Genomic DNA, 71,755 nt, shown 5'->3' with positions numbered 1-71,755 from the left:
AAGCGTTGCTTAACCAAAAAGCTAGTGCGACTGACTCCTGGATGACACGCTACGTTGGAGCAATGCCCCCACCGAATAACATCGGACCGACACCCCTCCGGCACAAACAACCGATTAGGGCGGGCAACCGGGCGGAGGCGTTACCCCTTCTAAGGCCGTTTTGACCTCGATTCAACCTCCCATGTGAGTGTGGAGACCACTAGGGTCCCGGGTAGGATGCACTCGGGAGTGGATGGGCGTTCGGAATGGTCAAAAATGCGAGAAAGGGAATCGGGTTTGACATTCTTGGAACCCGGGCGATACGAGAGAGAGAAGTCAAAACGTCCGAAAAGAGTGCCCACCGCGCCTGCCTGGAGTTGAGTCGCTTGGCGGTTCTGATATATTCCAAATTTTTGTGATCAGTCCAAACTAAAAAAGGTACCCCGAACCCTCTAACCAATGGCGCCACTCCTCCAGTGCTAACTTCACTGCCAACAACTCTCTGTTGCCAATGTCGTAGTTGCGTTCCGCAGGGTGATAACCGATGGGAAAGGAACGCGCAAGGGTGCATCTTGTCGTCAGAAGAGGAACGTTGGGAAAGTACCGCACCTACCCCCACCTCTGAAGCGTCCACCTCCACCACGAACTGACGCGAGGGATCGGGAGCTATGAGGATGGGAGCCGAAACAAAGCGGCTCTTGAGTTTGACGAATGCAGCCTCGGCTGTATCGGACCACCTGAACGTCACTCTGGGGGAGGTTAAGGCGGTAAGAGGAGCGACTATCTGGCTAAAGTTGCGAACGAAACGCCGGTAGAAATTGGCGAATCCCAGAAACCTCTGTAGGGCCTTACGGGAATCTGGGCTTGGCCAATCCACCACAGCCTTAACCTTGTCAGGATCCATGCGAATACCTTCAGTCGAGACGATGTAACCTAGGAATGGAACGGATTGTGCATGAAAATGCATTTCTCCGCCTTGACAAAAAGTCCATTCTCCAACAACCTCTGAAGCACTCGTCTGACGTGCTGAACGTGTTCCTGGAGAGAAGAAGAAAAATCAGTATGTCATCCAGGTAAACATATATGAACTGATCAATCATATCTCTCAGCACGTCATTTACGAGTGCCTGGAAAACCGCTGGGGAGTTGGATAGCCCAAAAGGCATGACCAAATATTCAAGTGCCCTCTGGGGGTGTTAAACGCGGTCTTCCATTCGTCCCCCCTTATGCGAACCAAATGATATGCATTACGTAAATCCAACTTAGTGAACACGGATGCTCCCTGTAACCTTTCAAAGGCTGAGGACATCAACGGTAAGGGATAGGTATTCTTCACTGTGATGTTATTCAACCCACGGTAATCAATGCAAGGACGCAGAGATCCGTCCTTCTTCTCCACAAAGAAGAACCCCGCCCCGCTGGAGAAGAGGAAGGACGAATGAATCCAGATGCCAGAGAACCAGAGATGTATCTCTCCATAGCCTCCCTCTCAGGAACAGAGAGTGAATATAACTTGCCTTTAGGCGGAGACTCACCTGGCAATAATTCTATTGCACAGTCATAGGGACGATGCGGAGGAAGAGAAGCAGCACGGGACTTACTGAACACCTCCTTCAGGTCGAGGTATTCAACGGGCACGTTAGACAAATCCACCGCCTCCTCTAGAAACACAGAATCAGACACAGACGAACAAGCAGACACTAAACAGGACTCAAGACATTTGTTACTCCACATGGATATAGAATTATGACCCCAGTCAACTCTGGGGTTGTGTTGGGTGAGCCAAGGGTGGCCGAGAACTAATGGTGCAAGGGGTGAGTCCATGAGTAGAAATGATAGTGTCTCAGTGTGATTGCCAGAAGTGATGAGTGTGATAGGTTCAGTGGTGTGAGAAATGTTGGGTAGTTCTTGACCATTGAGAGCGTTGACGGATATCTTGTGCGTGAGTGAGGTGATAGGAATCTGGAGTTTGTGAGCGAGCTTGAAGTCCATGAAATTACCCTCTGCTCCTGAGTCCAGTAAGGCTTGGGTGTCGTGTGTGTGGTTGGCCCATCTTAGTCTTACCGGGAGGAGAGTAGATGATGAGGTCTTCTCTGTGGTGACACCACCCGATAGTAGCCTCATTCTTACTACCGGGCCTAATCTTTTACCGGGCAGGAGTAGATAAAGTGGCCCGCTCTACCACAGTAGAGACAGAGTCCTTGGGATCTCCGCCTCTCCCTCTCTTCCCGGGAGAGGCGAGCTCTCCCCAGCTGCATGGGTTCGTGAGCGGAGGCTGAACTGGCCGTGTTCCCGCCGCTGGCATGCCAGCCCTCCGTGTCGTTATACGGTCTGTTAGGGCATGCTCGGCGGCCAACACGACTCAGACGAGCGTCGACCCTCAAGGCTAGTTCCACTAGTCCATTTAAACTCCTGGGAAGGTCCAGAACATAAATCTCCAGCCCATGCAGGAACATGTCCCACTGCGCCTCCTCGTTCCACTGACACTCTGCGGCCAGAGTGCGGAATTGGATGGAGTATTCCGATACTGAACGGTCTCCTTGGCGAAGGTCAGCGAGTAGTCTGGCCGCCTCCCTACCCGCCACGGCCCGATCGAAGACCCTTCTCATCTCATCGGAGAGTGTCTGGAAAGAGGTGCAGCATGGGTCCTGGTTCGCCCACACCGCCGTTCCCCAAAGAGCCGCTTTGCCTGATAGCAGTGTGAGTACGAATGCTACCTTAGACTGTTCACGGTTGAAGGTCCGTGGCTGCAACGAGAAATGCATGGAACATCTCGTAAGAAAAGCTCTGCAATAGTCAGGATCACCTGAATAACCCTCTGGTGTCGGTAGCCGTGGCTCTAGCTGGGAATCCGGCTCTGGCGGGGCGGGTTGAACTGCCGGTGTAGGTGGCGCAGCGAGACCCCTCAGATGTTGTAATTGTTGGGTCAGCTGGGATACCTGCGTCGCAATGGCTTGTACTTCCCGACCTGTGCTGGAGATGTTCTCCTCTTGTTGATCCATTCTCGTGATACTACGGAAATGAATTCGGTCAGACTCGTTGAACTCGCTGCATCCATGGTCTGGTCAGATCGTTCTGTAACAATACAGAGGCGGATGCAAGATGCAAGCAACGATGGTTTAATGAATACAGGTTACAGCAGCAACAGGACAGACAGACTGTACTCAGACGGAATCCGACCCAGGGACTAGGGCGCATCCTCCTATGTGAGCGTGCTGAGAAACCCAGGGGAGAGTGTCCGGATGGGTAGGAAGGAGCACAGCAGATAATCCACACAAGGGCGGCGAGAGATGAGCACGGACACACGACACAACCTCAGGGAGTAACAACGATCTGACAACAAGAAACACTGGTTACAGAACATATAAAGGGAAGATAAGTGATTCCAGCTGGCGCAGACAATCAGGCCGAGATTGGGAACCACGCCCACGCAAACACGGGAGAGAGAGAGAGAGAGAGAGAGAGAGAGAGAAAAGGAAGCAGTGGATTCATGAACCGTGACACTTGGTGCATGTACAAAGAAAAAGTACCAAATTCAACCATGGGTGGCTGTTAACTAAAATAATGGCAATTCGTGTCGTTTTGACTTAGTGGTTGTTTCTTTACTAACTAGGAAAACTCAACAGTGTGTAAGTCTGAGAAACATTATTGAGCTGGTTGGTTTATTGTTGTTGAAAGCTTGAAATATACACCCATTGAGAAGTGATTTTGCAGCAACAGTTTTAAAGTGGGTAATCGTATCATATATATATATATATATATATATATATATATATATATATATATATATATATATATATATATATATCCTTGCATGTTTGAATTAGAGCTCCTTTAAAGTGTTTTAGATTATGATAATAATGTTATATTATTGCTATAATATATATGTGTTATATAATATGTGTTATATAACACACACACACACACACACACTCCTGCTGCTCCGTCACACGCACACTCATGCACGCACCCTGATTTTCCGTGTCTTTTTTCTTCGTGACAGACCGGGGTGATGTCGGGAAAGGACATTTTCCTATCGTTAAAGGGTGAGATACATTTTTTAAACCAGTGATTTAATTCCAAAATATTTAGTACATACGTTTTAAAGACGTGTTAGAATTAATGACCAAATTGTACTACTATTTAAACAAGAATCATTAGTATTTTATGTAAAAACATTGGAGGCCTACAGTTGTACCGCACACTCACGCACGCACGCACCCGATTTTCTGTATTTTTTTCTTCGTGACAGACGTGGTTGATGGCTGGAAAGGACATTTTCCCTTCGTTAAAGGGTGAGATACTGTTTTAAAACCATTGATTTAAGACCCAAAATATATAGTACTAACTTTTTAAAGACATGTTCGAATTAATTACCAAATTGTACTACTATTTAAACATGCATCATTAGTGTTTTTATGTAAAAACATTGGAGACCTACAGTTGTACATTATTACAAACTTTATAACATACCATTGTAGGAAAGACTATAAATTGCTTCTGAGAATCTATGTCTAACAGTCGCTTCCCAATCACCTATGTCCAGTAGCCTTCAGAAATATCTATTAGGAGGGATTCCCTTATTCACATCTCTTTTTTAATCTGTCCTGGCAGCTAAATATTCGGGGCTGTGGGTTTGCGCTAAAGCTGTGGTAACAATGTTAAAGTATATGCTCCACGTTCTGTCCCTAACTATGTGTGTGTTTCGAGACATTTTTGTTTTTTTTTGTTTTAGTTTTATAATGGTTACATGTTCATTACACACCCCTGCATTCTATATTATTAAGTAGGCTGTTGGTCTTTGATGTCCGTTATGTCAATTTGCCTTTATACATCTCATTGACCTACTGTCAACTCCCTCAGTTGTAAACATCTACAATAATCATTAGACGTACGCGTCAGAGTTATCATACCCCGTGTCGGGGTTTGTACAGAGCATGGCTAATAATCTCCAAGCTGCTCTAAGCGGTGTTGTTTGTGTGAATATTGTTTTCCATAAAGTTAATAACTCCCCCTAAAACGAAATATGAAATGACCTCTTCCCCTATCGTTAAAGCGTGAGATACATTTTTAAAACCAGTGATTTAATTCAAAATATTTAGTACCTACATTTTAACACATGTTATAATTCCAAAATGTTTACTATTTCTTACAGATAAAGGGTCCTGTTAGCCCCGACCTGTAACTGACAGTTAGACTTACAGGTTATGTCGTTGTCTTTTGTTTGTATTGTTTATGTGTCCGCTGTGCGGGGAAAATGAATACAAGCGGAACTACGTAGCTAATACTGTTGTAACTGGGGATCCTTATTGTAGCAACACACTTTTGTAGGGAAGGCAATCCTGCGCTGCGTTAGCTAAGTTTTCATGTCATCGAGTGTAGTTCATAAAGGTTGAAGAGTGTATGTTAGGATGAAGTGTGAATTCATGCCAGGAATAATAAGTGTGAAGTTTGATTTCCTCCCTTCTGTAATAAGCAGCCAATGAGGTATTTTTTCCTTTATTCATGTGTTTAATCTGAACCCGTTATAACGCCGGTTAAACTGTTATGTATGTAAGCACTTCAGAGTTATACCAAGCTAATAAGTCACTCCTAAGATAATGTTGTAAGAGTGTGCTTAACTGTATTTTTTATTTACTTTATAGTTCTCACTGAAGGGGATAATTCTCACTGAAACTACAGAATAAAGCCGCCAGTTAAAATCATGGAACGGTTGTGCTCGTGGTTACTGAAGTGAGCTACAAGACCATTATTCGTTTCGAATTCACCAACTCAAAGACGCTTGCCCGCTCCATCATAACTCCGTAAGTTTTCCCTCCCTGTGTAGATCAAACGTCCTGCCTGTAAATCCTGGGTATGCCCACATCATTAATGAATAAGATGTGTAGAAAACTGTTTAGCCATAGTTAAAGGCCTTTCATAAAGAGGCTGTCATGATTGCCTGTGCCTCATGTTTAACACGTATTGCTTGTTACCGAATACTACTGTTGTACATTTAATATCTACTAGCCGATTTCGTCGCATTTGCACAAATTCTGTCATGTTACTGTGGTCTTTTTAAAAGTCAATAAATATGTGTGTAGAGTGTACATGTTTGTTTCACTGTAGATCTGTTTAAGACCTCCTAGAAACACCTATTTCATCCCACAGCATTAATTAATAAGCTGTGTAGAAGCTGTTTAGCCATAAGTAAAGGCCTTTCATAAAGCAGCTGTCATGATTGCATGTCCCTTATGTTTAACACGTATTGCTTGTTACAGAATACTACTGTTGTACATTTAATATCCCCTAGCAGATTTTGTTGCCTTTGCACAAATTCTGTCATGTTACTGTGGTCTTTTTAAAAGTCAATAAATATGTGTGTAAAGTGTACATGTTTGTTTCACTGTAGATCTGTTTAAGACCTCCTAGAAACACCTAATTTCATCCCACAGCATTAATTAATAAACTGTGTAGAAGCTGTTTAGCCATAAGTAAATGCCTTTCATAAAGCGGCTGTCATGATAAACCTGAATCTGAAAGTACCTTTAGGATCTTTTCTTTGGGGTTCTAATCTCCCCGTGTGTACATGCACTGAAAATCCTTAGGCTGGAGCCATCTGGAAGCTCTGTGCCTGTACATATAAAGAGAACTCAATAGGAAACTAGGCTGAGAAACATTATTTAGATGGCTGTTTAATTGTTGTTTAAAGCCTGAAATGGACACAATGCCCAAGGGACCTTGTTTCTAACACACACACACACCCACACACATTCCTTGTTTCTCACACACACCCACACACACACACACATATATTCAGGTCTTAAAAATGGCTTGTTCTGGACATTTATAATGCCTATGTCCCAGCGCTATCTATAGCCCCAGACATTCCTGCTTCATAGATAACAACCATAAGGAGATAAAACTGGGGGTGGAGGGGGCATGGGCCCCAAAAGTTCAAACACCCTCTAACACATGACCACACGAACAGGGGGGGGCGGGGCGGGGGACATATTCAGTACACGTCATCAGGTCATAAGGTCAGCAATCAATCAATTTTGACACATGCCGTATCCTATTACTCTCTTTCCTCAACTTTACTGGAGCTATGGCATCAAAGGTTGTCCTTGCTATTAAAGTTATTAACTATATCATCACAAGAGATAAGGGGCGGCAGGTAGCCTAGTGGTTGGAGCGTTGGACTAGTAACCAAAATCGTTCTGCCCCTGAACAAGGCAGTTAACCCACTGTTCCTAGGCCATCATTGAAAATAAGAATTTGTTCTTAATTAACTGACTTGCCTAGTTAAATAAAGGTAAAATAAAAAAATGTAAATAAGCATAATACTGTACTTTTTCTCTCTCTCACCACTTGATGGAGCTAAACAACTAACATCTACAGCAGCTATTACCAGACACACAAACAGAAGAGTGTAGGACAAAATAAAGTTTTATTACATTAGTGCACTGACTAATATGAGAAAATGGTCACTTTTCGATGTATAAATGTTAATGATATCAGTAACTTTCATTAGGTTAGTGACATCAGTTACGTTACTTAAATATAATTCAATTTCTCAATTCTATCACAATACAAAGGGTTGGGAAATAGTCTGTTGAGATGTTGAGGCTACTTGAGTAAAGGCCCACTGCAGTCAAAAACGTGATTTTCCTGTATTTTATATATGCTGAGTTTACAAAACATTAGGAACACATGCTCTTTCCATGACATAGACTGACTAGGTGAGAACTATGATCCCTTAAGCCTTGTTCACACTGCAGGCCTTAATGCTCAAATCAGTCTTGTTTTTCCAAATCCGTTTTGGACTACCGTCTGTCCCAACAGAAAGTTACAAGTGACCAAATCGGACGTGTGTCCGTTCAGACAGCAGTCATTTGCTGACATGGCTACGCTAATTGTCCTAGTAATGACGGGTGTGTGTGCAGTGGCGTAGGCTGATTGGTGGTGGTGCTTGTGCTTAGTTCCTATCACTCAAACATTATGTGGCAGTTAAGGTGACAATGCCTGCCATGGACATTTCCCAGTTGCTTTGAATGGTCAAAATCATAGTGTTCGAACACTTCAAAAACCTCAAAGGACAAGATGATCTAACTTTCAAAACAAGTACGTTTTGGCTAGCCAACTAGCTACCTAAGTAGCTGTTTATCTTTCTAGCACATTCATTCATTTGTAAACAATGACGTTAGTTAGCGACCACATGTCCTTGTCAAACTATCAACAGAGTAGCTAGCAAACAACAAGATCTGCCAAATAACAGTTTAAAAGCAACTTCGGGGCAAATAAATCAGATTTGACAGTTCAGACGAGCACTGTATCACAATTCCAGTGGGTCGGAAAATTCCAGGAAATTATGTCATGGCTTTAGAAGCTTCTGATAGGCTACTTGACATAATTTGAATCAATTGGAGGTGTACCTGCAGATGTATTTCAAGGCCTTACCTTCAAACTCAGTGCCTCTTTGCTTGACATCATGGAATAATCTAAATAAATCAGCCAAGACCTCAGAATTTTTCAGACGAGCGCATGGCCAGGAATCAGATGTGTATCGGACTTCAAAACACTTAGGAAGGTGGCTTGAAATATCCGATTCCATGTGCTTTTTGGCTGTTCAGACTGTATGAAAAAGAACAGATTCGAATCAGATATGCAATTTTTTTTCACTTCCAATCTGAACAAGTCTTAAGAGTCCTTGATACCGTTGCTGACCATCCACCTACCAACCAAAAGACAATAATGCAGACAACACAGCTCAATCAGAGAGTAGTAGATTGTAACTAACAAACAAAGATTTGAAGGTAAAAGCCTTAGAATAGGCCAGGGAATCAAGTTAGCTCTATTTGTTACATTTCTATTTGCATTCTGCAATCTTCTGAATCTTTCAACTCACTGAACACACCCCAGGCCCATGTGAACACAGGTACAACCATTCATGTCGATTGCCTCCTCCAGAATTTCTGAGGAAAAATTATACGTCATAGTCAAATTCAAGGGAAGGCATAAACCTGATGGAAACTTGGTTGATGCCTTTAACCAAGTGTTGCGTTTATATTTTTGTTCAGTGTAGAAGTAAACTTGGAGTCACAGGTTAATATATTGTGTGGTCCTCCCACTACGACTGAGGAAAGCATGCAGTTTCTTAGGCTACAGATGAAATAAGCTATGATGAACTTCACAGGGTGGTGGAAGTGCACGGTGATGCGCTTTATACTCCTTTCCAATAGTAACATGATGATCGATGCTTGGCTGCCGTTTGACAAATCAAAATAATCTAGCTATTTTGTCTATAATCTCATCATGTAGGCTATACCCGCAATGTATCTGCAGGCTGCATCTGCAAGTTGTTGGCTGGAGCGCAACATCCAAGACCAGAGTGGGCACATTCGTTATATAACACGAAACATTTTGTGACAAAACCATCAGTAGAATTGAAAATAAGATGGAAACCCATTAAACTTGTATTTCTATTCGGTAGCCTAGACTGTAAACTCTCCTTCTAGACTGTAAACTCTCTTTCCAGACTCATTTTAAACATCTCCAATCGAAAATCAAATCTAGTCGGCTTTCTATTCCGCAACAAAGCCTCCTTCACTCACGCCGCCAAACTTACCCTAGTAAAACTGACTATCCTACCGATCCTCGACTTCGGCGATGTCATCTACAAAATAGCTTCCAACACTCTACTCAGCAAACTGGATGCAGTTTATCACAGTGCCATCCGTTTTGTTACTAAAGCACCTTATACCACCCACCACTGCGACCTGTATGCTCTAGTCGGCTGGCCCTCGCTACATATTCGTCGCCAGACCCACTGGCTCCAGGTCATCTACAAGTCCATGCTAGGTAAAGCTCCGCCTTATCTCAGTTCACTGGTCACAATGGCAACACCCACCCGTAGCACGCGCACCAGCAGGTGTATCTCACTGATCATCCCTAAAGCCATCACCTCATTTGGCCGCCTTTCCTTCCAGTTCTCTGCTGCCTGTGACTGGAACGAATTGCAAAAATCGCTGAAGTTGGAGACTTTTATCTGCCTCACCAACTTCAAACATCTGCTATCTGAGCAGCTAACCGATCGCTGCAGCTGTACATAGTCCATCGGTAAATAGCCCACCTAATTTACCTACCTCATCCCCATACTGTTTATATTTATTTACTTTTCTGCTCTTTTGCACACCAGTATCTCTACCTGCACATGACCCTCTGATCATTCATCACTCCAGTGTTAATCTGCAAAATTGTAATTATCTGCCTACCTCCTCATGCCTTTTGCACACAATGTATATAGACTATTTTTTTCTTTATACTGTGTTATTGACTTGTTATTGTTTACTCCATGTGTAACTCTGTGTTGTTGCCTGTTCACACTGCTATGCTTTATCTTGGCCAGGTCACAGTTGTAAATGAGAACTTGTTCTCAACTAGCCTACCTGGTTAAATAAAGGTGAAATAAATAAATAAAATAAATGTGCAGTACTTTATCACGCATATCTTTTTATTTGCAACAAGTCAATTTGACCAAAATATCTCTGGTGGGAAAATGTGCATAATGTTTTTATGCGATTGTTGAATATTCACATGAAAATCTGTTGCTAATTGGATGGAAAAGTAGCTATTGTGAACATTTATTTTCATGATTATTGGATAGGCCTATATGGTATGAGCTTAAACTGTCTTATATTCATAATAATGGTAAACCGAGCAGAAGTTCATAACTGTATCCTTAATTCACCTAAATGATGAACTTATTATCAGGGTAAAAGGAAGCATCAGTTACTGCTGCAACATATTTATCAAGGCCATAGATGAAAATGAACGAACAAGACAGTAATATTGGTATGCCTATATGCTTTTATTACAACAAAAAATAGGCCTAAAAAAAGTGCACAATGAAGTAAATACACTGAATTACATATTGAATTATATTAAGTTTGTGCTTGTGAACTTAGCACCAACAATATTAAATACTTATTCTAATCTTTGGAAATGGGAAGTCATAGGTTTTGGCCGGGGTAGGCCATCTTTGTAAATAAGAATTTGTTCTTAACTGACTTGCCAAGTTAAATAAAGGTTAAATAAAATAGGCTACTTCAAAGCACCAAATACAATTTCATACAAAAACATTTCATTTGGTAGCCAAATGGCTTCAGAGAAAAGCCTATATGGTCTTGTCATTTTCAGCCTTTACAATTCTGTTTTACCATTGTGTTTATGTTTGGTCACCACCAAATTATGACATGCAAGTGAGAAGAAATCGACATTTAGGCCTAGTTGGCTAATATAGAATACATAGGCTGCATTTACACAGGCAGCCCAATTCTGATATTTTGTTTACCAAATAATGGCTATTTTGACTAATCAGATCAGCTCTGGAAAAGATCTGATGTGATTGGTTAAAAGACCAATTAGTTAAAAAAAGCTCAGAATTGGGCTGCCTGTGTAAACAAAGCTATATTCCTGCTAGTTTATTCTTACAATGTGTGGAGAAAAAAACTACTTTTATATCCAACTTTCCACAAATTGACCAAATGTATTTTTTACAATGTGTGGAGAAATAAAAACATTTATATCCAACTTTCCTCAAATTAACCAAATTCACATCCTATCTTCCTAATGGGGTGCTGCCATCTAGGATCACATGGTAAAATCACGGAAAACTAGTAGGCTGTATGGGGACTAGGGAGTGAGCTTCAGAAAATGTATATTTATACCATTTGTACCATAGTTCACACATTGTATAGCCCGTACCGAATGGTAAACAGGATTCTAGAATTGCCTTCAGTGACAGGTAAAGTTTCTCGTAAATAAACCAGAGGGCTGGTAAATATGTTATTCGGGGTCAGGGATGTCGCCTTCAGCAACGGGAGATCAACGTGTACAGGTCTCCCGGTGCGAAGAGGCTATATTCCTGCTTGCTCCAACTTCCAACTGGACCCGCCAGTCTTCTACATTCTAAATACTGTAGCGTTGGCTCGTGGACAGCAACGCCCTCTCTCTGATCAATCAGGTGCAGCAGCAGCTGATTACATTTTTCCAACGAAGTCCTCATCAAATGAGGTAGCATGACATCATGGCAAGGTCTCGTAGGTCCTCATCAGTCATACAACCTGTAAGGGGAGAATAAATATGTAGGCCTATGAAAAAAACGCTAAATAGTAGGCTTCTTTGCATAGCCACGGGAAGTAAAACAAAATCTGCAGAAAAAAAACAGATATATACAGTGCCTTGCTAAAGTATTCATCCCCCTTGGTGTTTTTCCTATTTTGTTGCATTACAACCTGTAATGTAAAGGCATTTTATTTTGGATTTCATGTAGTGGACAGAAAGAAAATAGTCCAAATTGGTGAAGTAAAAAAAAAAACTTGTTTCAAAAAATATTAAAAAACAAAAAACAGAAAAGTGGTGTGTGCATATGTATTCACCCCCTTTGCTATGAAGCCCCTAAATAAGATCTGGTGCAACCAATTACCTTCAGAATTCACATAATTAGTTAAATAAAGTCCAGCTGTGTGCAATCTAAGTGTCACATGATCTCAGTATATACACACACCTGTTCTGAAAGGCCCCAGACTCTGCAACACCACAAAGCAAGGGGCACCACCAAGCAAGTGGCACCATGAAGGCCAAGGAGCTCTCCAAACAGGTCAGGGACAAAGTTGTGGAGAAGTACAGATCAGGGTTGGGTTATAAAAAAATATATGAAACTTTGAACATCCCACGGATCACCATTAAATCCATTATTAAAAATTTGAAAGAATATGGCACCACAACAAACCTGCCAAGAGAGGGCCGCCCACCAAAACTCACAGACCAGGCAAGGAGGGCATTAATGAGAGAGGAAACAAAGAGACCAAAGATAACCCTGAAGGAGCTGGAAAGCTCCACAGATTGGAGTATCTGTCCATAGGATCACTTTAAGCGATACACTCCACAGAGCTGGGTTTACGGAAGAGTGGCCAGAAAAAAAGCCATTGCTTAAAAAAATAAGGAAACACATTTGGTGTTTTCCAAAAGGCATGTGGGAGACTCCCCAAACATATGGAAGAAGGTACGCTGGTCAGATGAGACTAACATTGAGCGTTTTGGCCACCAAGGAAAACGCTATGTGTGGCGCAAACCCAACACCTCTCATCACCCCAAGAACAGCATCCCCACAGTGAAGCATGGTGGTGGCAGCATCATGCCGTGGGTATGTTTTTTCCATCGGCAGGGACTGAGAAACTGGTCAGAATTGAAGGAATGATGGATGGCGCTAAATACAGGGAAATTGTCTTGAAATTGTCTTGGAATGGCCTAGTCAAAGCCTTGACCTCCATCCAATTGAGAATCTGTGGTATGACTTAAAGATTGCTGTACACCAGTGGAACCCATCCAACTTGAAGGAGCTGGAGCAGTTTTGCCTTGAAGAATGGGCAAAAATCCCAGTGGCTAGATGTGCCAAGCTTATAGAGACATACCCCAAGAGACTTGCGGCTGTAACTGCTGCAAAAGGTGGCTCTACAGAGTATTGACTTGGGGGGGTGAATAGTTATGCATGCTCAAATATATATTTTTGTCTTATTTCTGGTTCGTTTGATAATAAAACATATGTTGCATCTTCACAGTGGTAGGCAGGTTGTGTAAATCAAATGATACAACCCCCCAAAAAATATATTTTAATTCTAGGTTGTCAGGCAACAAAATAGGAAAAATGCCAAGGGGGCCGAATACTTTCGCAAGGCACTGTATATCCAGTACCAGTCAAACGTTTGGACACCTACCCATTCAATGTTTTTTCTTTATTTTTACTATTTTCTACATTGTAGAATAAGAGTTTAAACAAACTATGAAATAACACATATGGAATCAATTAGTAACCAAAACAGTGTTGAACAAATCCAAATATATTTTATATTTGAGATTCTTCAAAGTAGCCACCCTTTGCCTTGATGACAGCTTTGCACACTCTTGGCATTCTCTCAACCAGCTTCATGAGGAATGCTTTTACAGTCTTGAAGGACTAAAAATAAAGAAAACCTTGGAATGAGTAGGTGTGTCAACTTTTGACTGGTACTGTATATATTTCACAAAAGTAGTGCACTGGGCCTTTAATAGTCCCGTATTAGCGGACACATACAGCCGTCTGCAGCGCAGGCAACCCCGCTATGCTTCTTTGTGTAGGTATAGAATATAACAACTTAAGTAGTGAAAATGCCATAACAGTAGCCATAGCCTATAAATATTAACTAATTGAATGAGTAGTCGTGTTTTATTATTGTGAAAACTAAATTACAGTACTGCAATAGAGTAGAGCAATTTACCCGCTCTCCGTTGGTCATTATTCGGAGTTAATTTGCCCCAGACGCGCCTCAGCGAACCGCGGAACCTTCCAACTACGGAATCCGAAGAGGAGTCCCTTTCCTCGGCTGAGTTCTCATGAGAAGTCTCATCATCTTCGCGATCCTCCTCGTCGTCTGTCATGCTTAGTACGCCAGATGACACCATGCGCTCAAGAATACCTTCGTCTACCCGAAGCGCTGCCCTCACTTTACCCGAGACCGAAGTTGTGTACCGGCACAGTGGGCAAACAATTGTCTTGTCCTGCCGCGAACATTCCTTCCTGGATTCCACTTCACATACCGAGGGTCGAGAAAGAGTCACGATACAGCTCTCACAAAAGATGTGCTTACACTGTAACTCACGAGGACACCGACGATCGGTGTTGTAGCTTCTGTAACAAATTCCGCACTCATGTTCTGAACACATTTTTGTTTCTCTTTGGGTGCTGTTTCATTCAACGAGAATGAACTATCTGAATGATGAGACTATGAGGCTACAGTGTGTTTAGATTTTTTTAGAGGGGGAAGTGCGTGGGAGGTAGGGATCTCACTTGACAGCTTGCCAAACATACTGTTAACAGATGACTAATCTTTTAAAATACAGTGATGTCATCAAAAAGAGAGGCAACTCCCACATAGGGTCATCACTTGTTAACTGTTAACAATGCCGCAAAGCCAAGTTAACTACAAAGGCATAAGGTTAGCAGTGTGGTTAGGGTTTACAATCACATTTTAAGAAGGTAAATGGTAGAAATGGGCAGAATTTGGCCATAATTATGACTTTGTGGCTGTGTTAACTTGTGACAACCCTCACATTATTGAGCCATAACCCTTCTCCCACTCTTTATCCACACTTACTTTATACTGTATATATAATAAGGTTAGTGGGCCATTCTGCTACAGTTTGGACATTGTCTGTCTGATATTATCACAAACATTTCCCAGATATAATAGAGAACCATAAATGTAAGACAAAGTGCTTGAGTCAGGGTTTCCTGTCTTGTGAAATACAGTGATTTTGATATTATTCTGCATCAAGCTGGCCCCTGTCTGTGCATCAAGCTGGCCCCTGTCTGTGCATCAAGCTGGCCCCTGTCTGTGCATCAAGCTGGCCCCTGTCTGTGCATCAAGCTGGCCCCTGTCTGTGCATCTGTCTGTGGGGAGAGGAGAGACCAGGGAAGATACTAGTGAAAGTCTTTATAGAATTCCAGATCCCTTGGTAAAATCCCTCTGGGCTTTTTCTTGATGACATCAGACTACTTTGTAACTGCACCAAACTGGACAGAACAGGACTGAGCCATGACTAGCCTGGTTGCTGTCTCTGTTCAGCTATTACATTAAACTCCTTGCCACTACCTGTCATTTCCCAAAGACAGGAGTGGGGAGTGGAATGTTAGCTAAAAAGACTGATACCCAGACTAAGCCATGACTGCCAGGAGATCAGACTGACACAACTTCCTATGCTATCCCATAGCCTATCTGCTAATACCATAACCCATACATAAACCCACATTAGTCACGTACGACCCATATGTCTCACTGTTGTCTACTCTTTATTCTCTTCTCTGTATACATCAATGAGGTCGCTCTTGCTGCTGGTGAGTCTCTGATCCACCTCTATGCAGACGACACCATTCTGTATACTTCCGGCCCTTCTTTGGACACTGTGTTAACAACCCTCCAGGCAAGCTTCAATGCCATACAACTCTCCTTCCGTGGCCTCCAATTGCTCTTAAATACAAGTAAAACTAAATGCATGCTCTTCAACCGATCGCTACCTGCACCTACCCGCCTGTCCAACATCACTACTCTGGACGGCTCTGACTTAGAATACGTGGACAACTACAAATACTTAGGTGTCTGGTTAGACTGTAAACTCTCCTTCCAGACCCATATCAAACATCTCCAATCCAAAGTTAAATCTAGAATTGGCTTCCTATTTCGCAACAAAGCATCCTTCACTCATGCTGCCAAACATACCCTTGTAAAATTGACCATCCTACCAATCCTCGACTTTGGCGATGTCATTTACAAAATAGCCTCCAATACCCTACTCAACAAATTGGATGCAGTCTATCACAGTGCTATCCGTTTTGTCACCAAAGCCCCATATACTACCCACCATTGCGACCTGTACGCTCTCGTTGGCTGGCCCTCGCTTCATACTCGTCGCCAAACCCACTGGCTCCATGTCATCTACAAGACCCTGCTAGGTAAAGTCCCCCTTATCTCAGCTCGCTGGTCACCATAGCATCTCCCACCTGTAGCACACGCTCCAGCAGGTATATCTCTCTAGTCACCCCCAAAACCAATTCTTTCTTTGGCCGCCTCTCCTTCCAGTTCTCTGCTGCCAATGACTGGAACGAACTACAAAAATCTCTTAAATTGGAAACACTTATCTCCCTCACTAGCTTTAAGCACCAACTGTCAGAGCATCTTACAGATTACTACACCTGTACATAGCCCACCTATAATTTAGCCCAAACAACTACCTCTTTCCCAACTGTATTTAATTTATTTATTTATTTTGCTCCTTTGCACCCCATTATTTTTATTTCTACTTTGCACATTCTTCCATTGCAATACTACCATTCCAGTGTTTTACTTGCTATATTGTATTTACTTTGCCACCATGGCCTTTTTTGCCTTTACCTCCCTTCTCACCTAATTTGCTCACATTGTATATAGACTTGTTTTTTTTTTGTTTTTTTTTTACTGTATTATTGACTGTATGTTTGTTTTACTCCATGTGTAACTCTGTGTCGTTGTATGTGTCGAACTGCTTTGCTTTATCTTGGCCAGGTCGCAATTGTAAATGAGAACTTGTTCTCAACTTGCTTACCTGGTTAAATAAAGGTGAAATAAATAAATAAATAGTCACACTGGCTCAGATACCCTTTGATTTCCACCTTATTTGATATGCCCTTGATCAGCTTAATACAACTTTGATATTAAACAAGCTGATAGTTAAACCACATGCTCTGCAAGAATATGTTATGAAAACACAACAACAGATACTATTGTATATGTTTCTGTTCGCCGTCTGTAATCCCTCATATGGCTTTTCCCTTCCCAGAAATCCCAGCAGCTCCCTCTTTCTGACACTCCGGGGTGGTGTTGGGTCAAAGACGTGACAACAGTCTTCTGCCTCCACGGTAATCCTCCAGACAAAGCCCTGGACCTATCAGGTGACCCGGGAACTCTTTTCATGGAGATTTCCTCCTCCTACAGTCAAAGCCAAGAGTAACAGGATCTTGGGAAGGATGAGACATCTGAAAGAATCTAGACTGTACTCCTTGATGTGTTGTGTCCTCCGGGAACCATTTTCCTCTGTGCTTAACACCTGTAGATGTACTTACTGTAAAAAGGGATCCTGTATGTAGTTATGTTAAGAACAAAACAGTTTAGAACTTGTACTGAACAGAAAAAGAGGCATTGGGCCAGTTTCCCGGACCCAGATAAAGCCTATTCCTTGACCAGAAAACATTTCAATGGAGATTCTCACAAACTGTACACTTTACTTTCCTTTACATTCTCTTTCTCATTCCCTTTCCTATTTCCAGTTCAACCCCATAAAATAACCAAATGACACACTGTTTGACCTTTGTCATGGGAAGTACCTAGATTCCTTCATTCGAAATAACACCCACATGGGTTCATGTCTATTTTGAAAGTGAGTCATCCTATAGTGAGTGAAAGATTGCAACATCCAGTCTTGCACGTACAGTATGATGACTCAATAAGATACGACCTCATGAACTGTCATACATCACCAAACACGCCACCTTGGGTTTCTTCACTGTACCCAGACCAAAAACTGATTGAACGCGCTGCTCAGTTATGTATAGAGCCATGTCATCATGGAATGCTCTGCCACCAGAGGTTAATCAGGCAAAAACCAAGTTTAGCTTTAAAAAAACATTGCTTTTCTTAAACATGGCTTTCGGACAAGATACCCCCCATGGCTATTCAACTCAATGGATTCCCCTTTCAGTGAGTGGACAGGTCAGTGGAGTTAGGGAAATGAAGAGTGGTCTGCCTCTTCATCAACAACAAATGGTGTGCTGACTAGAGCGTAGTGGAACTCTCGACCCATTATTCACCCGTCTTGGAATACCTGATGGTCCAATACCGAATCTACCTCTCGAGGGAGTTTTCAGCTGTTATCGTGACTGTTGTATACATTTCACCTCAGGACAAGAAAAATAACAATCTGGAACTTAACGAACTGTAAGAGACTATAAACAAGCAGGAAAACTTGCGACGCGGAGGCTGCTTTTCTTGTTGCCGTCGATTTTAATTATTCGTCATTAAGGCACGTGATGCCCTATTTTCATCAACACGTCTCCTTCGCCCTCAGGGGCGATAAAGACCACTGTTACTCTACCACAAGCAAGCACACAAGGCCCTCCCTCGTCCCCCATTTGGTAAATTAGATTATGACTCCGTACTCCTGATTCCTGTTTACAAGCAGAAGTTCAAAACAGGAAGTACCCGTGACTCGCTCCTTTGAGAAATGGTCATCAGAATCAGAGATTGTGCTACAGGACTGCTTTGCTAGAGTTGATTAGAAACTGTTACTCTACCCACAAGCAAGCATACAAGGCCCCCCCCCCCACCCCTTTCAACAAATGATATCATGACTCCGTACTCCTGCTTCATGTTTACAAGCAGAATCTCAAACAGGAAGTACACATGACTCGCTCTGTTGAGAAATGGTCATCAGAATCAGAGATTATGCTACAGGACATCTTTGCTAGGGCTGACTGGAATATGTTCAGAGTCTCTGCTGATAAAATCAACAAGCTTACGACCTTCGTCACCGGGTTCATTAGGAAATGCATCAGCGTGAAGGTTCGCTGCTTTCCCAATCAAAAGCCCTGGATTAAGACCGAGGCTGGCATTAAACTAAAGGACATGGCTACCGCACCCAGGGCTATCTCAGACAACCCTGAGGCTACGGTTGAGGACAGGGGCCAAAGGAAGACCCAGCCGTGATCTGCCCAATAATACCTCTCTACCAGTTGAAGTCAATACATTTTTATGCACACTTCGACAATAACAACACCGTGCCGTGCGTGAGGGACCCTACCGACCCAGAGGACTGGGTGATCTCGCTCTCCAAGGCCAATGTAAGGTCTTTAACCTGGTCAACATTCGCAAGGCCTCGGGGCCGGACGTTATTCCAGAGTGTGATCTCAGAGCATGGGCAGAACAGCTGACAGGCATATTCACAGTCATTTTCAACCTCTCATTAGCCCAGTCTGTAATCCCCAAGTCTTAAGGTTACCCCCATCATTCCTGTTCCCAAGAACATTATAGCTTCATGAAACAATAACTGCTGCCCTGTAGCACTCACACCTGTAATAATGAAGTGCTTTGAAAGGCTGGTTATAGCGTACATCAACTTCATAATCCTAGACACCCTTGCTCTCCACACTGTCCTCACCCACCTAGATAATCACCTTGGACTTACAATGGTCCACACACACACACAGTCTGTTGAAAAGGTTCAGCATGGGTCCTCAAATCCTCAATAAGTTTTATAGTTGCACCATCGAGAGCATTTTGACTGGCTGTATCACTGCTACAGAGGGTGGTGCGGACAGCCCAGTACATCACGGGGCCGATCTTCCTACCATCCAGGACCTCTATGTAAAGCAGTATGAAAGGAAGGCCAGGACAATCATTAAAGCCACCCAAGCCATAGACCCATCATACTCAACTCTGGACCTCGAAGCCAGTTCCACACCATTTTTTCATTGTTCTCTCTAATCAGGAACTGATTTAGACCTGGGACACCAGGCGTGTACAATTTATTATCAGGTAGAACAGAAAACAAGCAGGCTCCGGACCTCATAGGGTAAGAGTTTGAATACCCCTGCCATAGACTGTTCTCTGCTTCTGCATGGTAAGCGGTACCAGTGCATAACGTCTGACACAAACAGGCTCCTGAACAGCTTCTATCTCCAAGCTATAAGACTGCTAAATAGCTAACAGAATGGCTACACAGACTATCTAAGCTGACCTTTGTATTACATTTTGCACACTCACAGGACTTTACACACTCACGCACACTGACACTCCAACACGCACATGCTTAATTTGCTCACAAACACATCATATGCACACACATTTATACTGACTCTACAAGCACACACACTGACATACAAATCATCATATCTGTTTATAATATATCTTGATGTTTAGTCAACAACACATTTCACTGCACCTATCTGGTGTATGTGACAATAAACAAGTTCCATGGTCTCTCCTATCATTGCCATGCAGATGACTCAACTACTTTTCACATTCCCCCCTTCTGACACCCAGGTGGCGACACGCATCTCTGCGTGCCTGGCAGATACCTCAGCTTTGATGTCAGCCCACCACCTCAAGCTCAACCTCGACAAGACGGAGCTGCTCTTCCTCTTGGGGAAGGCTTGCCCGCTCCAAGATCTCTGCATCACAGTCGACAGTTCCACAGTGTCAACCACCCAGAGTGCAAAGAACCTTGGCGTGACTAGGATCTGCAAACATCAAAACAGTGACTCGCTCCTGCTGGTTCATCCGCAGAGGACGACCTTTCCTCACACAGAAGCAGCGCGGGTCCAAATCCAGGCACTCGTCATATCAGGTCTTGCAACTTACCCAGAATGCCGTAGCCTGCCTGATGTTCAACCTTCCCGAGTTCTCCCAGTCACCCCACTCTCCACTGGCTTCCAGTCGAAGCTCGCATCCACTACAATACCATGGTGCTTGCCTATGGAGCAGCAAGGGGAACTGCCCCTCCCGAACTACAGGTTGTGCTCAAACCCTACATCCCAACCTGAACACACAGTTCTGCCACCTCTGGTCTCCCTGCGGGAGGTCAGCTCCCGCTCAGCTCAGTCAAAGCTCTTCTCTGTCCTGGCACCCTAATGGTGTAACCAGCTTCCCCCTGATGCTACGACAGAAGAGTCCCCATCCATCATCCAAAAACGTCTGAAATCCTACCTCGTCAAAGAGTACCTTAAATAAGACATCTCAGTCTTATCCCCCCCTCTCCTCCCCCAAAATAAATAAACCTTGCATTTTCTACTAGCACTGCTGATAACTTCTTTATTTAGGTAAAATGTACTTACTATGACTGTGATATGTGGTTATCTTACCTAGTTATCTTAAGATGGATGCATTAACTGTAAGTCGCTCTGGATAATTGTTTTCTAAATGACTAAAATGTCAATCTTTCAGGGATTTTTTTGTATTGCTTGTTAAACAAAACCGCTTACTCTAAAAATAATATTTCCCTTTTCTTTTTTTGAGCATCCAATGTGTATTATTCATATTATACAGTCTTTTTTTTATCAAGGATGCCAATAATTATGGGTCAGACTGTATATTAATATGTATATGTGAATAGTGTGTAAATATTAATGTATAATTGTAACACATATTCACACAAAAAAATCATAACACAGTGCGCGTGCACAGACACACACAATATTTGTGAAATGGGCAAAGGGTGATCTGTTCATGTTCTGTTTTTGGCTACCTATTTTATTTATTTATTTAACCTTTATTTAACTAGGCAAGTCAGTTAAGAACAACTTCTTATTTACAATGACGGCATACCCTGGCCAAACCCTAACCCGGACCCATTGTGTGCCGCCCTATGGGACTCCCAATCACGGCCGTTTGTGATACAGCCTGGAATCGAACCAGGGTCTGTAGTGATACCTCCAACACTGAGGTGCAGTGCCTTAGACCGCTGCGCCACTCGGGAGCCCAACTGCCGACCAAACTTCTTGGATCTGTATCAGGACCTTATTTGGCTGCATACAGTACATGCATGATCAGAGAAATGTTTTTCTGTAGATAATTCACAGAGGATGTTAACATATGCAATCGGTTTCTGAGGGTCTTACAGACATACAGATAGAAGGTAAGACATTATGTGAGTTCCATTAGACCAGCACCAGTAAACTCAACTATTTATCAGGTTGCTGCTTTTTGAACTGATACCAAAATCATAAACAAATGAATTCCCCTTTTGATTGACATCCACAGCAATTTGACTCACAACAGTATGTCTTATGCTGTCATTCTGAATAACCTGTACATTGACAAAATCAATGTAAATACAAATGCTGTACTGTCAGGACAGTGAGAAGTGTCAGGGTTAGAGGAGGTGGCTACTACCTATTACGTGTCCCTGGTTACTAGTTACCACCACGTCACCTGGAGATGAATTAATTAATGTCAGGGCAACCAGGAGACAACCCTGGGCCCAGTAGGAGAGATGAGAAGATGTCAAGGGATGGGTAGAGCAAGGGAGGAGAGGAGATACAGGGTGAAGAATAGAAAGGGAGAGTAAGCGAGCCAGCAAAGATAAGAGGGAGAGAGTTAGATTAGATGTTTACTGTACGTGGTGGACAGAAAAGGAGGAAGATATGTATTATGGCTAAGTGAGAACTTTGGTACGGAGCCGTGATCCGAGGGGTGTGTTTGAGGAGGTAAGTCTTCCTTATCTTCTGCCCACACTACATAGTGATGAAGTGTCAGTGAGTTTCACTCCCATGGTGTTTTGATATCAACTGACATACATAGATAAAGTAGCAATATATTAATACACAGGCTATCATAACCGTTATCTGACACCATAAAGTAGGCCTATGTATTATTTTGTTGTGCTTTCAAACTATGGCAACATTTATTTAAGTTAATCGCAGGATTTGCTGTGATTAATCGCAGTTAATCACATATTCTGCACTTTTTTATTTAACAAGGCAAGTCAGTTAAGAACAAATTCTTATTTACAATGACGGCCTAGGAACAGTGGGTTAACTGCCTTGTTCTGGGGCCGAAGGGCAGATTTTTACCTTGTCAGCTCGGGGATTCGATCTTTCGGTTACTGGCCCAACGCTCTAACCACTAGGCTACCTGCCACCCCGACATGCTCAAATGAAGCTGTAGTTTAAGATCTTTCATACAAAAAAACATTACAAGAATATTGTTGTCTTAATTTTGTCTAAAGTAATGGTTAGCTAAATTAGGTAAATTGAGAAAGCACACTTTAACCTCAATCTTATTTTTACATTGCATTGTTATTTTTAGCTGCATAGATCAGTGGTTCCCAACCTTTTTGGGTACTGTACCCTAAAACACTTTGACCTGCCTGTAGTACCCCCTCATGCTTGTGCGACCGGAGTGATTAATAGATTCATAGGTGTAAATTTGACAAAATGTGGGTTTATGCACCCAGTGAAGTTTGGCAGACTTGTTTTCAATGTCAGGGAAGTAGGAGTTGAACTCACTGTTGAGTTTGGATAAATGTGAGCGTACTATTTGCACCATAGGAGCACTGTAAAAGGTTTGGTGTCATGCTGCTGGAAACAACTTTTTAGCCCCATCTTCACAGTTCCTCTCCCAGAGTTTGATCTTCTTCATGAATCCACAGACTTTGTCATGCATGTTTAGAATGTGTGTCTTTACCAGGGGCGCAACTTTCACTAGGGACATTATGAAATTGCATTTTTGTCCTCCCCAGTTTTATCATTGGAATGTGATACAAAACGAGGCCACAGTGTGCTTTAGGACCATGCGGATGCCTCCGAGCGGTCGGATAGGCTGTTTGGAGTGTTTATCTGACTAGATAAAAAAATATTGATATATATTATGTCCCCCTCACTTCCCCCTCGTCTTTACCTCACAGAGTTAGATTCAGGTTGTTCAGTTTGCTTAACACATCAGCAAGATAGACAAGGAGGACACCCCAGTCTGTGTTCCACAAGGGGTGTGAGTGCTCAGACAGAAAATCACTTACTTCAGCACACAGCCAAAAAGCCTCTGTTGCGATTTCCCTCGGTAGAGACAACGGTGGTCGTCGCTATGAAGCAGTAGCTGCTGGTGCACAGTCCCACTGTCATCACAGAGTCTTTCAAACATTCGGTGATTCAGAGGCCTGGAAATGAATCACTTTCACTGCATCATTCAAAACATAATGCATCTCATAACTCATTATCTTGCTGGCCAATGCCTCTCTGTGAACGATACAGTGGGATTTACCTTCTTTGTGTGGCCAATTAACGTTAATAATTTCCCTCTCCCAGGCATTGAACACAGGATTTCAAATCCAGATTGTGCTCTGTGAAAAAGCTGTCAATGACGTTAAACACAGCCCCAACTGTACTTCTCCCCGTTAGCTTCTTGCAGAACAGAATGTGCTCATTCATTACCGAAATGTATCTGTATCACAAAAACGAAATCAACTGGGCTTCCCCATTGACATCAGTCGATTTGTCCAACTGCAGAAAAAAAGCTTCTTTTTTTCCCCACCAATTGATCAACAATATCAACGCCCATGTCATAGATCCTACGGCACACTGTGTTATTTGACAACTGTAACGTCTTCAGTGCATCTACTTCTGTCTTACCATTCGTAGTTTCTGTCAGGATAACAACAGCAGGCATTATAGCCCTTGGAGCATAGATCACGAGCACTTGGCGCGAGCAGAGGATCAAACGTTGAGCCAACCAGCAGGCAGGCAGAGGCCAGTAAAGTCAAAAAGTAGGCCTAAAAATATAAAATAACTCCATATTTCACACCAGTGACCGCAGTAAATGTTTTCCTGCGTAATAACATTTAAAAAATGTAATATATATTTTTGGTAATATTTCCCCCCCCAAAATGTCTTCTTCCAAATACCCCCTGGGGACTGCCCACCTACCCCTAAGGGGACGCGTACCCGGTTGGGAAACACTGGCAAAGATTATGTATTTGGTATGTTTTCAATGTATTTTGAATGCTTTCAGAAAATTTGATTACCGGTAATAATGATTTAAAAAAATTCATGTACTAAAATTACAAAAACGTAACATGAGTTAACTGATTAACTCTGACAGCCCTAATGTTTTGCCATTCTGTGTCATTTGTGTCTGTGCATGTCTAGGAATTGGAACAAGTCATTAGAATTATTGTCAACCAAATTACACAGGGTAAATGTTGACCAAATTTGTGTGGAATATCTATTGAGGTTATTGAACAAAATCAAAGCTATTAACTTCATTACTTTGATCTTATTACATGTACAGCTAGATCAATTCCAGTTGTAAATGTGTTTCTTACCATCTCTGCTCCTGTGGCCCAATACAAAATAGATCCCTACTGCTAGGCAACTGCTCTCTTGAGTCAGGCTTGCCTTGCTCTGTCCCGTGTGAGTGGAGGGTTGGGACTAGAATAGCACTGTTTATGAAAGTACACTGTGATCTTAATGAGGTAAACACATAAACGCCTGAGGAAATATCAGATGAGTACAATTACAGTGGGTATACTCCTTTGCCATATTGTATGCTACACTTGAATTGCATATTTTGGTTCATTGGCCCTATTATGCAGCAGTGGAACAACGCTCAGAGATTAGATCATTGGCAGTTTACTTGAAACAAATCTATATTTCACTATTCAACTATCAGTGGAATTCAAACTCAGTAGGCCTGAGGCTGTTCTTCTGCATTGTATGAATTTCGCGTTGGTGTTGTTAGCGCAACACCATTATAATGTTACCTAGCCTGCAGCAAGAAATACCTCAAACACAACGAGAGAGAGAGAGAGAGAGAGAGAGTATGTGTGTGTAGGCCCCAGTAATAACTTCCATCCACAGCTCCTGTCCTCCTTTGTTTCTCTACTTTCACATTTCCGCCTTTTTAAAAATTTTTTTTTTTTTTTTTTTTAACCTTTATTTAACTAGGCAAGTCAGTTAAGAACAAATTCTTATTTTCAATGACGACCTAGGAACAGTGGGTTAACTGCCTGTTCAGGGGCAGAATGACAGATTTGTACCTTGTCAGCTCGGGGGTTTGAACTTGCAACCTATTTCCTCAGCTCCCCATTGCTAGGGACTAAGGGGCAGGCTTTACATCGATTTAACATTTTAACCCCATATAGGCGCATTTTATTTTCTCTATGTTACACACATACTGAAACAGGATGAAATGGCCTATACTATAGGAACACGTATACTGTACATATAAGAATATAGTCAATATTTGATCATATCATATCTCCCTCCAGGTTCTGCAGACATACAAGAGAACATCTGACAGTCCCTACAGCAGGCTAACCCTGAACCCCCACTCCCCCTTCCACTCCCATTCCCACCTCCATCTCACCCTCTCACTCACCATGGCTGAGCCCCCGGAACCAGTGCTCTTCCAGGGGCACCCAGTCTCAGCAGCCACCCCCAGCCTGGGGAGTCCACAGATGTGGAGTGTCCCATCTGCTACCAGGAGTACAACCAGAGCAGCAAGTGTCCTCGCATGCTGGAGTGCCTCCATGTCTTTTGCACCGAGTGCCTCCAGAGGATCCAGCTGTCCCCGTATCCAACTGACCCCTCGGACCCCCAGAGCCCTCCCAGTCCTGCCATCTCCTGCCCCCTTTGCCGCCACCCCACCACGCTGGAGACAGGTGACCCCCTCACCTTGCCCTGCAACTCCCGCATCCTGGCCCAGCTGCCGCCCATGGCCTTCCGCATGCCCACATCGGTGGCCACCCGACTGGCCACAGTCACTCAGAGTGTGGTCCTCTCCCTGGAGGCCAGCAGGGATTCTCGCTTCATCATCCTGCCCACAGTGAGCCTCCGGGTGGAGCAGATGCAACCCAGCGATAGGCCCCACAGCGGTGGAGGACTGGTTGATGAGGTGGAGGTGCTGCAGCACCACAGGAGGACCCTGGTATGTGTCCAGCTGCTAGTCGTGGTCTTCTGGGTGTTGTTTGGGGTGACCTGCATAGTGGCGGTAGTGTTCGGGCCAAGCTTCTTCTGCAAATGAGGGGAGGATGAACACTTTTACATGCATCCTTTCTTCTTTCCTTGATTACTTTCTAAAGTAAGGAAATGTGTATTGTCAAAATATTTGAATATGGCCTCGATCCAGAATGAACTATAGGCCTATCTCAAACAGCCTTGAAACTGTAAAATACAAATATGCTTACAAGATCAAAGTTGATGTATACAGCCTCATAATCAGATTTAGTTTATGTAAGTAGCGCTAATGTTGTTCAAAAAATTCTGTATACAGCTCTGTTTTCTGCTATGCACTGATTTAGAGTTCCCTCTAGTGGTGTAATATAGGCCGTTCTCAACTGTGAAGATGGGCAGGAGTTTTTATTATTACATTGTACTACAGTCCTTGGCTATTTATTAAAAGCATTTCATATCTGTTTCATGTTTTGACTTCCACATGTGTGTGTGTTTAGCATAACGGTTTTCATCATGAAGATGAATTATGTTGTGGAATAAAATTCCTGGAATATTTCTACAGACCATTGGATACAGACAGACGGTGGCACGTTGAGCGAAAACGTAAAGGGAGCATACCTGACGTCATACGCCGCGTTGGCTTGTAATAGTCGAGAGAAAAGTTTTAGACCCCCCCTTATGTTTTTGTTGGGGGAGAAATTGTGGGTAGCGGATCTTGTGAATGTAGCGTGTGCGTGGTTTTTAACCCCTTCGCCGTTAGGGAATTATATATTTGCCTTTGGGGGATATAAACTAAGGCGATATGTTCGTGATATAAGTAGATGTTAAACTTTTTTATTAGTTCTGGCCAGGGCAAACTCACTGCTGGCTAGTGTTGTAAGAGCACTTCTCCTCACCCCCTTCTCCCGTTAGCATAGCTAGTGTTAGCTAACTAGCTATCTTTCTCTTCCATAGTTTGTGTGGTACAGCTGAAAAAAAGTTGCTGCTGAAATGGCGGAAACCAAAATAATATACCACATCGACGAGGAGGAGACTCCGTATTTGGTGAAGATTCAGATTCCTGCCGAAAATATCACTTTGTTGGATTTTAAACAGGTCTTGAACAAGCCCAACTACAAATTCTTCTTTAAGTCTATGGACCAGGACTTCGGGTAAGTGAGAGCCAGTGATGCATGATTGTGCGGTGTCGTGTTGTGGGTTTCAGGCAAATTATGATAATAAAGAAAACCAACCCGAGTCCAGTAGTTGATTAGATACATTGTTGCAAAGTCTATTTATCTTTGACAATACTCCCAAAGACACAAAGGGTGAACTGTTGCTACACTTTATTAACGTTAGTTACAATAGTTAAGTTAACTGGATCAACTTGCACGATCCAATGTTGCAAATGAAAGGTGTCATTCAGTAACTGTTTACAGATTTAAATGCGAATATGGATAAAACTGCATTAAAAACATGCGCATTTTCCCACCAGATATGTTTTTATCAAATTGACCTGTTGCAGCAGATTAAAGGATGTGCGTGATGACATTGTGCACATAAAAATTCAATGGTGTGCAATTCGGGGCGTTCCTGCCCCATCCCCTCGAGCATCCAAATAGTTACTTCATGAACACTCCCCCAAGTACCCCATTGGTCCCCCCCCCCCCGGTTCAAAAGGGAAATAAAACTATCTGGCGTTTTTTGTGCTCGTCCCCGGAGTATGCCTTGCTAGCCAGCTGCTCGCTGCCGAACCCCTGCCCTTACTGTTGTTAACAGAACTGCGGGAAAACAGTGCCTGCCAGGTGGTGGCTAAGGACACGTTGTCACCCCGCCTTCCGCTAGCACAGCTGGTGAGAGGTTGGGGGATACACCGTGTGCTAGCTATCTTGTTAATTAGCGACACCGTGTGCTAGTTAGCTAGCACGCAGTGTCACTCGCATGCTGTGCACTGGAAAAAACCGAGGGCGGAGGGCTGCGGCGACACTGTGTGTTAGCTAACGAGCACACAGTGTCGCCTCCCGCCTGTTGTGTACTGGACTAGTTGGCTAAGCTAGCACACAATGGCCTTCGCTCCCGCCTGCCGAACACCTGCCCTCGGCATCGTTGACAGAAATGCAGGAACGAAGGACACTGTTTACCGGTGTACGGCTAGCCAGCAGCTGTTGTCGGCCCCACCCCTTCTATGGGGTTTATTGGTGGCTGGCATCCAACGTTATTGTGCATTAACACCACCTACTGTACTGGAACTCCCCCGCATCATAAAAATGGTTCAATAGAAGTATAAATAGGTGTTCCTGCAGATGCTGGAATGCCCACATGCAGGAACGCACTGAATTGCAGGTCGCAATTGCACTTTTCTCAATGTCCCATGTAACAAATAAAAAGAAATACACATTAAATGGGTTTCCATTGCATTTTCAACTCTACTGATGGTTTTCTCAAACATTTCAAAATTACACATGGCTAGCAGATGTTAATGCAAGTGTAGTGAAATGCTTGTGCTTCTAGTTCTGACAGTGCAGCAATATCTAACAAGTAATCTAACAAATCCATAACTACTACCTAATACACACAAATCTAAATGGATGGAATAAGAATATGTACATGTAAAAATATATGGATGAGCGATGACCAAGCGGCATGAGCAAAATGCAATAGCTGGTATAAAATAGTGTATATACATATGAGATGAGTAGTTTAAGATATGTAAACATAATTGAAGTTGCATTATTTAAAGTGAACAATGATTCAAGTCTGTATATAGGCAGAATGTGTTAGTGATGGCTGTTTAACAGTCTGATGGCCTTGAGAGCTGTTTTTCAGTCTCTCAGTCCCAGCATTGATGCACCTGTACTGACCTCACCTGGATGGTAGCGGGGTGAACAGGTAGTGGCTCGGGTGGTTGTTGTCATTGATGATCTTTTTGGCCTTCCTGTGACATCGGGTGCTGTAGGTGTCCTGGAGGGCAGGTAGTTTGCCCCTGTGATGCGTTGTGCAGACCACACCAACCTCTGGAGAGCCCTGCGATTGAGGGGGCGGTGCAGTTGCTGTACCAGGCGGCGATAGAGCCCGACAAGTTGCTCTCAATTGTGCATCTGTAAAAGTTTTAGTGTTTTAGGTGACGAGCCATATTTCTGCAGCCTCCTGAGGTTGAAGAGGCATTGTTGCGCCTTCTTCACCCCTTCTTCACCACACTGTCTGTGTAGGTGGACCATTTCAGTTTATCCGTGATGTGTACGCCAAGGAACATAAAACGTTCTCCTTTCTCCACTGCTGTCCCGTTGATAGGGGGGTTCTCCCTCTGCTGTTTCCTGAAGTCAACGATCATCTCCTTCGTTTTGTTGATGTTGAGTGAGAGGTTGTTTTCTGACACCACACTCAGTGCCCTCACCTCCTCCCTGTAGGCTGTCTCGTTGTTGTTGGTAATCAAGCCCACTACTGTTGTCATCTGCAATCTTGATTATTGAGCTGGAGGCGTGCATGGCCACGCAGTCATGGGTGAACAGGGAGTACAGGAGGGGGCTTAGCACGCACCCTTATGGGGCCCCAGTGTTGAGGATCAGTGAAGTGGAGATGTTGTTTCCTACCCTCACCACCTGGGGGTGGCCCGTCAGATAGTCCAGGACTCAATTGCACAAGGTGGGTTTGAGACTCAGGGCCTTAAGCTTAATGATGAGCTTGGAGGGTACTATCGTGTTGAATGCTGAGCTGTACTCAATGAACAGCATTCTTACATGGGTATTCCTCTTGTCGAGATGGGATAGGGCAGTGTGATGGCGATTGCATCGTCTGTGGAACTGTTGGGGTGGTATGCAAACTGAAGTGGGTCTAGGGTGGAAGGTAAGCTGGAGGTGATATGATCCTTGACTATTCTCTCAAAGCACTTCATGATAACAGAAGTGAGTGCTACGGGGCGATAGTCATTTAGTTCAGTTACCTTTGTCTTTTTGGGTACAGGAACAATTGTGGCCATCTTGAAGCATGTAGGGACAGCAGACTGGGATAGGGAGCGATTGAATATGTACGTAAACACACCAGCCAGCTGGTCTGCGCATGCGCTGAGGATGCGGCTAGGGATGCCGTCTGGGGACAGCAGCCCTGCGAGGGTTGACACTTTTAAATGTCTTACTCACGTCGGCCATGGAGAAGGAGAGGGGGGGCCCGCAGTCCTTGGTAGCGGGCCGTGTCGGTGGCATTGTATTATCCTTAAAGCAGGCAAAGAAGGTGTTTAGTTTGTCTGGAAGCAAGACGTCGGTGTCCGTGACTTGGCTGGTTTTCTTTTTGTAGTCCGTAATTGCATGTGGACCCTGCCACATACATCTCGTGTCTGAGCCATTGAATTGCGACTTCACTTTGTCCCTATAATGATATTTCGCTTGTTTGATTGCTTTACGGAGGGAATAAGTACACTGTTTATTTTCGGCCATATTCCCAGTCATCTTTCCATGGTTAAATGCGATGATTTGCGCTTTCACGTTTGTGCGAATACCGCCATCTATCCAAGATTTCTGGTTAGGGTAGGTTTTAATAGTCACAAAGGGTACAACATCTCCAATGCACTTCCTTATAAACTCACTCACCGAATCAGCTTATAAATCAATGTTATTCTCTGAGGCTGCCCGGAACATTTCCCAGTCTGAGTGATCAAAACAATCTTGAAGAGTGGATTCCGATTTGTCAGACTAGCATTGAATGATTCTTGTCACGGGTACATCCTGTTTGAGTTTCTGCCTATAGGACGGTAGTAGCGAAATTAAGTCGTGGTCGGATTTGCCAAAGGGAGAGCATCAAGGAAGTTAGAGCAGCAGTGGTCCAGTGTATTTCCCATGTGAATGCTACAAAAAATGTGCTGATAGAATTTAGGCAGCCTTGTTCTCAAATTTGCTTTGTTAAAATCCCCAGCTACAATAAATGCATCCTCAGGATATATGGTTTCCAGTTTATATAAAGTCCAGTGAAGTTCCTTGAGGGCTGTTGTGGTATACGCTTGAGGGGGGATATACGCGGCTGTGACGATAACCGATGAGAATTCTCTTGGGAGATAATATGGTCTGCATTTGGTTGTATGGAATTCTAGGTCAGGTGAACAAAAGGGCCTTAGTTCCTGTATGTTGTTATGATTACACCACGAGTCATTAATCATGAAGCCTTCACCCTCGCCCTTCTTCCCAGAGAGATGTTTATTTCTGTCAGCGCAATGCATGAAGAAACCCTGTAGCTGTACCGACTCTGACAACATATCCCGAGAGAGCCATGTTTCCATGAAACAGAGAACATTACAATCTCTGATGTCTCTCTGGAGGGCAACATATGCCCTAATTGTCTACCTTGTTGTCTAGAGACTGGACATTGGCGAGTAATATACTCGGAAACGGTGGGTGGTGTGCATGCCTTCGAAGTCTGACCGGGAGGCTGCTCCGTCTAACTCTTCTGCAGCAACGTTGTTTTGGTCGGCCTTTTTGATTAGATCTAATGTCCTGGTTGGTGATCCGAACAAAGGATCCGCTTCCTTTATGACATGTTTGTGTTATATAGCGAGTGTGCCCACTCTAGTATTGGCACATGCGCTCTAGCCAACAGCTCGCAGATATACAGTGCAGGCATAGCTTACAAGAGATTATTATGGACAAAAGAGAAAGATTGTTTTGATTTGTCAAACGGCATTTGATCATGTCACCAGAATAAGACCCTCAACATTTATTAGAAAGGAGCATCAAGTTCATCAACTTACACTTTCAACACCCTGTGAAGTTCATCATAACTTATTTAATCTGTAGCCTAATAAACAGCATGCTTTCCCTACAAGTCTTAGTGGGTGGACCGCACATTATTGCGTGACTCCCAAATGGACTTCGATATGATGGTTATTATTACATGTGCATAAAAGGGTTTACAGCGACATTTTATCGCGTAAATAATTTTCCAGACCCAAAAATGATTCCACTTTGTCTAGTGTATTTTGTTTTGTCGACATTTGGAAAGTTGACTTAAAAATGTTCTGTTTCCTTCAGGTCTGTTGTATTTTTTTTATCCGACATGTACTTTACTCACACCAAAAGGTTGGATGGAAACCTGGTTAGTGGTTAGTAACCAGGTTTCCATCCAACCTTTTGGTGTGAGTAAAGAAGTACATGTTGGATTAAAAAAATACCACAACAGACCTGATGGAAACAGAACATTTGTCTGTAAACTATATATACGCTAGACAAGGTGGGATCTTTTTGTGTCTGTAAAATGTAATTATGGGAGAAATGTAGGTGGAAATGCTTTTATATGCATATATGGATGTAATAACCATATCGAAGTAAAATTGGAGTAACATGTTGTGTAGTCCTCCCACTACGACTTGGATAAAGCATGCCTTTAATTTCACATGGTGTCCCTTTCCAATAATTATCGAGGGGCTTATTCTGGTGGCATATTATTATTGATGTTGGGCAAATATTGTTGCTATTCTGTCCATAATAATCTCATGCAGGCTATACCTGCACTATATGCGAGCTGTTAGCTAGAGTTCACATGCCAAAACCAGAGTTGGCAAATTTGCTACTTAACGCAACATTTTTCTGTGCCAAAACCATCAGTAGAGTTGAAAATGCGATGGAAACCCGTTTTACTTACTATTTTTTATTCGGTACATGGGATAACACATTTTATGTGTACTACGTATGCACACACAGACTTATCCGCAACAAGTGCATTTGATGGAAACGCATCTCTGGTGGGAAAATGTGCATATTTTATTTATGTAGATTTTAGAATATTCGCGTGAAAATCTGTTGCCAATTAGTTACAAAATTGGCTAGTGGGAGAAAATAAGTGTCATGAGAAGGGGGAAACGCTTGAGTTGATTTAATGCAGTGGTTCTTAACCTGGGTTCGATCGAACCCCAGGGGTTCGGTGAGTCAGTCTCGGGTTCGGCGGAGGTCAAGACAAACATCCGACTCATATGATTCGTGATGACACGCCCCGCTTGGCCATAATTGGCTGCAGGTGATCACGCTACATCGCTTGGCCTATCTGTGCTGCAGGGAATTTGGTGCGCTCAGTAGTCGACTTGTGACTGTCGTGATGGTACGTCTTGTGATTTCTTACTTAATATTTTAATCCCTTCATACTTACTATGTCGAGCAAAAAAAGAAAGTGGTCGGACGAATATGTACAATATGGATTCACATGTATAACGGAACGTGATGGGAGTCAGCGTCCTAACAGCATGATTTGCATTGCCAAGTTGAGCAATTCTAGTCTAGCACCGGCAAAACTAAGAGAATACTTTTAAGCTGCATGGAGATAGAAAATACAAGAACACCACCAGATTCGATGAAAAGGCTACTCTGCCTGTTCTCGGCTTTGTACCCATCAACAAACCGATCCTCACAGCATCGTACGAAGTTGCTTACCTGATCGCAAAGCAGGGCAAACCACACACCATTGGTGAAACACTCATAAAACCAGCTGTGTTGATGATAGCGAATATCATGCTGGGAAAAGAGGCTGAAGTTAAGTTATCCCAAATTCCTCTTTCAAATGACACCATCAGCGACAGAATAGAGGACATGAGCAAAGACATCTTGGCTCAAGTAGTTGCTGATCTGATTTCAAGCCCGGCAAAATTCAGCCTTTAACTCGACGAGGCCACAGACGTTTTCAATCTAAGCCAGCTTGCTGTATTCGTGCACTATGTGAAAGACGGTGTGATAAAGGAAGATTTTTTTTTTGTAAGCCTTACAACAACAACTAAGGCAGCCGATGTGAAGAAACTTGTGGATGACTTCTTCAAAGACAACAATCTTTCGTGGGATATGGTTTCTGCAGTTTGTTCGGACGGAGCTCCAGTCATGCTGGGAAGAAAGTCTGGTTTTGGTGCGCTAGTGAAAGCCGATGCACCACACATCATTGTTACACATTGTATTCTGCACAGGCATGCGTTGGCAACAAAAACCTTGCTTCCAAAACTGGCAGAAGTATTACAAATTGTAGTGGAATGCGTGAACTATGTGCGAACTAGTGCTCGGAGGCACCGCATCTTCAGTGAGCTGTGTAAAGAAATGGGCTCTGAATTCGATGTACTTCTGTACCATTCTAACGTTTGGTGGTTAACCCGGGGACAGGTGCTGAATCGTGTTTTTGCCGTGCGTGTGGAATTAGCCCTGTTTTTGCAAGAGCACCAACATTGTCATGCAGATTGCGTCAACAATTCTGAGTTCATTCTCATTTTAGCGTACATGGCCGATATCTTCGCAGCTCTCAATCATCTCAATCAAAAGATGCAGGGTGGTGGTGTCAACATCATCGAAGCGGAGGAAAACCTGACGGCTTTTCAAAAAAAGCTACCGTTATGGAAACTACGAACAGAGAACGATAACTTCGCAAACTTTCCCCTGCTGGACGACTGTGTAAGTAAGATCGAAGATGTATCTGGAATCGGGGACATTTCTGTACCCGTGGAACTGAAGCAAGCAATTGCCACGCACTTAGATGCGCTTGCAAAGTCTCTCGACGGATACTTCCCTACAAGAGAGTCTGTTTCGAGGATGCTGGACATAAAAGCGAAGAAAAGGAACAGGCTTTGTTGCGAAAATGACATGAGTGGCACTTGCCAAGGTGAAGCCGCACATTTCTGAACTGGTCTCTGAAAGGAAACAGCAGAAGTCACACTGATTTGCATTAAATATTCATTATTTTGTTTTTGTGTGAAAATCATGTTTTGATGATTTTGTTCTTTGAACACAGTGATGTTCATTTTGTGCACCAGTAAATATATACATATGTTTTGAATTTGAAAAAAATAATATTTTATTTTTCCAATTAAGAACGGTTCGGTACCTCCAAGGTTAAGAACCACTGATCTAATGTTTGGAATAGGGATTTGTGATTTTATCTTTAGACAGTTAATGCAACATGGTGACACATTTGGTTGGCCTGTTAGGCTATTATAATAGTATTTAATTGAATTCAATAAGCACAATGTCCCATAACGTTACCCAATTTTGTGTATGACTGTCACCTATCAAATAGGTAGGGGATGTGGGGGGTCAATGACTGCACAAAGAAAGCCAAACCATCTCTATCCATCACACCCCTCCTGATCTCTCATAGCTAAGACCAGGCAAACATACTAGTGTCCAAATATGGGTCAAAGCATAACGTCCGGCATAAATACTGTCTTTACATTGGACACCACAATGAAGAAAAACCCTTCTCTCACCCTGGCTGTTCTCATCACTAATTCCCATCTCTCTCTCTCTCTCTCTGTGAGCTTGTGAAATCCTCAGCTTTTCTTCCCTTTTGGGAACTGGGCCAAGTTATTGTCTCCCCTAACACCCTAGCCTGGCTGGCTGCAACCCCTGTATACCTCCCTTTCTCCTCTCTCTCCTTCTTTTCTCCCATTTAAATCCTCTAGACTGAAAGAGCTGTCTGCTCTCGCAATTAATCTTTCTTTGGTGGCTGCCTGTCAGTTGTGCATTTCCCTAGGTTGAATGGAATGCATGTTTGTGGTGGAGTTTGACTGATGAGACCTAGGGCTTCTGTTAAACTCATTACTTGCAGTTAAACTGCTGAAGTTTTGTAAAGTTAGTCAAACGTACTTTGATGTCTCTCTCGGATGTTACTGAACGCGAAACCAAGACACCATGTTATGTTATTAAAACGGGCAGTAGAACAATCAAATGCTCCTGCTTCATTAGTGGGGCTCCGGCACAGCGGTCTAAGGCACTGCATCTCAGTGACGTTACTACAGACCCTGATTTGATTCCAGGCTGTATTACAACCGGATGTGATTGGGTGTCCCATAGGGTGGCGCACAATTGGTCCAGCGTCATTAGGGTTCGGCCGGGGTTGGCCCTCATTGTAAATAAGAATTTATTAACTGACTTGCCTAGTTAAATAAAGGTTAAATCCATTTTTAAAAATGTGAGTTGTAGTCAAGCCGTTGGAAGTGTCTGACTCCTGGGTTCGTTAGACCTAAGCCTACTTCTACCACAACCGCAACATTTTGAAACATCTCAAGAGAGTCAGTTACAAGTAGGCTACATTTAAACCCAGCTCAAAGGAGTCAGCTGCCCAATCAAAACAGAGCTCATCAGCCTGAGGCCTCAGTAAAGTAACTAAAGCATTGGTGTGTGTGTGTTTGCCTGTTCTGTTTGTGTTTTGTTTCCTGGAGTGCGAGCCAGCTGTCAGACAGGCTATGTGTGGCAGTCAGAGCAGAGCTGAGCAGTGTGGAACAGAGCAGACCAGATCAGGGACCAGGGGTTGGACAGAGGCCATTTGCTTGGTGTCTGGCCGTGGCAGAATCAACAGGAAGAGAGTGGGGTGGGGAGCAGGGGGAGAGGGGTCGGGGTAGTGGAAGTGAATGGTGGTTTTGGGTGTGCTGTGCGAGAGATTAGTAGATGGGAGAGCAAAACGTGTGTTTGCTTGGGATGTGCGAGGAAAAGAAGTAACGGCTAGAAAGGAGGTGCTGGGCAAGAATGTCCGGTTTTAGGATTCCAGGGGGATTCTGAATTTCCAAGATGTGTTTGTGTTTGAGACATTTTCGAGTGAGTTGGTGAAATAGTTTGTGGTGAGGTCATTTTGTTTGGAATGGTGAGGTATGCAGACTATTACCCTGTTAGGGATAGAATGTTGCATCTGTCCCTTTCTGGATGCAATCTGAGTCTGTTCTCTTAGCAAGAAAGAACAGGATAGACCGAGGGCAAGAGAAAGAGGGCAACTGAAAGGATTGAAAGAGACTGAGAGCGAGAGATGAGAAAGAGGGCACGATAGGGGGTAAAGACGGGTTCTCACATTCACCCACTCTAGCACTGTCACACAAGGCCCGCCTCCAGCCTGTGACATGCCTCCCCGGTGCCCACAACAATCTGTCCCTGTGCTGCTTACACTCAAAACAACAGCTGCTCACACTCACCCACAAAACCAACCCTCAACAGCTGCTTACAAAACCTCAGAGTGGGGCAGAGCTGACCATACTACACCCCCCCCCCCCCCCCCCACACACACACACACACACACGTACACACAAAATGGTGCATGTGTACACACACACACACACTGGCCAACCAAACCCCACACACAAAACATCAGGCGTTGAGGCAAATAAAGATGAAAAAGCTTAGCTGTAAGTCTTTAGGCAGTCAGTTAAACGTTTCCTCTACACAGTACTCATGTCAAGCTCAGGTCCTAAGTACTGCAGTAATAACATAGTGGCTCAGACAGACACGTAATTACACAGCAGACTCTGTCTCACTGACGTTGCTTAAGTGGATGCAGAGGAAAAGAAGAGGGGTGGAAAGTCTCAAGAAACAATGGCTGGTCCGTGAGAGTTTCAGATGTAGTTGTAGGGAGTGTGTATCTATCTCCGTTGTGGTTCGGGAAGTACGCTGAGTCATTGGGAAACGAACGCAGCGGTGTCCTCATGTTGCTCTTTACGTCGGTCTCTGCGTACAGTATGTGTTTTGTCTCTGTGTTTTCATTTAGCCTCATCTTTTTTTTTCTTTTTTTTTTTAAGGGTGGTGAAGGAAGAGATCTCAGACGACAGTTCCAAGCTCCCCTGCTTCAACGGACGAGTGGTGTCATGGGTAAGGGCAAACTGGTAGAGGTAGACGGTCCACAGCTTTCTTGGACCAGCGAAAGGGCAGCAGTAGAAGGAAGACAGAGGGGGAATTCCTGAATCGCTCCAAACTATTTTTCCAGGACCGAATTGTAAAAGTCAAGTTCCCAAGTCGGAACAATACTGCTGAGTTGGACCTAGCAGTTCAAATGTATCATAAACTGCTCAAAGTGAGCTTTGAACCTGAGCCAGAGATGTAGGCTACAGACTCTGGCATACTCAGTCTGAGTTTCAGAGTTTAAAACGATCTCCACATTGGCGTCAAGTTCCAAGACCATTACATGATCTTCTAAGAATGCCAATTAGAACGTTATTGTCATGGAACGTTTGGTGCCAACATGGCGGCCATTTCTCTACCGACCTCTGTGGCTACGACCCTGCTTTAACTACTAAAAGGGCACTGACAAAAACCCACTATCATGAACACCTTGGTCTGTGAATGTAACTACGTCCTCAAATGTCCTCACTTATGATCATATTACCTACCCTAAAGAACATGCAGGATATGAGTCCGGCAGACAAAACATTGTGACTTGTCCCGGTTGGGAGGAAAACATCTGCCAAGTGCATATGAAGGAGAAGAAAGGAGAGAGAGCGGGATTGAAAGGGTTGGACAAAGAGAGGAGGCCATAGGGACTGACACAAGATAGGATGGAGGGTCCCAGAGGGATGACTGCTCTATAGTCAAACAGCCATTTAGAAGAACGAGGGAAGGAAGAGAGCTTAAAGAAAAGAAAGGGGGAAAAGTGTTCTGTGGCACTGTCTGACACCTTTAGAGGGGATATTCAATCAAAACTGCAAACTGGTTTTCAGGGGAAGGTTCAGGACAGAACTGTATCCATGAAACTAGAACACATTTGAATGGATGCTTTGTTCAGTCTCCTTTGTCATAGAGAAATTGAAATGTATAGAAACCCAGAATCTTTGTTGAAAGACAGTTTGTTGGCTTTTTAGCCCCTCTCCAGGCACACTGGTCTGTGTAGGAGTATGTTGGGTCTGTAGGGAGTAGGTAATTGGATGCCTTGCGCAAGGTCAGGGATTGGCAACTGGCGGCCCGTTGAAGGCCCTTTGAGTAAAAAACAAAGTTAACAACCTAAAAAATTGACTGACAACAAAAACTAAAATAATAATTCCTCTTCTTCCACCTGTTTTATTTTATTTTGTAAATGTTTATATCATCCCCTTTCAACTCCTTTTCCCCTCTTTCCCTCCTCTGTCCACCCCTTCCAAATCTCTGTCCCTCCCGCTCTCCTCAGTTGGTTTCATCAGACACGCCAGGAGCAGCAGAGCCAGTACCACCAGTCCTTCCTCCACCCCCAGCAGAAGTCCGGCCCCCGCCCCCGCCCTCACCCCCTCCTCCTCTCCCACCCCCACCTGTCGAGAGGACCGGGGCATCGGTGACTCCAGACCCCCATCGTTCCAGTATGAGCACACATCCTCTCCCACAGTCCCAAATAATCAGTGTGCTACTCTAATGTATCTCGTACTGTATCTAACGTATCCTATGACAGAATACCTCAGTCACTCCAGCTATCATGTTACCTACTGTTAAATACAACGGCCCATTTGAACATGATCTGTGCCTGTGCCGCCTATTGACAGTAAGCACCTGGTCTGGGAACAGGTTCTAGTTACTGTTTGTCTAGGTTATAATACACTGCAAACCTGGGTTCAGATAGTATTTAAAATCATTAGTTGCAATATATAGAGTTTTCCTTGTGCAATGGGACCAGTGGAATGCCCCCAAAAGTACAAACCCGCCCATCTAGCACTCAAGCCAGACTAAAGTAATCGCTCAAAGTTCTTGAAAATTAAGATTTCAAATACTATTTGAACCCAGTTGTGACATACAGTACCTCTACTAGGCTTAATCCATTGCTTCCTATTCATACACATTGTCCTCACAGGTCGTAATGCGATCTGTGTTGTGGCCTATATTATTAGATATTAGGTGTGCGCTGCTATTTGTGATTTATTAATAATGTATGTTCCAGAGCTTTCCCTACTTTAACCCTCTCCCCTATGCAGTCCCAATGCAGCAGGCAGTGTGGAGAACCTGGATGACCAGACAGAAACGGAGTCTGTGGTGTCCTTCAGGAGAGAGAGACCCAGACACAGGGAGGCCATGGAGCAACATGGTGAGCACTCTGCACCGCCTGCTCTTTGTCACATGATGGTTTCCACTAGATAGAACAGCCACAAAGTCAAAATGGCTAATAGAACAGCCACAAAGTCAAAATGGCTAATAGAACAGCCACAAAGTCAAAATGGCTAATAGAACAGCCACAAAGTCAAAATGGCTAATAGAACAGCCACAAAGTCAAAATGGCTAATAGAACAGCCACAAAGTCAAAATGGCTAATAGAACAGCCACAAAGTCAAAATGGCTAATAGAACAGCCACAAAGTCAAAGTGGCTAAAATATATAAATTCCTGAAAACAAGCTTGTTATTTTTGGTCCTAATTTAAGTTTAGGCATAATGTTAGCAGTGTGGTTAAGGTTCAAAATCTCATTTAAAAAAAATATACAATTTTTAAATATGCAGGGTTTAGGACTTTGAGGCTGTGGTAACTATTGACGAACCATGATGGAACGGCACTGGGTCATGTTCAGTAGGGCACTGTAATGGAACATTTTACAATGGAAAATGACAAAGAGCGTTTCTTATTGGGCAATGTCAGGCTTCCCGTTTCAAAATGTTTTGTGTACTGAACGCAACCCTTGTTCTAGTGGTAATAGCAATTGACATTGATAACATGAATAAACATGAAATCCATAGTTAACCCTCTTATCTCTCTTCCTCTTCTCCCCCTGCTCTCCTATCTGTCGCTCTCTTGATCTCTGGTGCGTCAGGGCCTAGGATGAACGGCCAGAGCCGCATGGAGCGCCACCTAGCGGGCTATGAGAGCGCTACCACGGTGATGAGCAGCGAGCTGGACACCACCAGTTTCTGTGACTCTGAGGATGACGACACCATGAGCCGGTTCAGCAGCTCCACAGAGCAGAGCACGGCGTCTAGGCTGCTCAAACGCCACCGCAGGCGCAAGAAACAGCGCCCGCCCAGGCTAGAAAGGGTAATGACTTCTTCCTCCCTCTCTACCTCCCTATCTTAAGTTTGCGACATAAACCGTTTAAGTCAGAAATGTCCCATTCTGCGTTGGAATTGATTGCGTTTTCCCTGTTCTTGTCCCAGGCGTCGTCGTTCAGCAGCGTGACGGACTCCACCATGTCTCTAAACATCATCACCGTCACGCTCAACATGGGTCAGTAACGTTTCGCCGTCTGTTCCCCGACACCACTCCCCTTCTCATGTCTTCCACCCATCTCTCTGACCCTCTCTTTGACTGTCAAGCTTTTTCACTCGTTATTTTAGACCACCTAACCAGTACTATGCGTGTCCATTTTTGGAAAAACCTCCGGGTGAAACCTGCCTGGTCTTTGCAATAGCTCACGTTCTGTGAAGTGAAACGGAACTGAAGCGCCCAGTCTGCTTTACCAGGCTATAGACATCCTCCCCTCCACATTTCTGCCCTGTGACCTGAACTCCATGTCTCACTACCACTTCCTCCCCTCTCTCCTCCTGTCACATCTCTATCCTTCTCTCTCTTTTTTTTTCACCAACTCTTACCACCACCTCTGAGGTTCTTTATCTCAGGGAACTTTCTTCCTAAAAGTTTGAGATGAAATAACCGATATCCTCTTCCCTCCCACAGAGAAGTATAACTTCCTAGGCATCAGCATCGTGGGCCAGAGTAACGAGAGAGGGGATGGGGGCATCTATATCGGTTCCATCATGAAGGGAGGGGCGGTGGCTGCCGACGGACGCATCGAACCCGGGGACATGCTGCTTCAGGTGTGTGTGTGACTGACCGGGGTAACTAGATAGCCATATATATATATGGCTAACTGGTAATTGATTACATGAGGTATTTGTTCTCGAGTTGGACCGTTCATATCTACGGACTCTCTTTCTTCTCAAGGTGAACGACATCAACTTTGAGAACATGAGCAACGACGACGCGGTGCGCGTGCTGAGGGAGATCGTGCACAAACCGGGGTGCGTTTCAGACCTAAGGACATCAGTGCATTTACACGGTCCAGCCCTTTTGCCTGCGCTCAATGGGGAAATGCCAGTTGACACGCGATGATGACCTGTCCTTCTGTCTCTCCCTCAGGCCCATCATCCTGACAGTGGCTAAGTGCTGGGACCCGTCACCTCAGGGCTACTTCACCCTCCCCCGCAGTGAGTAGCAGCCTGCACGCCTCATCTCTACCACAGAGTTGTACAGCTACTCTGTCTCTATGATCTTTGACACTGAGTGTACATAACATTAGGATCACCTTCCTAATATTGAGTTGCACACCTTTTTGCCCTCGGAACATTCTACATTTCTCGGGGCGTGGACTCCGCAAGGTGTCGAAAGCGTTCCACAGGGATGCTGGCTCATGTTGACTCCAATGCTTCCCACAGTTGTCAAGTTGGCTGGATGTCCTTTGGGTGATTGACCATTCTTGATGCACACATGAGACTGTTGAGCATGAAAAACCCAGCAGAGTTGCAGTTCTGACACACTCAAACCGGTGCGCCTGGCACTTAAATATTTTCTTGTCCCATCACCCTCTGAATGGTGCACATACACAATCCATGTCGCAATTGTCTCCAGGCTTAAAATTCCTTCTTTAACCTGTTTCATCCCCTTAATCTACACTGATTGAGGATGATTTAACAAGTGACATCAATAAGGGATCTTAGCTTTCACCTGGTCAGTCTGTCATGGAAAGAGCAGCTGTCCTAATCTTTTGTACACTGTGTATAGTGGGGCCATCAATACTTTATCCTATGAAATGCCAAAGAAATGACATTTTTGAGATCTCGTGTACCCCCCCCCCCCCCCCCCCTCTCTCGCTGTAGATGAGCCGATCCGGCCCATAGACCCAGCAGCATGGGTGAGCCATTCGGTAGCCCTGGCGGGGGCCTACCCTCCCTACACCGGCAGCTCTGCTCTCAGCACCATCACCACCACCTCTGTCACTGAGACAGAACGTGAGTACCGCACGCTCTTTCTTTTTTTCTCTCTCTCTTTGGCTACTCTACATATTACCGCGCTCTTTTCAACTTTCTCACTCTTTTAAACATTTACCTTCTCGCTCTTTCTCTCTCCACTTGACTGACCCCCAGTCTACTCTCTCTTACTTTGTTTTCCTCTCTGTTTCTCTCATTTCTGCCCTCCTCCCTCTCTCTGCTATCTTTTATTTTTATTGTGGTCTATCCATTCCTTTGTCGCGTGCCAGGCGTTTTATACCCGACCTTGGCACAGGAAGCACCGGCCACATCTGTCTTTCTCTTCTAGTCTACAGCTTTTTTATGTGGTCAATGATGGCTGTCTACCTCCCTCCGTTTTTACCCTTCCTTTTCTAAACTCAGCAGAAAAAGAAACGTCCTCTCACTGTCAACTGCGTTTATTTTCAGCAAACTTAACGTGTAAATATTTGTATGAACATAAGATTCAACAACTAACAGAATTTGAATAATGTTCCCCTGAACAAAGGGGGGGATTCAAAGGTAAGTCGGTATCCGGTGTGGACACCAGCTGCATTAAGTACGGCAGTGCATCTCCTCCTCATGGACTGCACCAGATTTGCCAGTTCTTGCTGTGAGATGTTACCCCACTCTTCCACCAACATATCTGGAGGGAATGGCCCTAGCCCTCAGCCCTCTGATTCAACAGGTCCCAGATGCTGTGACACACCGCCCCAGACCATGACGGACCCTCCACCTCCAAATCGATCCCACTCCAGAGTACAGGCCTAGGTGTAACGCTCATTCCTGCGACGATAAACGTGAATCCGACCATCACCCCTGGTGAGACAAAACCGCGACTGGTCAGTGAAGAGCACTTTTTGTCAGTCCTGTCTGGTCCAGCGGCGGTGGGTTTGAGCCCATAGACGATATTGTTGCCAATGACGTCTGGTGTGGATCTGCCTTACAACAGGCCTACAAGCCCGCAGTCCAGCCTCTCTCAGCCTATTGCGGACAGTCTGAGCACTGATGGAGGGATTGTGCGTTCCTGGTGTAACTCGGGAAGTTGTTGTTGCCATCCTGTACCTGTCCCGCAGGTGTGATGTTTCTGATGTACCGATCCTGTGCTTGTGTTGTTACACGTGGTCTGCCACTGTGAGGACGATAAGCTACATCTCACATTGGAATGTATTGCTCTGGCCACATCTCCAGTCCTCATGCCTCCTTGCAGCATGCAAGGCACGTTCACGCAGCTGAGCAGGCATCTGACATTTGGTGTTTTTCAGAGTCAGTAGAAAGGCCTCTTTAGTGTTCTAAGTTTTCATAACTCTGACCGTTGCTTACCGTCTATAAGCTGTTAGTGTCTTAACGACCATTCCACAGGTGCATGTTCATTAATTGGTTCATTGAGCAAGCATGAGAAACAGTGTTTAAACCCTTTACAATAGTCTGTGAAGTTATTTGGATTTTTATGAATTATCTTTGAAAGACATGGTCCTGAAAAATTGACGTTTCTTTTTTTTTTGCTGAGTTTATATCTCTCTCTCCTCAAACCTACCCCCTTTCTCTCCTTTTATTTCTCCATCTATCTTCCTCATTTTTTTTATTATTTATATCTCCCCCTCTCTTTTTCTCCCTTTCTCCTTTTCTGTATCTCTTACTCCTTCTCTATCTTTCCAGGTTTTGATGACTTCAACCTGTCCCTGCACTCTGACATGGCGTCGGTGGCTAAGGCCATGGCCTCCCCAGAGTCTGGCCTGGAGGTCAGAGACAGGATGTGGCTCAAGATCACCATCCCCAATGCCTTCCTGGGTGAGTTAGAGCATGGGGCCATAGTCAGGCCTCTGTATCAAGATAAAAAAGAAACATTTAAAGGGATCAAACTAATGACACTCTTTCCTCATCCTCTCTCTATGTCTGTCTCTCTCTCTCTCTCATGTCTCTCTCTGTCTCTCTCTCGTGTGTCTGTCTCTCTCTCGTGTGTCTGTCTCTCTCTCGTGTGTCTGTCTCTCTCTCGTGTGTCTGTCTCTCTCTCTCGTGTGTCTGTCTCTCTCTCTCGTGTGTCTGTCTCTCTCTCTCGTGTGTCTGTCTCTCTCTCTCGTGTGTCTGTCTCTCTCTCTCGTGTGTCTGTCTCTCTCTCTCGTGTGTCTGTCTCTCTCTCTCGTGTGTCTGTCTCTCTCTCTCGTGTCTCTCTCTCTTGCGTGTGTGTGTCTCTCTCTCGTGTGTGTGTGTGTGTGTCTATCTCCAGGTTCTGATGTGGTGGAGTGGCTGTACCACCACATCGAGGGCTTCCAGGACCGCCGCGAGGCCAGGAAGTACGCCAGCAACCTGCTGAAGGCCGGCTTCATCCGCCACACGGTCAACAAGATCACCTTCTCAGAACAGTGTTACTACATCTTCGGAGACTTCAGCGACTGCGAGAACTGTGAGTACCAGGGGGGCACTTATGCTGAAGAAAAATCATTTTGATTGCTTGGATTTTTTTATTTGAATGCATTTATTTGTTGAAAGGTTAATGCCTATATCTTCTTAATAGCTGTAAGAGCTTATTCAAACCCTTTGCCCAAATGAGTTCTTCAACCAGTTAAAGTTGAACTCTCTCTCTCCTTGCCTCCTCCCTCATTACTTCTCCCCTCCCCGTCCCCCCCAGACATGGCCAACCTGTCCCTGATTGACAACGACGGCTCCAGCGGGGCCTCCGACCAGGACACCCTGGCCCCCTTGCCCCTCCCGGGGGCCACGCCTTGGCCCCTGCTACACTCCTTCCCTTCCTTCCAGTACCCCCACCCCCACCCCTACTCCAGCCAGCCCCCACCCTACCACGAGCTGTCCAGCTACAGCTTCGCTCCAGGCAGCACGGGCACAGCCAGTCAGCACAGTGAAGGTAAGACCAAGGGGAAGATAGGGAAGGAGGGAAAGCTGTCCGGGGAGGGTGTCACATCGGTGGCCAATGTCCAAATTGTGACTGCATTATGGAAACTAAAGAAATAACCATAAATGTGTGAGAGCTGGCAGTTGTAATCCGTTCTAACCCCTGTGTTTGTCCCCCTAGGGAGCCGGAGCAGTGGGTCAACGCGGAGCGAGGGGGGTGAGAGGCGACGAGGCAGTAAGGGGGGTCAAGGCAGTACGGCGGGAGGAGGTGAAAAGTCCCCCTCTGGAGGAGGGGAAGGGGGGGACTCTCGCTCGGGCAGCGGCAGCGAATCAGAGTACTCAGTCCGCAGCAGCCTGAGGCGGGGCCACGGCTCGGCCACGCCTAGCGAGCACAGCCACTCCTCACAGCGCTCGCATCATCATCACCGCATGCCACCGCCCCCCCACATGTCGCCCTATCCCCCGGGGATGCCCATGCCCTACAACCCTATGATGGTGATGATGGTGCCCCAGCACCCACACCCACACATGGGACACCCCCACCAGTACCCCCAGCAGCACCCCTCGGTCCCCATGCACCCGGGCATAGGCCCCTCTGTCCCTGGAGGACCACCCGGGGCCCCCCCAACCCGTGACCTGGGCTCTGTTCCCCCTGAGCTGACGGCCTCGCGCCAGTCCTTCCACCTAGCCATGGGCAACCCCAGCGAGTTCTTTGTGGATGTCATGTAGTCTGATGACGTGCGTGTGAAGTGAGTGACTGTTGATGTGAGGTTTAGGAGTTTCACTCTTTGGGGACTGAATATTCTAGTCTATGCTGGTAATTAACTTGTGGTCTGACTAGGACCTAGTAGATTGGTGTCACTCATTTCATGTCTGGTAAGAACAGGGTTCAACAGTGAGTCAGAGGAATTTTGGCACAGTATCGTAAAAGACATGAAATGCATCATGTCTGGTTTCCCTTTTCTGAATATACTGGCATACATCTTGACTTGCAACTCCGAAACATGCTGCTGGACTCTCCATGTCAGAAAAGCAACTCTTCTCGTTTTATTTAAAACGTGTGTGTGTATTGGTTTAGTTCTGCTTCTGAAATCACCGATTTCAAAATCAAATTCTATTGGTCACATACACATATTCAGCATTTGTGATTGCGGTTGAAGTGAAACGCTTGTGTTCCTATCTCCAACATTTAGTTAATAGCGTTTGGCTGACTGGGTGGGTGTGAGTAACTGTAGTGGTGGTTCATTAAAACGACTGGAGTAACGGACTGGCCAAATGAGCTGTCGCCAAGTGTACTGAGAGGACTCAGACAGTAGAGGGCGCCACTTCCTCTTTTATAGGTGAAATTGATCATGTTGTGTTGATAATGGCATTTGGGGCTGTATCACGTGACTCATAAGTGCCTTATTTTCAGCCATTAGCCTCCTAAAAGACATGTATGAAATGTATTATGTCTCATCAAGCCCATTTTTTTTCATGAACTTGTGTGCCAACTAGTTTTTATTGTATTATTTTTGCCTTTGTATATATCTATAATAACGTCCATGTAAATGCAATAGTATAGAATAGTGAACTTGTGAAGCTATAGGTCAAACAATGACAGACAATCTTCTGTCTGGCAATCAGAGGATAAAGACCTCAAATGACAAGAATGGGTACCATGTACTGTAACCATGTCTAGGACTATGTGGCATAAGAAATGGTACTTCAGGCTGACGAAGGCACACCAAAAACTGTACTTTTGGGATTGAATCATGAGTTTTCTCTTCAAATAACTGTGATTTCCCCCTCATCCTCTTGCCTCATATTTTGTATGTTAATGACACGCGTTAGCATCCATTTTGTACGAAGGAATATATAGAAGATGACAACGATGATGTATAACCGAACCATAAAGGTGCTAAATGAAGTATAGCAGTGTCACCTTGGTGTCCTTCTTGTTTCATTTCATTATTGTCACTTTTTGTTTCTGTATTTTAGAATAAATGTGTAATAGACTGAAAATGAAAGACTTTTTTTCTTTTACAATATCTTGTGAATGTAAATGGATTTTAGAGAAATATTAATGTCCACCAACTTTCCAGAACAGTAGATGGCGCTATGATATGCATTTTCTTTGAAGAAGTTTTCTTTTCTTGACTCTTCCCACTTTGAAATAAGGAAACCAGATTTTCTTGTGCTGCCGAAGTCCGGGGTTTATTCATTAGTCAGAATTTCCGACAGGGTAGGCAGGGTAGCCTAGTGGTTAGAGCGTTGGACTAGTAACCGGAAGGTTGCGAGTTCAAACCCCCGAGCTGACAAGGTACAAATCTGTCGTTCTGCCCCTGAACAGGCAGTTAACCCATTGTTCCCAGGCCGTCATTGAAAATAAGAATTTGTTCTTAACTGACTTGCCTGGTTAAATAAAGGTAAAAATAAATTTAAAAAATTAAAAACATTTTTCGTTTGAAGTTATTGGGCAAATTCAAGTAGTTCCCTCCCAATGCACGACCTGTGCGTTGGCATCACCCTGGGTGTTCATCGGCTTCAAGGGCATCCTGCTGTATGGGCAACCCTGCCCAGAAAGAGAAGTACCTGCCCAAACTAGGCACAGGTAAGAACCAGACTATTTATTTTTATTTCACCTTTATTTAACCAGGTAGGCAAGTTGAGAACAAGTTCTCATTTACAATTGCGACCTGGCCAAGATGAAGCAAAGCAGTTCGACACATACAACAACAGAGCTACACATGGAGTAAAATAAACATACAGTAGAAAAGTAAGTCTATATACAATGTGAGCAAATGAGGTGAGATAAGGGAGGTAAAGGCAAAAAAAGGCCATGGTGGCGAAGTAAATCCAATAAAGCAAGTAAAACACTGGAATAGTAGATTTGCAGTGGAAGAATGTGCAGAGTAGAAATAAAAAATAATGGGGTGCAAAGGAGCAAAATAAATAAATACAGTAGGGGAAGAGGTAGTTGTTTGGGCTAAATTATAGATGGGCTATGTGCGGTAATCTGTGAGCTACTCTGACAGCTGGTGCTTAAAGCTAGTGAGGGAGATATGAGTCTCCAGTTTCAGAGATTTTTGTAGTTCATTCCAGTCATTGGCAGCAGAGAACTGGAAGGAGAGGCGGCAAAATGAAGAATTGGTTTTGGGGGTGACCAGAGAGAGAGACCTGCTGGAGCGCGTGCTACAGGTGGGTGCTGCTATGTTGACCAACAAGCTGAGATAAGGGGGGACTTTACCTAGCAGGGTCTTGTAGATGACCTGGAGCCAGTGGGTTTGGTGACGAGTATGAAGCGAGGGCCAGCCAACGAGAGTGTACAGGTCGCAGTGGTGGGTAGTATATGGGGCTTTGGTGACTAAACGGATGGCACTGTGATAGACTGCATCCAATTTATTGAGTAGGGTATTTGAGGCTATTTTGTAAATGACATCGAAGTTGAGGATCGGCAGGATGGTCAGTTTTACGAGGGTATGTTTGGCAGCATGAGTGAAGGATACTTTGTTGCAAAATCGGAAGCCAATTCTAGATTTAACTTTGGATTGGAGATGTTTGATGTGAGTCTGGAAGGAGAGTTTACAGTCTAACCAGACACCTAGGTATTTGTAGTTGTCCACATATTCTAAGTCAGAACCGTCCAGTGTAGTGATGCTGGACGGGCGTGCAGGTGCAGGCAGTGATCGGTTGAAGAGCATGCATTTAGTTTTACTTGTATTTAAGAGCAATTGGAGGCCACGGAAGGAGAGTTGTATGGCATTGAAGCTCGTCTGGAGGGTTGTTAATGCAGTGTCCAAAGAGGGGCCAGAAGTATACAGAATGGTGTCGTCTGCGTAGAGGTGGAGCAGAGACTCACCAGCAGCAAGAGCGACATCATTGATGTATACAGAGAAGAGCGTCGGCCCAAGAATTGAACCCTGTGGCACCCCCATAGAGACTGCCAGAGGCCCGGACAACAGGCCCTCCGATTTGACACACTGAACTCTATCAGAGAAGTAGTTGGTGAACCAGGCAAGGCAGTCATTTGAGAAACCAAGGCTGTTGAGTCTGCCGATAAGTTCCTAACTTCCCTGAAAAGTTGCATATCGCGGGGGCTATTCAACGCTAATGCAGTACGCCGCAGGATGTTTTTGTGCTGGTCAAGGGCAGTCAGGTCTGGAGTGAACAAAGGGCTTTATCTGTTCCTGGTTCTACATTTTTTGAATGGGGCATGCTTATTTAAGATGGTGAGGAAAGCACTTTTAAAGAATAACCGGGCATCCTTTACTGACGGAATGAGGTCAATATCTTTCCAGGATACCCGGGCCAGGTCGATTAGAAAGGCCTACTCGCTGAAGTGTTTTAGGGAGCGTTTGACAGTGATGAGGGGTGGTCGTTTGACCGCGGACACATTACGGACGTAGGCATTGAGACCGTGATCCCTGAGATCCTGGTTGAAGACAGCAGAGGTGTATTTAGAGGACAGGTTGGTCAGGATGATATCTATGAGGGTGCCTGAGTTTACATATTTGAAGTTGTACCTGGAGGGTTCCATGATAATTTGGGTGAGATTGAGGGCATCTATCTTAGATTGTAGGACGGACGGGGTGTTAAGCATATCCCAGTTTAGGTCATCTAACAGTACAAACTCTGAAGATAAGTGGGGGGCAATTAATTCACATATGGTGTCCAGGGCTGAGGGGGGTCTGCAAACAAGCTGCAACAGTGAGAAACTTACTTCTGGAAAAGTAGAAGCTCGAACAGTTTGGGCACAGACCTGGATAGCATGACAGAACTCTGCAGTAGATTGCAACTCCACCCCCTTTGGCATTTATGTCTTGGGGGAAAATGTATACACACAGAGGCATTTTTCGACTGATTTTACCTCTCAGAATCCAGAATGGATATGACAATGTGGCAGCACAGGATGTAATACACCCTTACAACAATCTACTTTGATCTTCTTGACTTCTTATCTGGTAAACTGCTACTGTGTGTCAAGAAAAGAGCCCCAATTAGGGGTTAGTGTACTCCGGTATAAAAGGACTGGTTTAGATTAAAAGCTATTGCCCTCTGCCCACGTTCATAGGGGCATGAGAGACTCGTCAATGGTAGAATTGAGTTGCCACTTTATTGGCCCAAACACCCACAGACCCACAAGGTTGAGGTTACTCATGGACAGTAATTAGTAAAAAAAAAAATGTTGCATTGTGTCTTCTAACTGTCCAAGAATAGGATCCAAAGTGTTAGGAAATATTTGTTCCCATACATACAAAGGAGGATGTCTCTCCTCATACCTCTGGCTCTGTGGTGCACAGTCTGACTAAAGTGCCAATCAGGAGAGAATATACATACAGGTCAACGATGCCAATTGAAAGTCAAGGGGTGTGTCTGCCTTTTGGATTACTCTCTCTTTACAGAGAACCCCTGTGGATCAAGTCAAGAGCTACCCTTCCCCTTTCAGTCTGGTCTGCGCATGTCTGAAAGTGACACAGCCAGCAGCCAAGAGTTTTTCACAGTATGTCAAAAAAAATATTACACTCATGAATGTAGGTAAAATGCTAATATGTATTAGATCCAGTACAATGGAATAACTAAGACCTGAATTTGAATGCAGCGTGTTCCCATTCCTCCTTCTCTTTCTGTCCAGCAGGGTCAACCAAAAACACTTGGTCTGATGGTTCATGCCAATACTGGGGAAGCAATATAGAAATGTATTGATCCCTTAAATGGTTTTGCTATTAAATGACCCATATCACAACCCTCATACCTCTTCACAAACATGTACCTAATTCAATTTTGGAAAAAGGATTTTACTCACAAGATGGAGGAATGTATTTTTCCAGTTAGAAATAGTAGGCCATGCATCATAACTATTTTCATCAGAAAAACGACCCTCAAATGCACTGTTGCATTTTGTAAGTTGTCTGCAGGTGGCTTGTTGTGAATGCACTCAAATCAAGTCATTATCAGGTTATGTAAACTGCGTTCTAATACTCAACGTAGAAGGATTTGTCTTAATATACAGTATATGAAAGTGATGCTATGAAAATAATTATTTCACCTTATCAAGCTCTAACAAATCACTGCCTATTACTGTGATTAAAAAGAGCATATGAAACATTGTTTTTCATGAGGCCTACCTGTGTACCTTCCTTTAAGCACCTCTGTTCGAACACCTCTCTTGTCCTTGATCCATTCCACATACAGCCATTTGCGGATCTTTTCAGTGTCCATGTGAAAGATAGTTATTGCGAGGCTGGAACATTTGTTAACTTAAAAGTTTAACACCCATGTAAAATAAAGGCCTGCAAAGCTTACAGATTTAAGTCTAATAGCATGATATGAAAGTAGACACATCAGAGTGTGCGATATGAAGGTATAGTCAGTGGACATTCTGAACCTTGTTTGAAGTCACTAGGTCACATGACCAAGGAGCTATTGAAATTTTACATTTTGAAAAATTAATGTAAAATCTTGTTAGATGAAAATGGACAAACTAAAGGGTGTGCAATATAGAAGGGCAGTCAGTGGACATTCTGGACCTTGTTTGGGTCAAGTAGGTCACATGACCAAGGAGCTATTGAAATTCAAATGTAAAAAGAGTTTGTACTTTATTTACACTCCCTAACTAATTCAACTAGGAATAAAAAAAATGCTGCTCACATTTCCACATGTTTATTAGCTTTGGAAAGTTAATTAATGTCCAAATCGTGAAAATAGACCTGTGCAATGTCCTGCGCAATTTTTCCAACATAATGACACTTATTTGGAGCCTGTGGCTCAAGTCAATAGCATTCAAACTAAATTTGAAAGTGCGAATATCCGTTGAATATCCAACTTCAAACCTTCTTTACCTTGGTGTCCAAAATACAATAGTCGACTTCAGTTACTGCACTTTTATGGCACTTTTTTTGTAAGGGTATTAAGGATTCCATCTTTATGAACTTGCCTTCTGCCTGTAAGAAGCCACCTCGCTGTGAAGGGATGCTGGAAGGGTTAGCTAGTGTTGTGGCAACCAGCTGGTTTTCCCAAAACAAGATAAGGTATTCATCTGCCTGAATCCTGCTCTGGCAAGAATCAACATGTCTGGTTGCATGCACACACACACACACACACACTGCCCTGCCCTATTCCCTGCAGTATGTATATTCATCACTTTTCAGGTAGAACAAATTACCAGCAGTACCTCTGTGACATCAATCACTATCCTGTGACCAATCAGATCTGAGGCAGTTGCATTGTTCTCTCCGTTTGGGAGACCACTGCTTGACAATTCTGAGATCCTTACCTTTGGAATTCCATGCAGGACAACATGATTTTGAAACATTTGAAATGGATCTTGGTTCTACAATACTTTATTCATTTCGTCGCAACAGAGATTGCAGCTGAGAAAGGTAATGCAATTGTGTGAACTTTACATTTACCTTTTTAAGTCCTACTGTATGTGGCAGAAGTTGTTTAATCATTTTCAGTAGGAAAGCCTTTTAAAATGAAAGTACATGTTGGATTCCCGAGCCAAATCTGCATCCATTGTAACATGTTAATTTGACATGGACTATGATTATTTGCCTATTCTTTTTGATGTAGCCTGACTATAAAGCATATGGGTTATGCTTGTTGTTGTTACTTTGCCCCCGTGAGTCATATTGTTCAGAAATTCTAAGTAGGGCATACTCCAAACAGATTTGTGGATCAATATATATAGCAGTCGGTCATCACATTGCCATACAGAGTAGTTTACACTGCTCATCTCTTGTCACCTCTTCAGCTCTCCCTGAGCCGCTCAACCTGTCATTGAGGTGGGAATCTGAATTCCGTATAAAGCTGTCGTGGAACGCACCAAAGGATTTAGATGCATCATGCAAGGTGAACTACATGATCACTACAACGATCGGAGAGGTGAGTCGACTGTTTCACCCGGGCCCACGAAAGGGACATTTATTTTAATACAAATATTAATTTGGAATTGATTTAACTACAGACTGGTTTGCCCGCATAGACTGAATGGGGACACATATTCACGCATATAATAGAAAACAATCAAATGCAAAATATGAATCACAATTAAAATTATATCAAAAGCCAAGTAAAATATTTTATTCACCAATTTCAAAACTTTTCTTATAGCTACTTTATAAATTATAACATCTTAAAGTATGAGAAACATCTGCTATGAAGTGATGTTAACCTGTAGGCCATTTTAATATACACCATATTAATCTAAGATATAACACTGAATTTGAAATTACAGTTAACATTTTTCTTTGCAGAGGAGACCCAAAGTAGAGACAACTTTCAAGTTGTATAAAGAGTATAGACTCTCTACAGAAGATGCAGTGAATTACACAGTGCAAACAAACCCCAAACACTGTACAGGTAGAACCATAAGCAAACCTGTCAGCAAATCCATCACTAAACCCACAGGTAGGTAACAATCACTGGGGCAAATCCTAACTTTGAATTTTCACTTAGTCTCCCTCTGAAATCATTGCATGACTGAGTGAAAAGTTGGCTTAAGTGGAAGGAGTTTTCCCTTTATGAATTCGGACAGGTGTACCCCTCTGAACTATATCCAATGTGTCTACTGTAATATGAACAATGTGCTGCGATTTAATATTGTTTTACATGTTTGAAATTCCCTTGCATTTAATTCTAGTTTACGGTAGGTACTGTACATCCAATAAAATATTGAACAAAGGGGGTGAGCAAACAGCCACACAGCTTAAGGCTATGCTGGATGGAAAACATTAATCGGTCAACATTTAAATCTCCATCTCTCTCTTTGTCAGATCCTATTTTTGTAGTCTGCCATGAGTCTGTTCTCTCTCTCTCTATATATAGACTACAGTATATATATATTTATTTATTTATAACAGAGTTGGTGAAGAACTTCCAGTGTTCCCTCTACTCCTCTAAGGCTATGAACTGTAGCTGGCTCCCAGCCAATCAGGCCTCAGACCTCCAGCTCTACTATGGGTGAGAACTATTCTACTTCCTGTCAAAATCCCCTAATACATCCCTACCCAATTTAACGGATAACTGAACTGGTCAAATAACTCCTGGAACACTGAATATTTGTCAGTTGAGCTGTGTCTGTTTAGCTGAGCAGTGACAGATTGTCATCCCTCTCATCCCTTATGTTTCAGGTACCTTGGTCCCTCCCACATAGCAGCATGCAGTGAGTACCAGTACAGAGATGGTCAGAGGACAGGATGTCACCTGAGAGGATCCTTCCTTCAATATGACGTCTACTTCAAGGTCAATGGGACTCTCGATGGCTTATCTGTAAAGAATAACTTCCTGGTGCTTCCTAGATATCATGGTAAGAATAACTCCATACCACATTTTTTAACCGTTAAAAACAAATGTTTACGACATCCTCGTGGTATGATCTGAAAAACATTCAAACACATTTACCTCAGGAAGTGAAGTCAGTAAAAATGTTGTCACGCCCTGACCGTCGAGATCCTTTTATTCTCTGTTTGTTTGGTCAGGGTGTGACTCGGGTGGGAAAGTCTAGGCTTTCTGGTTCTTTGTTTTTGGCAGGGTATGATTCTCAATCAGGGACAGCTGTCTATCATTGTCTCTGATTGGGAATCATACTTAGGCAGCCTTTTTTCCTTTTCTCATTTGTGGGTTGTTGTCTTCATTTAATTCATGTATAGCCTTACGGAGCTTCATGTTCGTTTTTGTTTATTGTTTTGTTGGCGACGTTTAAAAATAAAGAAAAATGTACGCTCACCACGCTGCACCTTGGTCTGGTCATTTTCAAGACGACGTTCGTGACAGTCGTCAATATAAAAAAGCTATATCTTTATGAAAGTAGACCAACCAGTGAGTAATTATATGATACGACTATTCTCTCAAGAATGCAATACTGTTTATTAATAATACTCTCATTTATCTAATGTTATACTATATGTCTGATTCCCTTCAGTCAAGCCCCCGGCCCCTAAGGTGAAGATCACAGAGGAAGGTAGGAATCTCATCCTGAGCTGGGACCCTCCGGACATAGGCGCTGTCCACTGCTGGAATTTCATCTTAAAATACAACAAGTGTCAAGAGTCTCTGGTAAGCCCTGGATGTGTGGATATTTTTTATTTATGTCACCCTTTATATATCCATGAAAACAAACTACACACAATAACCCATAATGACAAAGCGAAAGAAGGTTTAGACATTTTTGCAAATTAACAAAAATATCAACAGATACCTTATTTACATAAGTATTCAGACCCTTTGCTATGAGACTCAAAATTTAAGATAAGGTGCATCCTGTTTCCATTGATCATCCTTGAGATGTTTCTACAACCTGATTGGACTCCAACTGTTGTAAATTCAATTATTTGGACATGATTTGGAAATGCACACACCTGTCTATATAAGGTCCCACAGTTAAGAGCAAAAACAAAGCCATAACGTCGAAGGAATTTGTGCGTAGAGCTCCGAGACAGGATTTTATTTATTTATTTTTATTTCACCTTTATTTAACCAGGTAGGCAAGTTGAGAACAAGTTCTCATTTACAATTGCGACCTGGCCAAGATAAAGCAAAGCAGTTCGACACATACAACGACACAGAGTTACACATGGAGTAAAAAAACATACAGTCAATAATACAGTATAAACAAGTCTATATACAATGTGAGCAAATTAGGTGAGAAGGGAGGTAAGGGCAAAAAAGGCCATGGTGGCAAAGTAAATACAATATAGTAAGTAAAACACTGGAATGGTAGTTTTGCAATGGAAGAATGTGCAAAGTAGAAATAAAAATAATGGGGTGCAAAGGAGCTAAATAAATAAATTAATTAAATACAGTTGGGAAAGAGGTAGTTGTTTGGGCTAAATTATAGGTGGGCTATGTACAGGTGCAGTAATCTGTAAGATGCTCTGACAGTTGGTGCTTAAAGCTAGTGAGGGAGAAGTGTTTCCAGTTTCAGAGATTTTTGTAGTTCGTTCCAGTCATTGGCAGCAGAGAACTGGAAGGAGAGGCGGCCAAAGAAAGAATTGGTTTTGGGGGTGACTAGAGAGTTATACCTGCTGGAGCGTGTGCTACAGGTGGGAGATGCTATGGTGACCAGCGAGCTGAGATAAGGGGGACTTTACCTAGCAGGGTCTTGTAGATGACGTGGAGCCAGTGGGTTTGGCGACGAGTATGAAGCGAGGGCCAGCCAACGAGAGCGTACAGGTCGCAATGGTGGGTAGTATATGGGGCTTTGGTGACAAAACGGATTGCACTGTGATAGACTGCATCCAATTTGTTGAGTAGGGTATTGGAGGCTATTTTGTAAATGACATCGCCAAAGTCGAGGATTGGTAGGATGGTCAGTTTTACAAGGGTATGTTTGGCAGCATGAGTGAAGGATGCTTTGTTGCGAAATAGGAAGCCAATTCTAGATTTAACTTTGGATTGGAGATGTTTGATATGGGTCTGGAAGGAGAGTTTACAGTCTAACCAGACACCTAAGTATTTGTAGTTGTCCACGTATTCTAAGTCAGAGCCGTCCAGAGTAGTGATGTTGGACAGGCGGGTAGGTGCAGGTAGCGATCGGTTGAAGAGCATGCATTTAGTTTTACTTGTATTTAAGAGCAATTGGAGGACACAGAAGGAGAGTTGTATGGCATTGAAGCTTGCCTAGAGGGTTGTTAACACAGTGTCCAAAGAAGGGCCGGAATTATACAGAATGGTGTCGTCTTCGAAGAGGTGGATCAGAGACTCACCAGCAGCAAGAGCGACCTCATTGATGTATACAGAGAAGAGAGTCAGTCCAAGAATTGAACCCTGTGGCACCCCCATAGAGACTGTCAGAGGTCCGGACAGCAGACCCTCCGATTTGACACACTGAACTCTATCAGAGAAGTAGTTGGTGAACCAGCCGAGGCAATCATTTGAGAAACCAAGGCTGTCGAGTCTGCCGATGAGGATGTGGTGGTTGACAGAGTCGAAAGCCTTGGCCAGATCAATGAATATGGCTGCACAGTAATGTTTCTTATCGATGGCGGTTAAGATATCGTTTAGGACCTTGAGCGTGGCTGAGGTGCACCCATGACCAGCTCTGAAACCAGATTGCATAGCAGAGAAGGTATGGTGAGATTCGAAATGGTCGGTAATATGTTTGTTGACCTTAGAAAGGCATGGTAGGATAGATATAGGTCTGTAGCAGTTTGGGTCAAGAGTGTCCCCACCTTCGAAGAGGGGGATGACCGCAGCTGCTTTCCAATCTTTGGGAATCTCAGACGACACGAAAGAGAGGTTGAACAGGCTAGTAATAGGGGTGGCAACAATTTCGGCAGATCATTTTAGAAAGAAAGGGTCCAGATTGTCTAGCCCGGCTGATTTGTAGGGGTCCAGATTTTTCAGCTCTTTCAGAACTTCAGCTGAATGGATTTGGGAGAAGGAGAAATGGGGAAGGCTTGGGCGAGTTGCTGTTGGGGGTGCAGTGCTGTTGACCGGGGTAGGAGTAGCCAGGTGGAAAGCATGGCCAGCCGTAGAAAAATGCTTATTGAAATTCTCAATTATGGTGGATTTATCAGTGGTGACAGTGTTTCCTATCTTCAGTGCAGTGGGCAGCTGGGAGAAGGTGTTCTTATTCTCCATGGACTTTACAGTGTCCCAGAACTTTTTTGAGTTAGTGTTGCAGGAAGCAAATTTCTGCTTGAAAAAGCTAGCCTTGGCTTTTCTAACTGCCTGTGTATAACGGTTTCTAGCTTCCCTGAACAGCTGCATATCACGGGGGCTGTTCGATGCTAATGCAGAACGCCATAGGATGTTTTTGTGTTGGTTAAGGGCAGTCAGGTCTGGGGAGAACCAAGGGCTATATCTGTTCCTGGTTCTAAATTTCTTGAATGTGGCATGTTTATTTAAGATTGTTAGGAAGGCATTTTTTTTAAATATCCAGGCATCCTCTACTGACGGAATGAGATCAATATCCTTCCAGGATACCCCGGCCAGGTCGATTAGAAAGGCCTGCTCGCTGAAGTGTTTCAGGGATCGTTTTACAGTGATGAGTGGAGGTCGTTTGACCGCTGACCCATTACGGATGCAGGCAATGAGGCAGTGATCGCTGAGATCTTGGTTGAAGACAGCAGAGGTGTATTTAGAGGGGAAGTTGGTTAGGATGATATCTATGAGGGTGCCCGTGTTTACGGCTTTGGGGTGGTACCTGGTAGGTTCATTGATAATTTGTGTGAGATTGAGGGCATCAAGTTTAGATTGTAGGATGGCTGGGGTGTTAAGCATGTTCCAGTTTAGGTCGCCTAGCAGCACAAGCTCTGAAGATAGATGGGGGGCAATCAGTTCACATAAGGTGTCCATAGCACAGCTGGGGGCAGAGGGTGGTCTATAGCAGGCGGCAACGGTGAGAGACTTGTTTTTAGAGAGGTGGATTTTTAAAAGTAGAAGTTCAAATTGTTTGGGTACAGACCTGGATAGTAGGACAGAACTCTGCAGGCTATCTTTGCAGTAGATTGCAACACCGCCCCCTTTGGCAGTTCTATCTTGTCTGAAAATGTTGTAGTTTGGAATTAAAATTTCTGAATTTTTGGTGGTCTTCCTAAACCAGGATTCAGACACAGCTAGAACATCCGGGTTGGCAGAGTGTGCTAAAGCAGTGAATAGAACAAATTAGGGAGGATGCTTCTAATGTTAACATGCATGAAACCAAGGCTATTACGGTTACAGAAGTCATCAAAAGAGAGCGCCTGGGGAATAGGAGTGGAGCTAGGCACTGCAGGGCCTGGATTCACCTCTACATCGCCAGAGGAACATAGGAGGAGAAGAATAAGGGTGCAGCTAAAAGCAATAAGAATTGGTTGTCTAGAACGTCTGGAACACAGAGTAAAAGGAGGTTTCTGGGGGCGATAAAATAGTATCAAGGTATAATGTACAGACAAAGGTATGGTAGGATGTGAATACAGTGGAGGTAAACCTAGGTATTGAGTGATGAAGAGAGAGATATTGTCTCTAGAAACATCATTGAAACCAGGAGATGTCATTGCATGTGTGGGTGGTGGAACTAATAAGTTGGATAAGGTATAGTGAGCAGGACTAGAGGCTCTACAGTGAAATAAGCCAATAAACACTAACCAGAACAGCAATGGACAAGACATATTGACATTAAGGAGAGGCATCCTTAGTCGAGTGATCAAAAGGGTCCAGGGAGTGGAGAGGTTGGTTTGGGGGTCACGGCGATTTAGACAGCTAGCCAGGACATCGGTAGCAAGCTAGCATAGGATGGAGGTCTGTTGTTAGCCACCTCTTGCGTCCCGTCAGTAGATTAGTGGGGTTCCGTGTGGTAGAGGGGATTAGTCCAAATCACACAACAACAAAAAAAATAAAAACAATAGATATAGTTATAGAGGCCCAAGAAGAAACAATAATAATAAAAATAAATAAATTGTCCGATTGTCTATTCTGAGAGCAGCCGGTAAGACAGCTAACGGTTAGCAGGCCGCAGATGGGCGTTCAGGTAACGTCGCGACGGAGGAGCCAGCCGGATCTCCTTCGGGTAGATAACGTCGGCAGTCCAGTTGTGAAGGCCCGGTGGGGCTCCGCGTAGGCAGTAAAACGGGTCCGGATAGGTGACTGCAGCCCAGGAGTGATTGACGGAGCTCAGGAGTGATTGACGGAGCTGGCTAGCTCCGGAGTAATTGATGTTTGCTCCGGAATCGACGAAAGCAGATAGACACACGGATAGCAGCCAGCTAGCTGTGAGATCCGGGAATGAGTGTCCAGAGAGCAGTTGAAATCCAGGGACATGGAGAGAAAAATTGGTCCGGTATGTTCCGTTCCGAGCCGCTGCACCGTACAAAACTGGCGATAGATTTTCGAGCTAAAGGATAGCTGATGACCACAAACTGTGGTTAGCTGAATACTAACGAGTTGCCAGTAAAGAAGCTAACTAGCTTCTGAACTAGCTTCTGATTAGCTTCTGGCTAGCTCCTGGCTAGCTTCTGGCTAGTTTCTGGCTAGCTTCTGGCTAGCTTCTTGGAGGATTGCAGATTTGAGGTAAATAATACTTATTTATAAATATAAATTGGTGAGGCGGGTTGCAGGAGAGTGTTTTGAAGATGAGTTGATGGAAAATAAAAATAAAATGTATGTGAAAAAAGTTGTAAATATATATATATACACACAGGATTGTGTCGAGGCACAGCTCTGGGGAAGAGTACCAAAACATGTCTACAGCATTGAAGGTCCGCAAGAACAGTGGCCTCCCTCATTCTTAAATGGAATATGTTTGTAACCACCAAGACTCTTCCTAGAGCTGGCCGCCCAGCCAAACTGAGCAATCGGGGGAGGGCCTTGGTCAGGGAGGTGATCAAGAACCTGATGGTCACTCTGACAGAGCTCTAGAGTTCCTCTCTAGAGATGGGAGAACTTTCCAGAAGGACAACCATCTTTGCAGCACTCCACCAGTCAGGTCTTTATGGTAGAGTAGCCGGACGGAAGCCACTCCTCAGTAAAAGGCACATGACAGCCTGCTTGGAGTTTACAAAAAGGCACCCAAAGACTCTCAGACCATGAGAAACAAGATTCTCTGGTCTGATGAAACCAAGAATGAACTCTTTGATATGAATGCCAAGCGTCACATCTGGAGGAAACCTGGCACCATCCCTACGGTGAAGCATGGTGGTAGCAGCATCATGCTGTGGGATGTTTTTCTGCGGCAGGGACTGGGAGACTAGTTAGGATCGATGCAAAGTACTGAGAGAACCTTGATGAAAACCTGCTCCAGAGCGCCCAGGACCTCAGACTGGGGCGAAGGTTTACCTTCCAACAGGACAACAACCCTAAGCACACAGCCAACACAATGTAGGAGTGGAATCGAGACAAGTCTCTGGATGCCCTTGAGTGGCCCAGCCAGAGCCCAGACTTGAACCCGATCTAACATTTCTGGATAAACCTGAAAATAGCTGTACAGCAATGCTCCCATCCAACCTGACAGAGCTTGAGAGGATCTGCAGAGATTAATATGAGAAACTCCCCAAATACAGGTGTGCCAAGCTTCTAGCGTCATACCCAGCAGGAAGTACCAGTGACTCGCTCAATACGGAAGTGGTCGGCTGACGGGGATGCTACGCTACAGGACTGTTTTGCTAGCACAGACCAGAATATGTTACGGATTCATCAAATGGCATTGAGTATACCACCTCAGTCATTGGCTTCATCAATAAGTGAATCGAAGACATCGTCCCCACAGTGACCGTACGTACATATCCCAACCAGAAGCCATGGATTACAGGCAACATCCGCATCGAGCTAAAGCCTAGAGCTAACACTTTCAAGGAGCAGGACACTATTCCGGATGTTTATCAGAAATCCCGCTATTCCTTCAGACGAACCATCAACAAGCAAAGCGTCAATACAGGCTTAAGATTGAATCCTACTACACCGGCTCTGATGCTCATCGGATATGGCAGGGCTTGAAAACTATTACGGATTACAAAGGGAAACCCAGCCATGAGCTGCCCAGTGACACGAGCATACCAGATGAGCTAAATGCCTTTTCTAGTAGAAAGATGAGAAAGGGAAGCGCTACTAAGGTACACAATAGTACATTTTGGTAGCTAGAAGGTGCTCTTTGGTAAAAGGGGTAAATTGGTCATCAAAAAGAGAGGAGGACCAAGGCACTTTGTTTCTATTAAACATGCCATACGAATAAAGGCATTTTAATTAATTATATGGAGAGTGCCTTGGTCCTCCTTTCTTTTTAAATGCCTTTTCTGCTTGCTTCGAGGCAAGCAACACTGAAGCATGCATGAGACCACCAGCTGTTCTGGACGACTGTGGGATAACTCGGTAACCGATGTGAGCAAGACCTTTAAACAGGTTAACATTCACACAGCTGTGGGGCCAGACGGATTACCAGGACATGTACTCAAAGCATGTGCAGACCAACTGGCAAGTGTCTTCACTGACATTTTCAAATTCTCCCTGGCCGAGTCTGTAATACCTACATGTTTCAAGCAGACCACCATAGTCCCTGTGCCCAAGGAAGCGAAGGTAACCTGCCTAAATGATTGCCACCTCGTAGCACTCATGTCGGTAGCCATGAAGTGCTTTGAAAGGCTGATCATGGTTCACATCAACAGCATCCTCCCAGATACCCTAGACCCACTCCAATTCGCATACCACCCCAACAGATCTGCATATGACGCAATCTCAATCACACTCCACACTGCCCTTTCCCACCTGTACAAAAGGAACACTTATGTGAGTGCTGTTCATTGACTACAGCTCAGCGTTTAACACCATAGTGCTCATCGCTAAGCTAAGGACCCCCAGGTGTTAAGGGTAGGCAACAACACGTCTGCTACGCTGATCCTCAACACTGGGGCTCCTCAGGTGTGTGTGCTTAGTCCCATCCTGTACTCCCTGTTCACCCACGACTGTGTGGCCAAACACGACTCCAGCACCATCATTAAGTTTGCTGACGACACCAGTGATCACCAACAACGATGAGACAGTCTGTAGGTAGAAGGTCAGAGACCTTGTAGTGTGGTGCCAGGACAACAACCTCTCCCTCAATGTGAGCAAGACAAAGGAGTTGATCATGGACTACAGGAAAAGGCAGACCGAACAGGCCCCCATTAACATCGACGGGGCTGTAGTGGAGTGGGTCAAGAGTTTCAAGTTCCTTGGTGTCCACATCACAAACAAACTATCAAGGTCCAAACACACCAAGATCAAGTGAAGAGGGCACGACAACACCTTTTTTCCTCTCAGGAGACTGAAAAGATTTAGCATGGGTCCCCAGATCCTCAAAAAGTTATACAGCTGCACCAATAGAGAGCATCACCACCTGGTATGGTAACTGCTCGGCATCTGACCATAAGGCACTAAAGATGGTAGTGCGTGCGGCCCAGTACATCACTGGGGCCAAGCTTCCTGCTACCAAAGTCATAGACTGTTTTCTCTGCTACTGCAAGGCAAGCAATACCAGAGTAACAGGTCTAGGACCAAAAGGCTTCTTTACAGCTTCAAACCATAAGACTGCTGAACAATTAATCAAATGGCCACCGGATTATTTAAATTGACACCCCCCATTGGTTTTTTACACTGCAGCTTCTCGCTGTTTATTATCTATGAACTTCAAGCATACCTACATGTACAAATTACCTCCACTAACCTGTACCACCGCACATTGACTCGGTACCAGTACCCCGTGAATATAGCCTCGTTATTTTATTGTATTACTTTTTATTATTTTTTACTTTAGTTTATTTGGTAAATATTTTCTCAACTCTTTTTTTGAACTGCACTGTTGGTTAAGGGCTTGTAAGTAAGCATTTCACTGTTGTATTCAGGCCATGTTTGATTTTGATTTGACTCGATGCTGTAATCGCTGTCAAAGGTCCTTCAACAAAGTACTGAGTAAAGGGTCTAAATACTTATGTGAATGTAATATTTAAGTTTTTTTAATATGAATTAGCAAACATTTCTAAAAACCTATTTTTTTCTTTGTCATTATAGGGTATTGTGTGTAGAATGATGAGGGGAAATAAAACAATTTAATCCATTTTAGAATAAGGCTGTAACGTAACAAAATGTATAAAAAGTCCAGGGGTCTGAATACTTTCCAAAGGCACTGCACGCCACTCAGTCGTGCCATTGTTATACAGGTTAGTCTCACGGAGATAAAAATCTATTTTGCAACAGGGAACATTTCAGAACCTGTGTTTTGTAATAATAGTTAATGATCCATGAACAAATACACAGATAATGAGGCCTAAAGATTAGCTGGCTGCAGACAGAATATGTGTCAGATGAGGGGTTGGGCGTTCTGCTATTGTCAACATAACACCGGTCACGTATGCGAATTACACCAATAAAAATAGAGCTTTAGTCACTGGACAGTAATTTGCATTGTTTTTACAGACCTACTGAATGTGTTAGAATGAAGGGCTTTGGACATCTGCTGTGTGTGCTTGTGTGTGTGCGTGCATGGGTGTGTCAGTCAAATAGTACACTTTGAGTTCCACTCATGGCTCTGTGTATGTTTCTTCCAGGGTAAGGAAATACAATTGGAACATGTACCAGGGAAGGTTTCATATGACCAGAGATGCCAGTACAGAGTCAAGCTTAAAGCAGTCTATACGGAATGGTGTGGGGAGGGAGGCAGCGACTGGAGCGAAGAGGAAATCTATGGTACTTTCTCCTCTTTCTCTACATTCTCTCCCTCTTTCAGAACACAGTGATGTACTGTAATTGTGTTACCGATTGTGTTACCATACCACCATGTTCCCGTTATCAAATAAAATAGAAGACAAATAGTCTGTATAATAGTATATGTTGTCTTAATAGAGTCCCTGCCCATCTTCTAAAAATGTCTGGAATGCTACATCTTCAAATAGTATCTTAAATAATCCCACAGCGCCCCCCAAAAATATACACTGCTCAAAAAAAATAAAGGGAACACTTAAACAACACTATGTAACTCCAAGTCAATCACACTTCTGTGAACTCAAACTGTCCACTTAGGAAGCAACACTGTTTGACAATAAATTTCACATGCTGTTGTGCAAATGGAATAGACAACAGGTTGAAATTATAGGCAATTAGCAAGACGCCCCCAATAAAGGAGTGGTTTTGCAGGTGGTGACCACAGACCACTTCTCAGTTCCTATGCTTCCTGGCTGATGTTTTGGTCACTTTTGAATGCTGGCGGTGCTTTCACTCTAGTGGTAGCATGAGACGGAGTCAACAACCCACACAAGTGGCTCAGGTAGTGCAGCTCATCCAGCATGGAACATCAATGCGAGCTGTGGCAAGAAGGTTTGCTGTGTCTGTCAGCGTAGTGTCCAGAGCATGGAGGCGCTACCATGAGACAGGCCAGTACATCAGAAGATGTGGAGGAGGCCGTAGGAGGGCAACAACCCAGCAACAGGACCGCTACCTCCGCCTTTGTGCAAGGAGGAGCAGGAGGAGCACTGCCAGAGCCCTGCAAAATGACCTCCAGCAGACCACAAATGTGCATGTCTGCTCAAACGGTCAGAAACAGACTCCATGAGGGTGGTATGAGGGCCCGACGTCCACAGGTGGGGTTGTGCTTACAGCCCAACACCGTGCAGGACGTTTGGCATTTGCCAGAGAACACCAAGATTGGCAAATTCGTCACTGGCACCCTGTGCTCTTCACAGATGAAAGCAGGTTCACACTGAGCACGTGACAGGGTCTGGAGACGCCGTGGAGAACGTTCTCCTGCCTGCAACATCCTCCAGCATGACCTGTTTGGCGGTGGGTCAGTCATGGTGTGGGTTGGCATTTCTTTGGGGGGCCGCACAGCCCTCCATAGTTAGCCTGACTGCCATTAGGTACCGAGATGAGATCCTCAGACCATATGCTGGCCCATATGGCTGGAGTGTGTCAGCAGTTCCTGCAAGAGGAAAGCATTGATGCTATGGACTGGCCCGCCTGTTCCCCAGACCTGAATCCAATTGAGCACATCTGGGACATCATGTCATGACATCACGCCACAGACTGTCCAGGAGTTGGCGGATGCTTTAGTCCAGGTCTGGGAGGAGATCCCTCAGGAGACCATCCACCACCTCATCAGGAGCATGCCCAGGCCTGTCATACAGGCACGTGGAGGCCACACACACTACTGAGCCTCATTTTGACCTGTTTGTTATTTATTTATTTATTTATTTTTTGAATTTTACCCCTTTTTTCTCCCCAATTTTCGTGGTATCCAATTATTGTAGTAGCTACTATCTTGTCTCATCGCTACAACTCCCGTACGGGCTCAGGAGAGACTAAGGTTGAATGTCATGCGTCCTCCGATACACAACCCAACCAGCCGTACTGCTTCTTAACACAGTGTCGGAGGCTACACCGTACACCTTGGTTAGCGCGCACTGCGCCCGGCCCGCTACAGGAGTCGCTGGTGCGCAATGAGACAAGGATATCCCTACCGACCAAGCCCTCCCTAACGACGCTAGGCCAATTGTGCGTCGCCCCACGGACCTCCCGGTCGCGGCCAGTTACGACAGAGCCTGGGCGCGAACCCAGGGACTCTGATGGCACAGCTGGCGCTGCAGTACAGCGCCCTTAACCACTGCGCCACCTGGGAGGCCTTATTTTGACTTGTTTTAAGGACATTACATCAAAGTTGGATCAGCCTGTAGTGTGGTTTTCCACTTTAATTTTGAGTGTGACTCCAAATCCAGACCTCCAATTTGATTTCCATTGATAATTTTTGTGTGATTTTGTTGTCAGCACATTCAACTATGTAAAGAAAAAAGTATTTAATAAGAATATTTCATTCATTCAGATCTAGGATGTGTTATTTTAGTGTACCCTTTATTTTTTTGAGCAGTGTATATTTTTAATACTAACTCACTTGCCTTTTGTGAACTTGCTCTTGACTTTTTCCCCCTCAGCTAGCACTCTGCTAGCACTGACTGCTGATAGCTACTTTATTGAGAAAAAATGTACTTACTATGACTGAGATATGTGGTTGTCCCACCTACTGTAGCTATGGTAAGATGAATGCACTAACACCAAGTCACTCTGGATAGGAGTGACCGCTATAGGATTCAAATGTAAATTTATTTAGATTGATTGAGTGGAAAAAAGATATAGGAAATGTGATTTGACTCATTTTGGTGGTGCATTTTGGGCTTATTTTTTGTGTGTTCTTTTTCAGGCACAGAAATAAGTTTTTCCCCCAAGATTCCCCCGAGGACCCTAACTGCACTGCTTAAGAGTGTCCGGAGTGGGAGCTCCGCAATCGATCATAGATCAGCACTCCAACTCTGAAACCACTCATGACTGCAATTCTTCCTCTCTCTATACCTCTCTCTTTCCTTTCTTCTGTGCTGCTCAAGCAGCTCTGGATTTCTGTGCTTCTCCACCCTAGCTTTTGATGCAGCCTTCTTTCTTTTCTGCCAAGATAACAAGAAGTTTAGATTAATCAGATTGTTCTAGATTATTGCACATCCACTAAAAGGGCCATTACACTCAAAAAATGTAACGTTTGGCACCTTTGCACACCTCAAAAGTAGTCTTATGTCTCAAAAGTAGACTTAAAGGGATAGATCACCAAAATTACAAACGTACATTGGATTCCTTACCCTGTAAGCAGTCAATGGACAAGGCAAGACAGCAGTCCATGCTTTGGTTTATAGCACAAAACCACTGCAAATGGATATCCCCGATTTTTATAAGCATTTTCACATTCCATGTCCAAATCATCCCAGTGCCAAAAATTGATTGTCTAGCTCAATAAAGTTAGTTTAAGATGATTTGGACATGAAATGTGATATATGCTAATATCACAGATATTCAGTTAAATTGGTTTTGTGCTATCAATGTTAAAAAGATGGAGACCGTGACCAGGTAAACAAAACCCAAGCAAGGATTGCTGTGTTCTCTTGTTAATAGACTGCTTACAGGGTAAGGAAGCAAGCAGAATACTACCCTGTACCCCACTGCTGGCTTGCCTCGGAAGCTAAGCAGGGTTGGTCCTGGTCGGTCTCTGGAGACCAGATACTGTTGGAAGTGGTGTCGGAGGGCCAGTAGGATGCACTCTTTCCTCTTGTCTAAAAAAAATATATATCCCAATGCCCTGGGGCATTGCTTTGTGTAGGGTGCTGTCTTTCAGATGGGATGTTAAATGGGTGTCCTGACTCTCTGTGATCACTAAAGATCCCATGGCACTTATTTTACGAGTAAGGGTGTTAACCCTGGTGTTCTGAGTAAATTCCCAATCTGGCGACCTAATCATCCCCAGTTTCCATTAGGCTCATTCATCCCCCCTCTCCCCTGTAATTATTCCCCAGGTCATTGCTATAAATGAGAATGGCTTCAGTCAATTTAACTGGTACAATAAGGGTTAAATAAAATGAACACAAATGACATATTGGTTTATTTAACTATCCATTTAAATCCACATCCCAGGCCATTTATTGTGTAGACACACCTATATGCAAAAACCCCAAAATGAATGAAAAAGATAAGCACCAAATAAGACCTGGAAATTATATGGTGTTGATCTTTTCCTGTTGGCATTGAGACATACAGCTGGCTTGGGGTTTGTATTCATCTTGTGAAAAGGAGAAAATAAAAACATGTATAATTATAAGAAAGTCTGGGTTTATGTGTGTCTCTCTGTCCGCATTGTTCCTCGAGGGTTTGTTTTATCTGTTTTTAAACCGGATTTTGATTGCCTAAATTACCTGAGGTGGAAGATAATTCCATGTAGTCATTTCTCTATACAGTGGTGTGCGTCTCCCAGCCTCTGTTCTGGACTTGGGGACTGTGACGAGACCCCCTAGTTACATGTATTATGGGGTAGGTATAGGTTTTTAGCTATGTGTTAACTGGCCAAACAGACAATTTTGTACTTTCAGCACATCTTACAAAGACCATCAGGGATGCAGTCAATCTCTCCTTCATTCTTAACCAGGAGAGACTGACTTGCATGTTATTGACATTTGAGGGCCACACTTGCTGCTCTGTTCTGGGCCAGCTGCAGCTTTTCTAGGTCCTTTTTTGTCGCACCTAACCATACAACTGGGCAATAGTCAAGATGTGACAAAACCAGAGCTTATCAGGACTTGTTTGGTTGCATGTGATGTTAAAAAAAGCAGATCATCTCTTTATCACAGACAAACCTCTCCCATCTTTACAACAATAGAATCAATATTCTTGGACCATGACAGATTACAATCTAATAGAACACCAATAAGTTTAGTGGTCAGTGGAAAAGCTAAACACCACAAGTCAAATTATTTTTAGTTCATTCTGAATTGTTTGCATTGTTATAGCGGAGCCGGATTTACAAAACATATGGTCTAGGATGGGGACATCTGTTGACAGAACACCACTTTTAGTGTTCTAAAAACAACAGATAAACTTTGGATTTTTAATTGTAATGTGCCTTTGAAAAAAAAAAAATTCCCTTCAGGTTTTTGCTCTCAAAATCACACTTCTAATAAAATAACAACAAAATTGGATGTGCTAACAATGCTTAAACCCCATCAGGAGACCATTTTTTTTTTAGGTCTGGGAAAAACCTGAAAAAAGTAAATTGCAGTGCGGTTGCCCTTTAATTCAAGTGTGCATGCACCTTGAACTGTTGTTTGGTTAGCAGTGTATCTGTTGCGCACATAGTATGATGGAGTTACATTGTACATGCATCAGAAACAGTTTCTATCATTACCGTAACTGAACTTTGAATTACTGTAACAGACAACCATATGGTATTGATAAATGAGCATTACGGTAATGAGAAGGCCAATAGCAAATTTAGCTAACCAAGCCGTTATGACTCAGCTAAATTTACATCATCAATTCATGCTCTTTCTAATCTATTATACTGTAAATAGTTTCAATTATTCTCAAACATAAATATTACACAGTTATGGTAATCTAAAATGGGTAAATGGTGTGTAAGAGGACAATTATCAAATTAAAACATAATAAAAGAGAAAAGACTCACTTACCTTGTAGCCATCTTTGATCTTCTCTTAGTAATGTATTATGGGTAAAAAAATATAAAATTTATTTTTTATTTTTTACAGGAACTGTACTTTTTACAGGAACTGTAAAAAAAACACAACGATAATGAGAAACAAGTGCTTGGACACACGTTTTTCTGTCTGAAATAAGACTTGTTTATAATGTGAATACCCAGAAATGATAACTGTCTTTGAATATGTAACACTTTACACTTTATAAATGAAATGCATGTAAAGTCCTGCAAAATTGACCTGGACGTGTTACGGTAATGAGACTGAGTAAACACAAAAATAATATTGGAGCCCAAAACAAGTTAGAGACAAAAACTAAGCATATATAGCTGAATTCATCACAGCCATGGTTTCATGAGAATCACCCACATAAGTAATAAATAATCAACCAGTACAGATATCAATTGCCATACTCGCAGATATCAATTGCCATAGTCAACTCCATCATCTTTTTCCTGCCACGGTAGGATTTACCCTCCATCCTCCTTCTCTTCCAAACCTCTCCTTTCCAGTTTGAAGGGTATTTTCCTGGAGTGGGATGATGCTGCACTGGACTGACTGGTTCATCTAACTAACATTAGCTAACTACATGGTTGACACTGCAGCTAGCTAATTTAGCGAGTTTATCTAGTAGAAATCTAATGTGAAAGCTATTTAAACTATTGCAACATCTGATTAATCTGTTCACTCTTTATGCCAATGACAAGTTAGCCAAGAAGCAGAGATAATATGGGGAGCTATAAACAGGAGATTAATAATTATCTGTCAGATTCTGGATTAGCCTAAAATAGCGGGTTAG

General features: G+C 43.7%; 4 protein-coding genes and 1 long non-coding RNA gene across 6 annotated transcripts; 4 read left to right on the top strand and 1 right to left on the bottom strand.

The window, feature by feature from the left end:
- Window positions 1-3,915: 3,915 nt before the first annotated feature.
- LOC135572783 (uncharacterized) lies at window positions 3,916-6,109 on the top strand. The gene is made up of 3 exons (XR_010464480.1): window positions 3,916-4,025; window positions 4,232-4,274; window positions 5,625-6,109. It is a non-coding gene; the product is annotated as an uncharacterized LOC135572783 (long non-coding RNA).
- Window positions 6,110-10,807: 4,698 nt separating this feature from the next.
- si:ch73-335l21.4 (E3 ubiquitin-protein ligase-like) lies at window positions 10,808-14,776 on the bottom strand. Its single transcript, XM_029667259.2, has 2 exons — window positions 14,277-14,776; window positions 10,808-12,083 (listed from the first exon to the last, which is right to left on the bottom strand). The coding sequence occupies exons 1-2, from the start codon at window positions 14,719-14,721 to the stop codon at window positions 12,025-12,027; spliced, it is 504 nt and encodes a 167-aa protein (XP_029523119.1). The 5' UTR covers window positions 14,722-14,776; the 3' UTR covers window positions 10,808-12,024.
- A 7,808-nt stretch (window positions 14,777-22,584) lies between these two features.
- On the top strand, window positions 22,585-27,497 carry si:ch73-335l21.2 (RING finger domain-containing protein). The gene is given in 3 exon segments (XM_029667258.2): window positions 22,585-22,789; window positions 26,347-26,518; window positions 26,521-27,497. Coding segments are annotated over 2 exon segments (642 nt in total). The 5' UTR covers window positions 22,585-22,789; window positions 26,347-26,457; the 3' UTR covers window positions 27,102-27,497.
- A 199-nt stretch (window positions 27,498-27,696) lies between these two features.
- On the top strand, window positions 27,697-48,423 carry LOC115133535 (segment polarity protein dishevelled homolog DVL-2-like). The gene is given in 15 exon segments (XM_029666820.2): window positions 27,697-28,182; window positions 38,520-38,589; window positions 39,878-40,004; window positions 40,007-40,043; window positions 40,650-40,759; window positions 41,476-41,696; window positions 41,816-41,885; window positions 42,336-42,475; window positions 42,603-42,679; window positions 42,798-42,865; window positions 43,535-43,666; window positions 45,323-45,454; window positions 45,891-46,067; window positions 46,293-46,526; window positions 46,695-48,423. Coding segments are annotated over 15 exon segments (2,304 nt in total). The 5' UTR covers window positions 27,697-28,021; the 3' UTR covers window positions 47,243-48,423.
- A 533-nt stretch (window positions 48,424-48,956) lies between these two features.
- Window positions 48,957-69,584, top strand: LOC115133533 (interleukin-13 receptor subunit alpha-2-like). Of its 2 annotated transcripts, none has more exons than XM_029666819.2 (8): window positions 48,957-49,106; window positions 54,249-54,379; window positions 54,751-54,904; window positions 55,357-55,456; window positions 55,627-55,802; window positions 56,418-56,551; window positions 65,491-65,629; window positions 68,130-69,584. In XM_029666819.2, exons 1-8 carry the CDS (start codon window positions 49,058-49,060, stop codon window positions 68,240-68,242), a joined length of 996 nt encoding a protein of 331 aa, XP_029522679.1. In that variant the 5' UTR covers window positions 48,957-49,057; the 3' UTR covers window positions 68,243-69,584. The 2 variants fall into 2 exon arrangements, with proteins under 2 accessions (XP_029522679.1, XP_029522678.1); XM_029666818.2 differs by lacking the exon at window positions 48,957-49,106 and adding an exon at window positions 53,634-53,874.
- Window positions 69,585-71,755: the final 2,171 nt, after the last annotated feature.

The sequence above is a fragment of the Oncorhynchus nerka genome, linkage group LG8 (genome assembly GCF_034236695.1).
Source record: "Oncorhynchus nerka isolate Pitt River linkage group LG8, Oner_Uvic_2.0, whole genome shotgun sequence".
Lineage (NCBI taxonomy): Eukaryota > Metazoa > Chordata > Actinopteri > Salmoniformes > Salmonidae > Oncorhynchus > Oncorhynchus nerka.
Note: the sequence above shows the minus strand (reverse complement) of the source record. Positions and strands in the feature narration are given on the sequence as shown.

Bases quoted from the DNA above. Each gene is read 5' to 3' on its own strand.
- si:ch73-335l21.4 (XM_029667259.2), bottom strand. From the start codon at position 14,721: ATGTGTTCAGAACATGAGTGCGGAATTTGTTACAGAAGCTACAACACC. The intron at 12,084-14,276 runs GTAAATTGCTCT...CTCCCCTTACAG, and splicing joins TAATGACCAACGGAGAGCGG to GTTGTATGACTGATGAGGAC.
- LOC115133533 (XM_029666818.2), top strand. From the start codon at position 53,781: ATGCAGGACAACATGATTTTGAAACATTTGAAATGGATCTTGGTTCTA. The intron at 54,380-54,750 runs GTGAGTCGACTG...TTTTCTTTGCAG, and splicing joins TCACTACAACGATCGGAGAG to AGGAGACCCAAAGTAGAGAC. The intron at 55,803-56,417 runs GTAAGAATAACT...GATTCCCTTCAG, and splicing joins GGTGCTTCCTAGATATCATG to TCAAGCCCCCGGCCCCTAAG.